A 72,089-nucleotide genomic window follows, 5' to 3' on the forward strand; every position below is an offset into this window, starting at 1 on the left:
CCACAGGAAGATTTGTGACAATCAAAAGACACAGTTCATGTTTTTGTATCTCATCTTGCCAGCTCTTAACCAAGAAGCTACCTCTTGTCTTGTCTTTGAAATGACAGGAGTTACTTGCCCTGCCTCAGGCTCTGCGAGGGGGTGTGCATGAGCCCTGCCGCTAGCACAGGCTTCTCTCCATGGAAGAAACCAGTTTTCATGGAGAACATGCAATACAGTCATTTTATGAATGATTCTGGGGAAGAGACACATATTTTCTTCCCTTAAATTCAAACATTGGAAGGAATATAATCACTTTTTTCTCTGGGTAAAGATCCTTCCCAGCACACTAGTTCAGCATTAGCAACCTCCCAACACACAGTTTACACTTTATTAGTATCCTCTAGAGCCACTGTGAATATCTTCATATTCCACCAAATTGTGCACCTGTCCCTGCACAGAGCAAATTTTACTGTATGTCATGCAAATTTGCCACTACTCTCTTGGTCAGGGAGAGATTGGGCAACATCCATCATTTTACCTTTTATATATGGACACAACTTAGTAACTCAAAAAATAAACAATTAATTGCTTAAGGTGGCATTTCAACTTTACCTTACCTCGGGGAAGCATTTCTTCTCCATTGCTCAAAGCTAGAGAAACTGGAAGGCAGTATCAAGTGCCCAACTAGAAAAACCTGACCTCTCCCCACATGTGTGGGTGATGACTCATGGAAAGGTCAGGAAATTAACCCAATGACTGATGACTCAGCTTTTCAGGCACGATTTTGTGTGAAATTGGAGAGAGAAGAGCAGCTTGCCTGAACAATCGAGACTATTACTATGTAAAAGAATTTTATAGGGGCACCTGGGTGGCTCAGTCGTTAAGCGTCTGCCTTCGGCTCAGGGCGTGATCCCAGCGTTCTGGGATCAAGCCCCACATCAGGCTCCTCTGCTGGGAGCCTGCTTCTTCCTCTCCCACTCCCCCTGCTTGTCTGTCTCTCACTGGATGTCTCTGTGTCAAATAAATAAATAAATCTTTAAAAAAAAAAGAATTTTTCAACTTATGTGTTTGGGAGTGTGTGTTCTGATGATGTATGAAAAGGTATAATATATTTCTTCCTGTAGGTGCGGGTCAAAGACTGGGAATACCATTACATCTAAATGCACCATTCTACTGCAGAAGTACCCTTACTTAAACTACAAGTCAAAGAAATGTGCTGTTTCTGGGGGTATGATCAAAGATTTTAGTTTATTTTCCAAGTATTTTTAATCTTAAAGAGTTTAAAATTCACAAGAAGTGTGGTCACAATGGCCAATGATAGAGAATGCAATTGATGTTTTGAGGAGGTGTTGGGGCAAGCCTAGATCTCCAGGCAAGGGCTGACATTGCCCCATCTCCCACCAGGAAGCTGAGAACACCTTTTTCAATTTTTTTCCCCCAAAATGAAACCCACGCCTCAGATCTCATTTTCTCATGTCTGCCTGACAAATCTGTCTTCCTTATTAACACCAATTCCAACATTTAAAAAAAGGAACTCACATTTTGCGTTTCTTCACATTTTGTCTCATTAGCACTTTTACTTGTTATCCTTTAAAAGGATTTTGCATTGGTAGGTTTATTGCTCTATTACGATTAAATAGCATGAGTTGTGATGTCTGTGTTTGTGTGCAGCTTTTGTCTTGGTGTGTCGGTCATAATCCATAAACTTTCCAACTGCAAGGAGGATGCTCCTCGCTTCCTATTTTTCTGTTCCTTTGATTCACTTCATACAGCCTTTTCTTTTTAACAAAACAAAAGAGAAGTACAGATTTATGAGTTGAGCTCCTAAATCCAGAAATCTACTCACCATTTTTACTTGAATGCACCAGGTACCACTAAAAGTCAGAAGTCAGAAGGTGCAGATCTAGGTGGACAACCCCCATGGGATTGTGCAATGCCTTCTCCCTAACTATGGGTTCACATGTGTGCTCTAGCCAGGTGCAATTCCAGATATGGGAGGAAATGTAGACACCTCTCCTGGGCTTGGCCCATACCTCTATAAATGCAAAGGACCACAATATTTGTGCATAGGGCAATGCCAGTATGATGCAGCTCTCCTGAAGAGAGACAGGAAGGGTTGTAATGGTGGTCTAGATTCATCAACAGCCCCAAGCTCTGGGGAAGCTCTAAGCCCACAGGGGTCATTAGTACACACACTGAGGTGTGCTGTACGCATGTATCACATCAAACTGTTCAATCCCCCATAGGGTCTAGACAAAAAATGAGGACCAGGAGAATTTGTCCCTTGATATAAAAAGTATTTATTCCTTCATATAAGTAAAACTGGAAACTCAATCCATTGTTGTTCTATAAACATAAATAGTGATGGGCCATTTGCTCCCCTGTTACCAAGGATTTTTATGTGTCTAAAAAACAAATTATGCATAATCAGTCCCATACAACCTGGAATAGGATCATGCATTACCTTTTCTTTCTTTTTTTCTTTCCTTAGATCTATGGAAAATAGGGCAAAAGTATTTTGACTTTTTTTTACTAAAAATTTAATGTATGCTAAGAAAGAACCCATTGTCTCAGATAGTGAAAACAATGACTTAAGTGCATTGATTAATAGATATTTTATTATTAATTTAAGGAGCTAATTGGTTGAACTATTTTGTTTCATTTATTTACTGATTTTTGGATCTGAAAGGAAGATGTCAGCATATATTGATTTATACTTCATAGTTTTAAAACTAGAGGAAAGTTGAACAGGTATCATGAACCCCTAATTTTATTAGATTGTGTGCATATGACCATGTTTATAAAGCTCTTGTAGATGCAAATATGACATCATGAGGCTGGATTTTTTTTTAATGATAAAATAAATAAATACATTGAAGTTGAGTTCCTGCAATCAGCCAAGCAATATCAGAGAATAATCAGACTAGTTTGAGTCAATTAGCAAGATAATTTATCAAAAGGATGATTTGAGTACTTTTGCATACATACAGTTACAGAATCAGGGAATAAAGAGAATATTCCATATAAACCAATACATATAACTTGTAGGTTTGTAGAAGGTGTATTCTATACATATTCAGACCACATCCATCGTTCCCTCTTCCCAATATGGCAGGAGAGCAAATAGGCAGAGGGCCCCAGTAGCACCCAATAAACCTGCATGGTGAAGTCCATACTTGAAGACCAGATAGGTTTAATAAATCCCAGTGTTCCCAATTTCTCTGCCCTTGGGGACACTAAGAATCGAAATCACCGGTCTAAATTTGCTAAGTTCTTTCCCCCTGCTAACACAGCTATTTTACTCCCTGCTCCCAACCAGCCCCACATATCACTCTCCTCCCAGTTTCCAGCATTCAGGACCTTCTTAACATGTTACAATCACTAGCTTATTAATTCACTTGACAAACCAGTTACCTGGTTGGTTAGGAAAATGCCCAACTTTGTTATTTGACTTATCCAGTCTTCTGTTAATATGTAAACATAGCTCTGAAGAGTTATAGCTTCAGAAAAACTAGAATCTAAAGTTGGTGGTTACTTTTTAATCATTCTTTGTGATTACAGTAATTCTTTATAATGCTTTGAGCTAGGAAAAAAAGTCCAATTTATAATAACAGAGATATGCACAGTAGTAGGGCAGTGATGGGGAGGAGAGAAGATCCAAGACATTCTACACGTGTAGGAGGTGGCTCTCCTCTACAGCTCAGATGAAGAGGGGCTCAAAAAGCATGAAAAACTCAATTAAAAAAAAGGTTTTCATCCATATAATTTTATAGAATGATCCCCACATTCTTAGCGGTACAAGATGTGGCATATAGAGTGCATATGAGGTACAATATGATACAGAAGTACTGTTGTGTTGTCATCAATGGGACCATTACCTGGACATGGTAAGTCATCATGTTCCTAGAATCCATTATATCTACAAACTGATCTTTCTTTATTTTTATTTTTTAACTTATTTTATTTAAATTCAATTAGTTAACATAACAGTGTATTATAAGTTTCAGATGTAAAGAAATTCATCAGTTGCATATAAAACCCAGAGCTCATCACATCACTTGCCCTCTTTAATACCCATAACCCAGTTACCCAAAACCCCCACCTTCCCTCCAGCAACCCTCAGTTTGATTCCTACAGTTAAAAGTCTCTTATGGTTTGTGTCCCTCTCTGATTTTGTCTTATTTTATTTTTCCCTCCCTTCCCCTATGATCCTCTGTTGTTTCGTAAATTCCACATATGAGTGGAACCAAATGAGAATTATCTGTCTTTGCTTGATATATTTCCCTCAGCATAATACCCTCCAGTTCCATCCATGTCAATGTAAATGGTAAGAATTCATCCTTTTTGATGGCTGAGTAATATTCCCATATATATATGAATTGATAAATAAAAAATGGTATAAATATTTATCAATTCATCTGTATATAGACACCTGGGCTCTTTTATAGTTTGGCTATTGAAGACATTGCTGGTATAAACATTGGCTTGCAGGTGCCCCTTTGGGTCACAATGTTTGTATCCTAGTAAAGTAATTGCTGGGTCTTGGGTAGCTCTATTTTTAACTTCTTGAGGAACCTCCATACTATTTTCCAGAGTGGCTGGACCAGCTTGCATTCCCACCAGTGGTGTAAGAGGGTTCCCCTTTCTCCATATCCTCACCAACATTTGCTGTTTCATGACTTGTAATTTTAGCTATTTAGACTGGTGTGAGGTAGTATCTCATGGAGGTTTTGATTTGTATTTCCCTGTCACCGAGTGACATTGAGCATTTTTTCATGTCTGTTGGCCATTTGTATGTCTTTGGAGAAATGTCTGTTCATGTCTTCAGTCCATTTTTTGACTGGATTCTTTGGTTTCTTGGTGTTGGGTTTGATAAGTTCTTCATAGATTTTGGATATTATCCATTTATCAGATAAGACATTTGCAAATATCTTTCTCCCATTCTGTACATTGTCTTTTGGTTTTGTCAACTCTTTCCCTTGCTGTGCAAAAGCTTTTATCTTGATGAAGTCCCAAAAGTTTATTTTTACTTTTGTTTCCCTTGCCTTTGGAGACATGTCTAGCAAGAAGTTGCTGCCAAGGAGGTCACAGAGATTGCTGCCTGTGTTCTCCTCTAGGATTTTGATGGATTCCTGTCTCACATTTAGGTCTTTCTTCCATTTTAACTTTATCGTTGTGTGTAGTGTAAGAAAATGGTCCAGTTTCATTCTTCTAAATGTGGCTGTCCAATCTTCTCAACACCATTTGTTGAAGAGACTGTCATTTTTACAGTGGGTATTCTTTCCTGCTTTGTTGAAGATTAGTTGACCATAGAGTTGAGAGTCCATTTCTGGGTTCTCTATTCTTTCCATTGATCCATGTGTCTGTTTTTGTGACAGTACCATACTGTCTTGATGATCACAGCTTTGTAGTATAGCTTGAGGTTAGGCATTGTGATGCCCTCAGCTTTGGTTTTCTTTTCCAACATGCCTTTCACTATTCAGGATCTTTTCTGGTTCCATACAAATTTTAGGATTATTAATGCCAGCTCTGTGAAAAAAGTTGGATGGTATTTTGATAGGGATTACATTAAATGTGTAGATTGCTCTGGGTAGCATAGACATCTTAACAGTATTTGTTATTCCAATCAATGAGCATGAAATGTTTTTCCATCTCTTTGTGTCTTCCTCCATTTCTTTCATAAGTGTTCTGTAGTTTCCAGAGTCCAGATCCTTTACTTCTTTGGTTGGGGTTATTCCTAGGTATCTTATGACTTTTAGTGCACTTGTAAATGGGATTGACTCCTTAATTTCTTTTTCTTCTGTTTCATTGTTAGTGTATAGAAATGCAACTGATTTCTGTGCATTGATTTTATAACCTGCCATGCTGCTAAATTCCTGTATGAGATCTAACAATTTTAGGGTGGAGTGTTTTGGGTTTTCCATATAAAAAGTAACTTGTCATCTAGGAAGAGTGGGAATTTGATTTCTTCTTTGTCAATTTGGTTTCATTTATTTTTGTTGTCTGATTGCTGAGGTGAGGACTTCTAGTCCTATGTTGAACAGCAGTGTTGAGAGTGGACATCTCTGTCATATTCCTGACTTTAGGGAGAAAGCTTTCATATTTTCCCCCATTGAGAATGATATTCACTGTGGGCTTTTCATAGATGGCTTTATGATATTGAGGTATATTCCCTTTATTCCTGTATTGTGGAGAGTTTCTGTATCAGATGAGGGCATCGTATGTTTCATGTTCTTTCTTTTATTAATGTGATGTATCATGTTGATTGATTTGCCATTGTTGAACCACCGTTGCAGTCCGGGAATAAATCCCACTTGGTCATGGTGAATAATCATTTTAATGTACTGTTGGATCCTATTAGCTAGTATGTTGATGAGAATTTTGGCATCCATGTTCATCAGGTATTTGGCCTCATAGGATGAGTTCAAAAGTTTTCCTTCTGGGTTGGAGGGCATGTATTTCATGGAGCACTGGGTGTTTTTTTTTTTTCTCCATAATAATATTTTTATTATATTATGTTATTCACCATACAATACATCCCTGGTTTTTTATGTAAAGTTCGATGATTCATTAGTTGTGTATAACACCCAGTGCACCATGCAATACGTGCCCTCCTTACTACCCATCACCAGCCTATCCCATTCCCCCATCCCCCTCCCCTCTGAAGCTCTCAGTTTGTTTCTCAGAGTCCATAGCCTTTCATGTTTTATCCCCCCTTCTGATTACCCCCCTTTCTTTATCCCTTTCTTCTCCTACCGATCTTCCTAGTTCTTATGTTCCATAGATGAGAGAAACCATATAATAATCGTCTTTCTCTGCTTAACTTATTTCACTTAGCATTATCACCTCCAGTCCTGTCCATGTTGTAGCAAATGTTGAGAACTCGTTCTTTCTGATAGCTGAGTAATATTCCATTGTATATATGGACCACATCTTCTTAATCCAGTCATCTGTTGAAGGGCATCTCGGCTCATTCCACGATTTAGCACTGGGTGTTATACGCAAGTAATGAATCGTGGAACTTTACAACAAAAACTAGGGATGTAGTATGGTGACTAACATAATTTAATAAAAAAATAATTATAAAAAAGTTTTCCTTTTATTTCTCTTCTTTTCTTTTTTTTAACAGCTTCAGAAGAATAGGCATTATTTCTTCTTTAAATGTTTGGTAGATTTCCACTGGGAAGCAGTCTGGCCCTGGACTCTTGTTTGTTGGGAGGTTTTGTTTGATTACTGCTTCAATTTCCTTGCTGGTTATAGGTGTGTTCAAGTTTTCTATTTCTTCCTGCTTCAGTTTGGGTAGTTTATTCTCTCTTTCTTTTTCTTTCTTTCTTTCTTTCTTCTTTCTTTCTTTCTTTCTTTCTTTCTTTTTCTTTCTTTCTTCTTAAATATTTTATTTATTTATTTGACAGAGAGAGCAAGAGAGCACATACAGAGGGATTAGTAGAAGGAGAGGGAGAAGCAGGCTCCCCGTTGAGCAGGGAGCCCAATGTGGGGTTGATACCAGGACCATGGGATCATGACCTGAGCTGAAGGCAGATGCTTAACCATCTGAGCCACCCAGGTGCCCCTAGTTTTTACATTTCTAAGAAGCATCCATTGCTTGCAGTTTGCCAAATTTGTTGTATATTTGCTCATAATTTGTTCTTGTATTTGTTTGCATTTCTTTGGTGTTGGTTATGATCTCTCCTCTTCATTCATGATTTTATTTGTGTCCTTTCCCTTTTCTTTTTGAAAAGTTTGGCTAGTTGTTTATTGATTTTATTAATTATTTCAAAGAATAAGCTTCTAGTTTCTTTCATCTGTTCTACTGATCTTTTGGTTTTTATTTCACTGATTTCTGCTATAATCTTTATTATTTATGTTCTCCTGCTGGGATTAGGCTTTATGTGTTATTCTTCTTCCAGCTCCTTTAGGTGTAAGGTTAGCTTGTGTATTTGTGTCTTTTCTTGTTTCTTGAGAAAGATCTGTATTGCTTTTGCTGCATCTCAAAGGTTCTGAACTGTTACATTTTCATTCTCTGTGGCTTCCATGAATTTTTTAAATTACTCTTATATTACTCTTTTATTACTGATCCATTCATTCTTTTTTTAAGATTTTATTTATTTATTTGAGAGAGAGAGAGTGTGTGTGAGTGAGTGACAGAGAGCACGAGCAGGACGAGGGGCCAGGGAGATGCAGACTCCCCACTGAGCAGGGAGCCCAATGCCAGGCTCAATCCCAGGACTCTGGGGTCATGATCTGAGCCACCCAGGTACCCCACTACCCATACATTCTTAATAGGATGTTCTTTATCCTCCAAGTATTAGAACTCGTGAGTTCAAATTTCAGAGCACTGTGGTTTGAAAATATGCAGGTAACAATCCCAGTCTTTTGGTACCAGTTGAGACCTGATTTATGACCCAGTATGTGATCTATTCTGGAGAATGTTCCATGTATCTTTGAGAAGAATGTATATTCTTTTGCTTTAGGACGAAATGCTCTGAATATATCTGTGAAGTCCATCTGGCCCAGTGTGTCATTCAAAGCCCTTGTTTTCTTGTTGATCTTCTGCTTAGATGATCTGTTCATTGCTGTGATATGGGGTGTTAAATTCCCCTACTATTATTGTATTATTATCAATGTGTTTCTTTAATTTTTTTAAAAAAATAATGTACCTAATTGGCTGCTCCCAAGTTAGGGGCATACATATTTACAATTGTTAGATCTTGTTTTATAGACCCTCTAAATATGATACAGTGTCCCTCTTCATCTCTTATTGTAGTCTTTGGTTTAAAATCTTATTTGTCTTATATGAGGATTGCTACCCCAGCTTTCTTTTGAGGTCCATTAGCATGAAAAATGGTTTTCCACTCCCTAACTGAATCTGAAGGTGTCTTAGGTTGTAAAATGAATCTCTTGAGACAACATATTTATGGGTCTTTTTTTTTTCATTTTTTTCTTTTTTCAATCTGACACCTTGTTTCTTTTGATTGGAACATTTTGCCCATTTACAGTCAGAGTAACTATTGAAATATATGAATTTATTGCCATTGTATTACCTGTAAAGTCACTCTTTCTGTATATTGTCTGTTTCTTTCTGGTCTATGTTACTTTTGGGCTCTCTCTTTGCTTAAAGTATCCCCTTTAATATTTCTTGCAGAGCTTTTTTTTTTTATCACAGTAACAGAACTAAAATCTAATCAGGCTGAAATTAAAAATTCTATTACTGAGATGTAGTAAAAAATGGAGGCTCTAACCACTGGGTTAAACAAGATAGAAGAGAGAGTCAGTCGTATAGAAGACTAAATAATGAGCCTTGTTTCTGACAAATTCATTCATTCCAAATGTGGAATGTGGAGATTGTTTATGTACTCCTCTAATACTTTTCCTAGTTGTTCAAAAGAGTTGAAGGTTGTATTCAAAGGATAAGGCAAGCTCAAGGTACCCCTACTACTATGCCATCTTGGAAACTACAAGCTCAAATTGATACTTCTATTCAAATTTTCTCTATACCTAAAAATTGATTCTACTCATTTCACATTTGACATTAAACTTTATTGGTCAGTGGTTGTATAGTTATAAATTAATAATAATAATAATAATAATAATAATAAATTACATTTTGCAAAACACTTTTAGATCCACCATTGAATTCTGTCCCCTGAAAGTCAATCATTTATTTATTGAGCAAATATGTATTGAGTCATAACCATGTACAAACCAGTATTTGAGGTGCTTACGATATGCAGAAAATATCAATAGACAAAGACCCCTTCCTTCAGAGTGCTTGCATTCTACCAAGAAAAAGCTAAACAAACAAACAAAAATGAACACAATAAATAAGATGACAATATAATAGAATACATTTAGAAATTGTTAAGCATACTATTGGGGGGGAAGCCTCCATTAGGTCTGGTAAAAAACCTGGGAGAGTGGGCTCTGGGTGGACTCTGAGGTGGTTCAGTCTGTATAGTTCTGACTGAGAAGCTGCGTTTTAGGAGGCTTAATGGGGAAAAAAAAGAGGGGGGAGGAAGTTGAGTAAGGGAGACATGTAGGAAAAAGGAATTTCAGGTAGAAGTCACAGATGGGAGAAAGGTCCCATGGTGGGAAGTGCTTGGTCTAGTGTAAACCCAACTTAGATGCAATGATAGAGGGAGGAGGATAAAACCAGCAGTATGTGGACAGAGACAAAATCAGAATCAGTTAAGGAACTGGTGTTCAGATACTTCAGTGTTTGAAGCCTCACTGTAAAGATTATGGGTTTAATTCTAAGTTGAATGGAAAGTCATTGCACTGGCACTACTGTCTTGGGAACTGAAGGATCAGCCCAGCTGCTGCATTGATAATGGACATGGGAGGGGCTGGAGTACAGCCAAGATTACTGTTAAGAAAATAATATAGTAACCCAGTGGAAAAAGATGGAAGTTCAGACCACAGTTATAGCAGCAGAGTGGTTAGGACTGGTTGAACTTTGTATGTATTCTGATGTTAAAGCCAAGGGTTTACTGATGGACTGGATGAGGGCTAACGAAATAAAGAGAGGAGTCAACCAGATTCTTGGCCTGAGCAATTGAAAGGATGGAATTCCCTTCCACTGAGATGGAGAAGCCTGTGTGTGTGTGTGTAGATGTCAGGAGAAAGAACAGAGAAGAGAGTAAGGGAGAGTTCAGGGAATAGGAAAGATCTTTAAAGATGATTTAAAGAAGTTAGCCATTGATGAATCAGAATTCTAGAGAGAACAGAAGAGACATTTTAGGAACTGGGAGGGAAAGGAGAAAGAATTATAACAGCGGATGCACACAACTTAGCGAAGTTTGGGAAGCAAGGGATGAAGGAAGACTTCAGTTGCTTGAATGATTGATATAAATCATGATAAGATGCAAAGTGAGGTAACAGGATTGGAGGGAGACAGTGGAAACCAGGATGTTAACTTTGTCTAGGGGACTAATCATTCTCTGTTCATGCTTTGAAGAGGGTAGACAGACTGAAACTGTGCTGTGGTGTCCTTCTGCCTGTTAAGCTTAAGAGAATGGGTAGAACCCCCTGGGGAGGTGTGTTCTCAGTATGGCCTCCTGTCATGGATCCCTGGCCTTGCAGTGACATGAATAGGTGTTACACTAAACTGCTGGCTCCTCTTTAATCCCTGATGATGGGAAAGCATGGAAATCCAGGGCATGAGCCTCTTCTCTATTCAGACCATGCATGGAAGAGGCCTCGGGTATGCGTGGTCTATAAAACTATCAACAAGAGGCATATAAGACTACATTATTATTACCTACATTTGGAAAGGAGAAATGGAGAGAGGGCTTGTTTGCTTATGATCAAACAAAAATGTATCACACATGAATGTACAGAAATCTTAGTTCAATGCAAGGACTCATCAATAAAGTATGTAGAGCCATCTGGAAATACAGTTTATGAGATTGTTCCATTTCTAAAATTATTATACTTCATGATAGTCCTCTAAATGTAAAAAGCCTGGAAAGAAAAATGTTTAAAAACTCTAGAAAGAAAACTATGTTAATGATGTTATTGGAAAGTAAGTGAGAGATTTTAGTCAAGGAGATCTTTCAGAAAGAGAAAAATACGTAAGGTTCAGGTTAGAGTTAAAGTGGAGGATTAAAGTGTTGGCAGATTATTATTAAAGTAATGTTAACTAAATTTCTCATTAATTAATAATTTTATGATACCTGAACATTTGGCATTTAAGCATTTTGGCACTTGTCTGGCAATTATTTATTAGACACAGATATAGAGTAATGTAGCAGCAAAGTTAACCTTCAATGACAAGAATTTTTTTAGGAAGGTACAGAGTACTCTTTAAAAATAAGTCAGATATCATTATCAGTTCATTATCATCGTCATCATCATCATCATCTTTATATCATATTTAAGTAGAAAAGTTTAATTAAAACCAATCTTATCAATCATGATCTTAAATATTTGCCATAGCATTGTAAGGTCAATATCATTATTATATTAAGTTGCTGAGATCTAAAGACAAAGGGTTTATTTGAGGTCTTGCCACTAGTAAATGGCTAAGTCAAAGAACTAGTTGAATCAGAATTCTGAGAAATCTCTACTCTAAAAAATATCTCTAAAGATAAAGGAAAATTTGCAGTCCCAGATGGGTCTTGGATCATAATCAATTATAGTAGAATCTGAGGAATGGATTTCATAATCCTTAGAAATTAGTCCAGTATAAAGAGGATTTAGAAAGTAAATGAATATAGTCATAGGAAAATTGAATGTAAAAAGAAATCGTTCTGGATTTGTTAATCAAGAAGGAAATGGAATGTTATCAATAATAGGTATAAAGAAAAAATAAAAAGTCAGGAGTAAGAAAGAGAGAAAGAGACAGAGGCAGACAGAGACAGAATGAGAAAGGAAGAGAAATAGAATTACAGATCTGAAGCTGGAGGGATATTGGACTGTTCTCCACCAATTTAAGAACTGCCATTTCTTTAAAAAAATAATTTCTTATTCTTAGTAAGAGTTGGAATGAAAGGAGACTAAAAGGAATGAGAAATTATAATGAATGTATAGAAATCCTTAACACAAGTTAAGGATTGGACAAAGCCTCATCAAGAAAATGTGTAGCATCATTTGGAAGACATGAGGAGCCTGCTCCATTTCTAAAATTGTGATCTATAGGGGTTTCTGGCCAGCTCAGTCAGAAGAGCTTGTGACTCTTGATCTCAGGTCGTGAGTTCAAGCCCCACATGGGCTGTAGAGATCATCACTTACAAAATTAAATATATATATATATATTCTATAATTCTCCCCCAAATGTAAATATGTAATATTTTCTGTTTTGTCCTGATGGAAAAATGTCCATAGCAAGAAGGATTAAAGTGCTGATCTGAATGGGGGCATTTGTTGGGGCTTAGCATGTTTGCATCCTCATTCCACCCCAGGAACTTTTGCTAGGTGTAAAATTCTCAGGAACAGAATGTTAGGAATGATCGTGTCTCACATTAGAAGCAGAGTCAAGATGACCTCTGGATGCCCAGTTTTCTGACTCTGCATCTGTCATAGATGGCAAGATAAGAGGAATCGTGTCACAGATAAAAAAATAAGGTCGGAGAATACCAGAGAACAGTTGATTGAACGTGTAGATGTAAGACCCATTTGTTACATTGTAAAATGAGATTTCACCTGCTTCATAGTCCAAAAAAATCCCAATGCAATGAGGCCGTTCCAGGTGGAGGAGAGGCACCGATGGGGAGGCAAGGACCATGTACTCATTCCCTTTCAGCAGCCACATGGCCCAGACTCCGTTCTCAGGAGAGGGTGTGGTCTCCCCTTTCCTTGGCACTGTCTCCTGACAGACACCTAAACCCCACTCTGCTCTTTCTCCCACCATGACCTCCCAATAATGCCTCCCTGAGGAGAAGTTCTGCAAACCCAGGATACAGGGCCATGTGTCAAATCGCTCAGGGTTGTTGGGGAGATCCCTCCACAGCTCTCCATCCTGCACACTGCGCAGATCAGCCGTCAAGAGGAGGCTAGGATGCGCTGTGACAGGGTCCAGCTTTACATCAACTGTGGGAAGAATTTTGTGAGACATGTGAAAGGTCAGAGAAGACTGGTAAAAATATAGGAAGCACAATAATATGTATAATAGTCACACCATTCCTCATTCTTCTCTCTCAAATAACTCCTAGAGAAAGCAAAATAATATTTTATCTTTCAGGTCACTCGTATATTCCTCATTACTTCCTTGTGTATCCCACTGCTACCTCTGCATAATTCAGGACTCATTCTTACCCCAATAAAAGCATAACAATTGATGATGTGATGAACCATAAGCATACCTATTTAAGATTCCTTTTGCCTATATTCAGAGCACTTGGGAGCTCTTAGGAAAATCCTCTGTATTTATTTTTTTCTCAAAATCCATAGAACAAATTTGTTAATTTGAAATCTACCACTTTCAATGTTACTTTGCTCTGGTAGGAAGAATTCTAAGATGAGCCCCACGACCTACAGACCTTGGTGGTACTCTCATGATTTTATTTTATGACAAGAGGAACATGATCTGGGAGGATCTCATCTAATCACATGAACCCTTAAAACCGGAAAGGTTTCTATGGCTATTGGGCTGATGGCAGAACAAGAAGTCAGAGAGATTTGAATTTAATGTGTCATTGCTGGCTTTGAAGACAGAATGAGCCACATGAGGAGAAAGGCCAGTGACCTCCAACTGACAGCCAGCCATGAAACGAGGATCTCATTCCCACAACTGCCAGAACAACATTATGCCAATAAACTGAATAAGCTTGGGAGTGGATTCTTCCCTAGACTCTTCAGAGGAGCCCAACCTGGCCAACACGTTAATATTGATCTTGTGAAAACTAAGCAAAGAAATGAGCTGATCCCACATGAATGTCTGGTCTGTATAATTATGAACTAATAAATGCATGTGGATTTAAGCAGTGAAGTCCGTGGTAATTTGTTCCACAACAACAGAAAACCAATACTGATACTGTGAAGTCCCAGGGAGATTGATGTGAAATTTTACTTATACACGTAATTAATAAATACATTTACATGTAAAATATTCTCAGTGAAGAAGGCAGGATGTAAAATATTCAGCGTCTTTTCTTTATAAACATTCAAAAATAATAAATTTTATTCATACAGTTTCATTTTTAATATCATAATAATAACAAATACTATTACAATGACCCTTACTACTATTTGTCTCTAAATCCACTTCTGGTGATCTTGTGTTGATACCCTAACCTGAGTGGGTCACGTACATGATATATCATTGCCGCTAACCCATTTAGGTGCCTGCTATCATCCCCACATTACAGACGAGGAGACTCAGAGTCATAGTTTATGCGATTTCCCCAAACTTTAGAGGTCATAAATAACAGACTGGAATGTTGGTTTCCATGGAACTCTGTTAGGCCTACTTAATGCACGTTGTCTTTACACATTATTTCCACTCCAGCACACTTCCCTGCTCCATTTATAAGAATATAAATCTGTGAAAGGGAGTTAATATGGTCTATCTCCAATTGCTCCCCCACCCCTCTCTCTTATACTCAATTGCTCATCATGATATAACAATACTCTAATGAAACTTCCCAGTGACCTCCACACTGGTGAGTAGTCATTCGAGGTCACCTTAAATCACTTTCTTGTAGCAGTCAATGCTTCGCCCCCCCACCTTTGTCCTGGAAAACCTCCTTTCTCTTTCCCAGAGACGCTGATCCTCACCCTTTCCTCCCCTCTCCACTCATCACTCATTTGGTCTCCTTTACTGTTTTCCCCACTTCTCCATCCAGTGGTTTCAGGACTGGGACCTCTTCTTTCCTTCTCAGCTCACTCTCAATGTGTTATTGGGCTGGCTGGATCATTGCTTTAATTAAATTCCACTCATATGCTTACTGATTCCAAATGCAAATCTCTACCTTAAACCTTTCTTCTGAAACTGTATTTGCAGAATCATCTGCTTACCTGACATCAAACTTTGGATATATAACATTCATCACACCATTGGTATGTTCAAAATCCAACTCCCTCCTTCTGCCACACCTGCAGCCTTAACCACCAATGTAAACAACAACTTCATTATGAAAATTCTGGAGATTCAAACTCTGGAATCATTTCTGACTTTTCTCTTTCTCTGACAACTCATATCTAATCCAACAGCAGATTTTACCAGCTTTACCTTTGAAATATACCAAGATTCTGTGCACATTCCACATCTCAGCACCTCTGATAATACTACCATGTTAATCCAATCCATAATCATCTCTGATTGAATTATTGCAAAGGCTCCTAATTGCTTTTCCCACTTAAAGCCTTACCCCTTTGAATTTATTCTCAATAAAACATACAGAGTAAGACTCTTAAAACATTAATCTAATCATGTTATTCCTCCATTTACAACTTTCCATTGATTTCCTGTTTTACTCAAAGATAAAGCATCCTGGTCACAGTGACCTGCCCAGAGCACCCTGTGCAAGTTGGTCCTTTCTTGACCTCTCTGACTTTGCCCTTGCTTATTCTTCCCCAGCCGCACAGACCTCCTCATAGTTTCTGGAACACATCTTCTATATTTCTATTTCAGGCCTGGGCACTCATTGTTTCTGCTGCCTGGAATGTTTTATTCCATGTTAGATATTTGATGTGTTAACCTCAAGGGGACTTCCTGGATTGTCAAATTTAAAATTAGATGCCCTAACCTGAAAACTTCTGGCCACACTTACCTTATTTTTTCCCCAATATTCTGTATCATCTTCTAACATTCTGTGCATTTTGCATAATTTAGGTAAATATGTACACTGTATGTATATGAAGCTATGGATTTGTAGGATTTTTTGTTATTGTTCAATAATATATTTCAATACTTAGAAAAGTGCCTGGCACAAAATATGGAATATTTATTGAATTGATTCATTATTTATTCAGTAAAAAATGGGAATATGAGGACTTTGATTATGGGAGTGTAACAAATTGCAAGAAGTCATACAGTTAGTATGCTAATCTGCCCATCATTGAACAGGGCTGCATAGGGTTTTCTCATTATGGGCTGAAACTTCCTTCGAAGTAATGAAAGCAGTGTTTAGCCACAGTTTGCATACATTGCTAGGTATAACTTGGGTTAAAAACAGAAATACAAATGTTGAATCTATACTCTTTGAAAAACAGCATTATCAGATCTAACAAACTCATTTATGTCACCACACTTACTCCTACATAAAAATAATTGACTGAATATTTTTGGCTTTATTGAATAGCTGATTTAAGCAACTCATCAAGTTACAGATAATAAAATAAATTTGATGTATGCTTTTATATTGATGATTTTTCTGTTTTCAAATACGTTTCATTTAGTCCTCCAAACAATACATTTTTTCAGCATTTTATAAACAGGGAAATGAATATTCATTGCAACTAATGTTACTCATATCACAGCTAATAAGCTGTGAACCACACTTTCAAGCCTGTTGTTCTAACTAAAGGTAGCTTAAATGGGTGTTAGTGACTCTTTATGACTCTACACAAATATCCCAGTTCTTTCTTCTGAATACAGCACTGTCTCCCATCCACCCTTATAACTTGGCATGAGCATGTGACTCACTATAGTTAAAAAATCTTCAGGGAAGCCAGGGTGCCACTTAAGTGTGGATGCCTTTAGGACCAGTGCCCAAACCACCATAACCTAGCCCTTTCCCAGAGCAACCAGCAACCGAATCGAGGTGGGGCTCTATCTGCACTACTCCCAGAGGAAGATGAGGTGAAACAAAAGTCTCCACAACCCACTAGTAAATCAGTGATATGATCTAAAAATAGACCTTTGCTGGGGTGCCTGGTGGCTCACTCTTGGTTTTGGATCAGCTCTGATCTTGGGGTCATAAGATCGAGGCCCGCATCAGGCTCCACTCCCAGTGAACATCCTGCTTGGGTTACTCTCTCCCACTCTCTGTCTTTCTCAAATAAATAAATACATCTTTAAAAGTGAACGATAAACTGGGTTCTGTTACTGCAACCTGATTTGTACGGTAACAAACTGTAATAACAACCAAACTATAGACATTGTAGTTCTCCCGGCTCAAAGAAGCAGCCTACCTTGGAACTTTCTCAACATTTCCCTCATCCCAGGGATGCGACACATTGTCCTCAGCTCCATGGGGATGGTCTCCGGTTCCAGCTGTGTGACATCCTTACTTCTGAGAAGGGCACAGAACCGACAATTCTTAGTAGGATTTATCCACCAACTCCCTTGTCCTCCCACAACCCGTCCCTGATTCAGACAGTAAACATACCGGCTCAAGGCTCCTCTCACACCCTGAAAGTAAAAGAGAAATATAAGCAGGTATGAGTTACACTCTAAAATTCTTTTTACAGATTGGAAACAAACCATGAACATCTCTTTAGGGATGATTGGAAATAATTAATTATGATGATAAAATGATAGAAGACATCAATCTCTCTTAACAAAATCAAAAAATTGGCTGTTGAATTTTCTCATGAATTTTAAAATCAGTTTGCCTGTACTACAATGGAATCAGACTACACAAAGTTTAGGTTAATTCCAATGATATCAACCAATTTAACTATTTTCTGAATTGATAATTCTGACATTTGGATATATTAATAAAGAGTTACATTCTGTAACAAATGTAGATGGAATTAAGGTAAAAATACACTTTAAAAATCTCCAGAATTTATTTGAGGAACAGAGAAAGGTATTGACAAAAATATATTACTCCCCATGTCTCTGTAAGAAAACCCCAAATTCCTCATTACTTGAACCACGACACCATAGCTATGGACTCATGTGTCAGTAGGTTACCTAACTGGATAAAAAAGGAAGTCATTAATTAATAGCAACATTTTATCTCAAAGGAGATTATTTAAATAAATCCCCTGTTTTACATTTTCTTTTTTCCATCTAAAAATAACCACGTGTCAGATAAATTTTGAGAAGGCATAAAAGAAGGAAAATAATTGACTTTACTTTTTATGAGACTGGCAGGCCGTGTTTTTGGCCTTTGGCAGTAAAATGCTGCTTACTGGTACTGAGGAAGAAAGGGAAAGGTGGATATAAAAATGAAAATAAATAATTTTAGAATATATTCTCCCTAAGATTTGTAGCGGAAATAATTTTAACATTTATCTGGTGCTAATAACTGCTTATTTTCAATGTTTTGTTTTGAAATATGGTAAAATAAGATGATGGATGTCATTATTGAAAATGCTAAAGTTCTATGTATATTTGCTGTCTGAAATTCAGAAAATGAATTCCTTTTTGATGCTTAGTTTGCTCACATGGAAACGAGCCTAGTAATAATAATAATGATAATAAACATATGTGTTGCTTACACATAGATGATAGATAAATGATAGATAGATAGATGATAGATAGATATAGATATAGATAATTGAAGACAAAATGAATTAAATAAGACAAATAAAAATGCTTTGAAAGTTCATTCATTTAATGAACCCCTAACTATGTCACCAGTGCTGCTTACTCCTGTCCTTGTAAACATTACGTAGATAGTTAATATGAAGATTTCACTGCACTTTCAGCGTCTGGGGCTGACTCACGATGGAATCTGCGGGTCAGCTGCTAAATGAGGACATGGATTCCTTAGCTGAGAAGCTCCTGAATGAGTCATTGGGGATGAGACAGAATGAAGTGTGCCCAGAATTTTTCTACTGCAATGCGTTCTGTCATGATAATACACATGCATTATCAACAATGGTTTTCTCAGTTCACTTGGGATTTTGATGACCTCATGAAGGATTAAAAACAAATAAAAATTTCCCTTTTTCCTATTTTGTCTCTCTGCTGTCCAAACCCTAACAGACTGTGAGCAAATGGCAAGGAACCCATTTAATCCCTCCCCACCATGCTTGGAATGGGCATGCAATATGGACAACGAAATTTGTGTTTGCCACAAAATTTAACAGGAAAGCTTCAAGCTGGACAATTTAAGACATTATTCATACATTTAGCTACTGACACAGAAATGGGTTACCAAAGACTTCTGGAATCGGCTATCATCATTGACAGATTAGCTGTGCGGTTTTAAGAAGTGGTTTTCACCCAACATAACATCAATTGTCCATTTTTTTGTTTAACCTCATAGGTAAGATATCAAATTAATTTTTGGTCTCTAAGATGAACTATTTTATACAATTGTTGAGAGTCCCTCCTCATTCTGATGCTAAGACTTAGAATTAAGGTGCTTTCCAAACAGATGCCAGGGTGCCCTTTTCCTAAAAATCATGATGGCACAAGTGGTTTGTGACTGAAAGTGGCTGTGTGTCTCTGTGGGCTCCCCCGTACCCTTTGTTCTGCTGAGGGGCCCAGGCTCACCTCCAGCAGGCCCAGCGCTGGGCGCTGGCACCTCTCCTCCAGCTCCTCGGCCAGCTCCCTCAGAGCCCTGCTCTGCTGCACCAGCCGGTTCTTGCTCTCCCGGAGTCTCTGCAGGGTGGCTCGCTCCTCCTCCTCCAGACGCCTCAGCTGCAGTTGCTCCTCTAGGGCCAGGAACCCACGATACTTCTCAAACTCCAACCGGAAACGCTGCCTCTGCATTTCCACTTTCTCCTGGAGTGACACAGGGGATCCAATCATCAACCAGGGAGAGCTTCAGGTATGGGGTAGGGAAGCTGACTGCAACGTCCAGAAAGACCCCAGCACCAAAACTCTGTCCACAGTTCAGCTGCGTTTTAACAACATGCAGAAACCAGAGGCCACTCTATGGGACCAGTGGTCTTCAGACTTAGAGTTTGAGAAAGGCAGCTGGATTTGAGTTCTCATTTGGCCATGGACTTGCAGGCAAGGCAGTTCTGCATGCAAGTTTTTGTACCATATTTAAATTATGGGAGGAGGAGTATGCGGATTAAGATTAAATATCTATTAAACTGCTGAGCAGGCTGACTAGCATAGAATAGTTGCACAATGAAGTTAAAATACATCATTAAAGTACTGACTAGAATGAGAACTGGGTGGAAACAACTGAATCATTATGAAGAGAGATTAGAGAGACCTGAATTGTAAATGTGAGAAAAAAAAAAGGCTTAGACATTAGAAACATGAACATTACTTCGTAACATGGTAATTGTGAAACCTTAAGGCTAATGTTCTCTGTTCAGCCAAAATAAAGCTAAATGATCCACAGGCCATTTATTACAGAGTTAACTTAAGGAAATTAATCCTGATTTCCACCCAAACCCACATGCACATGTTTTAAATAGACCTAAAGAATATACTCTGACACAGCATTATTATTCATACATTTTATTCTCTTGAGCCTGGGATGTGGAAAACTAGCTTTAAAATGAGTATAGGAAACACAATAATCTCCCATAGTGTCTCATTTTGGATTCCCTGGCCCATTGCAAAACATTATAAGGTCTTGGTTTGATTTAAGGGCATGAACTAACACCTTTTTTCTAAAAACAAATTAACAAATGAAGAACAAAATTAGTAATGATTCTCAAATCCCTTAAGGCTCAAAACCATCTGGCAATTTTCCATCCCTACCACTTTCTGCCACTTTCTAAATTACTGGATTCATGTAATCCTGACTTCTAAAAAAATAACCAACTCTAAATTCCATAGTTTGATCTGAAAGGTACAATTCATGTAATGTATCCCTGATGTTGGAGTCTGAGCTGTTGAGCAGTGGTGCTAATTCAGCCACGGAAAAAGAGTGGTGTTACACCCTGAGGGACGGCATGGTGAAAGAAGGGGTTTGGTTGCAATCCTTCTTTCTCTCACATCCTCCTTTTGAGTGTGACAATTATATCTACAGACATAGACAGAAGTGTCTTTGTAGAAGTTAGAGTTTGTTTTATTAAACTGATGTGTGTTGTATTTGGCCTATATGGCTCATGCAAGTTTACATTGCTTAGAACACGGATCATAAAGCAGAGAAAGACAATTATCATATGGTTTCACTCATTTATGGAACATAAGAAATAGGAAGATCAGTAAGAGAAGAAAGGGATAAAGAAAGGGGGGTAATCAGAAGGGGGAATGAAACATGAGAGACTATGGACTATGAGAAACAAACTGAGGACTTCAGAGGGGAGGGGGTGGGGGAATGGGATAGACTGGTGATGGGTAGTAAGGAGGGCATGTATTGCATACTGCACGGCGTGTTATATGCAACTAATGAGTCATCGAACTTTGCATCAGAAGCCAGGGATGTACTGTATGCTGACTAACATAATATAATAAAAAATATTATTATAAAAAAACAAAAAACAAAATAAAACCAAACAGAAGAACACGGATCATAGAATTATCTCTACTTAGAATAATTAGTGGAGGGTTTGCAAAATCTTGCATATGGAACTTCTGATGTGTAAATCTATAGTCAGGTCAGGATTGAAAACAATTGACTTGGATTATTAGCCTAAAAAGAACAAAAATTATGAATAAATGTTTAACTTTACATATGATATGCATAACTATAGAAAAGATAAGATGCAGCACAGAAGAAAAATGTAGCATAAATGGTCCTTACAGAAATATCAGTCTGAGGATAGAGTATAAGACAACATTTTCAAGAAAGAGAAAGGAAATAATTTAAAATATATTTTAAAATAAATAAATAAGTAAATATATAAATATACATATATATATATATATATATAAAGCAATCAGAGAAGAAGGGTTATTTGGAGAAGGCCAAATAATAGAAATACTCTATAAATCATATGTTACATAAATAGATATAAATATACATATACTTTCTATACATAGTTTCTCAATCTTGACCCTATTTATATTTGACCAGATGATTCTTTACTTTAAAGATTTTATTTATTTATTTGAGAGAGAGAGAGAGAGTATGAGCAGAGGGGAAGGTCAAAGGGAAAGCGAGAAGCAGACTCCCCACTGAGCATGGAGCCTGACCTGGGGCTCGATCCCAGGACCCCGGGATCATGACCTGAGTTGAAGGCAGACACTTAACCGACTGAGTCACCCAGGCATCCCTGACCAGATGAGTCTTCATTGCGAGCTTTTGTGGGCTGTCCTGTGCGTTGTAAGGTGTTTGGTAGCATGCCTGGCTTTCACCCTTGGAATTCCAGTAGAAAACTCCCCTCCCCCAACCCCCCATGAGAACCAAAAATGTCTACAGTTATTGCAAAATATCCCTTGGAGGACAAAATCACCACAGATTGAGAACCAGTGTGTGTGTGTGTGTGTGTGTAAATAGGTAAGTGAAAAGTTGAAGTGTAAAAAAAAAAGAAGATATGTATATGGATTACTGACAAGGGGCTGAATGTTCAGATTATCCTCCTATATTTAAAATGATTAATATTAGCTATATGCCATATATATCAATCTTGTGAAATATTTATTATGTCATTCATCCAATGAACACACACACACACACACACACACATTTTAAACTAGTAATGATAATATGAGACTTCTGTAGGTACTAGGAATGGAACAATGAGTTATAGTACAATCAAGGTCAGTAAAACTATTTATAATTTGGATTGGGGTAGTATTAATAGAGATAAAAAGAACACAGATACACAGTGTAATTTGAGGGGATGCGATGATCCAAGGTGATGCAGATGTTTCCCTAGAGCAACCATGTAAATGGAACAAAAGTGTGCAGCAGGGAAGATGCTTCCATAGTAATTTAATGACCCAAACTTGGTTCTGCCAGACAAGCAAGCCTCCAGAAGCCCCAAGATTCTCTTACCTTCCAAACGACAGTTTTCTTCCCCATGTTGGCCTCCTGAGTGAAGGTCTCCTCCATCTCCTTCCTTACAAGTTCCAGGGCCATCAGGAGCTTGGCCTGTTTGGAAACATGTGCTGAACCCATTATAGATGCCTGAATTCAGTACCTAATATCAACCAGGGATATCAAGAAATGCAAAGACCGACTAAACAGGCTAGTAAGCACAAAAAAATGTTCAACCTCACCAATGATTAAGTAAAATATAAATATATTTTAAATGTTAATGCCAGATATAATAAAAAATCTAAACATATGTTCATTACAGCATTATATTTTTTAATTTTTAATTTTTATAATAATTTTTTATTATGTTTTGTTAGCCACTATACAGCATATCCTTAGTTTTTGATGTAAAGTTCCATGATTCATTAGTTGCGTATAACATCCAGTGCACCATGCAATACATGCCCTTCTTAATACCCATCACCAGCCTATCCCAATCCCCCACACCTCCCCTCTGAAGCCCTCAGTTTGTTACCCAGAGTCCACAGTCTCTCATGGTTCATTCTTTAAAATAGAAGTAACTTACCAACTGTCAAAAGTGAGAGAGTGAGAAAAATGCATTTTATATTAACATGATGGAATTAAAACAAGATGCTGCAGAATATTGAATGATAAGAAACATTCACAATTATAAAGTCAATTAAGATAAGTATATTTTAGGGGCACCTGGGTGGCACAGCGGTTAAGCATCTGCCTTCGGCTCAGGGCGTGATCCTGGCGTTATGGGATCGAGCCCCACATCAGGCTCCTCCGCTATGAGCCTGCTTCTTCCTCTCCCACTCCCCCTGCTTGTGTTCCCTCTCTCGCTGGCTCTCTCTATCTCTGTCAAATAAATAAATAAATAAAATCTTTAAAAAAAAAAGATAAGTATATTTTATGTAATATAACACCAATTTTGAAAAAAGTGCTTGTAATGAATATATAAAAACTATGTAGCAATAAATGTTCAATAGATGAAATTGTATCTACAACTGCTTGGTTGTGAGGGATGTTATTCCTTATATCTATATATTTGAGGTTTTTAAAATTATTTATTGATTTATAATAAGAAAATTGTTTATTATTATTTGGTCAAATGAAACCTTGTAAATCACTAATTGTTAAGTGGAGAGGAGATATGCAATATCATAAACCTTACGAGGAATTTAAAAAATAATAAACTGAATCTCCTTTCCACCCTCAACCCCTGCTAGAGGTAAACACATATATTTTATCTAGAGAGAACAACCATAAAGATACACATATATATATATACTTTTATTTTCTTCCTTAAGTCATTCAATAAGTCTTAGGAAAAAAATAGGGGGTGGGGGCTCTTCCCCAAGTCATTTAATAAGTCTTACACAAGAACTGCCTTTAAAAGAGACTGCTATAAGCTTATCTATAATGTTGCACAGAAACTAACAGAATAATATATAGAAGTATTTGACAAGATGGGGGAAGCAGCATTTTTTTAAAGATTTTATTTATTTATTTGTCAGAGAAATAGTGAGAGAGAGGGCACAAGCAGGGGGAGCAGCAGGAAGAGGGAGAGGGAGAAGCAGGCTCCCCACTGAGCATCAGGGAGCCCAGTGACCCTGAGATCATGACCTGAGCTGAAGGCAGACGCTTAACCATCTGAGCCATCTAGGTGTTCTGGAAGTGGCATTTTTTAAATGTTTGTATGAAACAGAACTTCGACACCGATAGACAGAGAAACAGTTCGCTTAGGCAGAAGAAATTGTGATCAAAAGCAAGGAGGTGAACAAGATGTGTCATGTTTGGGGACAACAGTGATTAGGTTGGGTTTGCTGGATATCATGGTTGGCTGAGACAAGAAGTGTAGAAACAGCACTTAGGGTCCTATGAAGTCCTTGCTGACAGGCTAAGGAGTTAACAGATATTTATTTGGTAGTCAATTAAGATATATTACATACAGCCACGTTACATTTAGGTAACTTCTGGTAAAAAGAAAGCAGGAACAGCATACTTCAAAAGTGTAGCTAGGAAGGAGCTGGCACCTGAAATTTGTAGATGACAACCAAAATAAAAAAGAAAAAGTCAGAGATATTTCCAGGTATGTCAAGAGGGAAGTTGAGGTGGTAAATATCCCAAAACCTTGATTTAAAACAAAGTTAAAGTAATAATAATAATTAATAATAATAATTTTAGAAAGTCCAATGTTCACGATTTATTTCATTGCGACAGTACTTCAGTTAAACATGTCGGTAGATTTTAGACCACTCCCACCTCTTTTGCGGTGGAAGCTGCTCCCAATGTTGGGAATTTAAATGTGCTCAGAACAGATCAAAGACCTTTTGAAGAGCACCAGTAGGGAAAACTCTATTAGAGTTTCACAGACGCCACTTTTGGGGGCCAAATACTCCAATATGAGTCACCTCTTCACTGGGGATGCTGTCATCATCAGTCCCCCCGAATACGTGTGAACAAACTTAGCTACTGGGTTTTTACTTCAGGGCACACATGCATTTGTAGGATTGGAAGGCGATCAGAGCTGTGTGCTCCGCGGGCACTGGTGTCCAAAACCCAGGGGTTGTTTTGGTGACAGTATTAACTAACATAGAGATAAGTGCTATGGAAGATAAGGCATTAGACAGCTAATTAAGAAGCATTTACAATAAAGATGTACACCTGTAACCAAGAACCAACTGGATAACCCAGCCTCCACACCAGAGTCTTTGGAACCAGGACTGACCATCGGGAGAATAAAACCAGGATGAAAAAACTAGGCACTGGGGAAGGCTTCACAGAGGAGGGGACAATCTAAAATCATTTGGTCAAATGAATTGGGTGCATTTGAGCTCCTGAAGAGAGGTCCCAGAAGGGGGTTACCGTGGGGCAAGGCAAGGGGACCCAACCTGAACGGAGTCGTTCAGGTCAGGATGGAATCATCTGGGTTTGTCCCTAGCTAGACAAGTCACTAACACCGCTGCCTCTAGCCACTCATCTGTGTGGGCCGCATTTCCAGACTCCCAATCGGGCCTCTCCACCTGTGCCCGGCGGAGTGCACCAAGGGGCTCTCACCTGGTAACACCTTGCTGCCTCCTGGAGTGGCACCGTGTGGTGGCTCCTATGCTCCGGGGTGGTGTCACAGACCCAGCACAGCGTCTCCTGGTCCTCCTCGCAGAAGAGGTTCAGCTCCTCGCCGTGCCGCGCGCATTGGCGCACCCCAGTGGGCCCCGGGCCCAGTCCCAGCTGACGCACGCTGTCCACCAGGCTGGCCAGCTGCCGGTTGGGCCGAAAGCTCTCCAGCCCAAAGGGGCCCCGGCACTGCGGACAGGCATACAGGCCCCCCTGAGCGCTGTCGGACTTCTCGCAGAACTCGGAGATGCACCGGAGGCAGAAGCTGTGGCCGCAGGCCACGCTGACCGGGTCCTGCAGGAAATCCAGGCACACAGGGCACCTGGCTTCCTCGCGCAGTCGCTCCCCAGGTGCCCCTGAGGCCATGGCTGGCCGGGCCTCGCCTGGCCGGGCTGATAGAAGCGCTGCCTTCCCCAGTTGCCTGCACTATCTGCCCTCGTGGTCTGGCACAGAAGGGAGGGATCCTACAGCATCAGGAGAAGAGGCACAGGATGGGTGTTATCCGCTGGCTCTGGTTCAAGAGCCCAAATAAGCCACTCCCGGTGAAAAGTTACAACTCATACAACCCTCAGTTACAAGGATAAAATTAACATTTTAGTCACCCTGGCCTTCTAGGAAACTGAGCATTTGTAAAGGAATCCCTCACACTGTATCCTAATGTTTTCATGTGCATTTGGAAAATTGCTGAGCTCCTCCCTTTCATTATTTTTCTGAAATACCCCGTGGCCTTCTTCTCCTTATATCCTTATAATAATTTCTCTCTCTCTGTCTCTGTCTCTGTCTCTGTCTCTCTCTCTCTCTCTCTCTCTCTCTTAAGATTTTATTTATTTATTTGACAGAGACAGAGCACAAGTAGGGGGAGCTGGAGACGGTCCTGCTGAGCAGGGAGCCCCATATGAGGGTGGATCCTAGACCCTGGGATCATGACCTGAGCGAAAGGCAGAAGCTTAACAAACTGAGCCACGGAGGCACCCTTATACAGCAACATAATTTCTTAAAATCTTTTCCAAACTTTAATTTTCTGCCTGCCTTTATTTAACTCATGATAAAGAACTGAGTAGCTGAGCTGACGTGAAGATGCCTGGATAGATACGTGTAGAATAATGACAGGTACATAGCCCAGCAAATATTTGGAATATAAATTTCTATCATAGTTCAGTAAGGGTCCTGTAAGGACTGCATGCCTGTTATTACTGTTGCAAAGCACATTTTGGAGGTGACAAGGCTGTAAGTTACCGCTTTCCTCAGAAGAAGTAATTCAAGCAGAGCCCATCCACGCTGCTGCACTTCTGAGGTGAGGAGAACTGAGAAAGACACAGAAGGAGCAAGGTAATTTGAAGAGAGGATGTGATCCCTATTTGGGATAAGTATGGTGAGGTCATTAGGTCACCTGAAAGGTGGCAAATGCAGGGGGTGCCTGTCATTGAGCAAAATGTAATTACCATGTTGTTGAATTTGAAGTGATGGTGTGTATGCCTATAGCAAATCATCCAGTCTGTCCTCAGCACACGTTTGTTGGTACCCAGACACAAGGGTAAGCAAAAGACAGATTACGTCCCAGCTCTCAAGGAGCCTTAGGATACATCAGGAGAATGCAAGCAATTACAAAGTAATCGCTGGGAGAAAGGTTACTCAGCACTGCTACAAGAATATAATAGAGGACTCTGAGCTTGCCGGCAGGGTTAGGGTGAATCTCCCAGGGAGTCTCTGCGCTAACAACTGAAGGACCAGTGCAAGCAGTGAGCAGGAACGGAAGCCAGCAACAGAGCAGCCAGAGGCCCAGAGGCTGCAGGGTACACAAACATGAACTGTGGTGGGAGGGAGCAGGGCGAACCCCCGTGACCAGAGCCCCCCAGGCAGGCTGTGTGTGGGGACAGATGAGGATGAGGACCAGCAGATAAGGTCCCAGTCAGAGGCGGGGACCGATGACTCAGGTCTTTGGGGCTCCTGTGAGGTTTATGATCCTTATTCATTTTTTTAAAAAAGATTTATTTATGTTTTTGAGAGAGAGAGAGAGGGTGAGTGAGGGGAGGGGTAGAGGGAGAGGGAATCTCCAGCAGACTCCCTGCTGAGCAAGGAGCCCAAAAGGGAGGAGGGGGCTTCGATCTCATGACCATGAGATCATGACCTGAGTGGAAACTAAGAGTCCGATGCTTCACCTACTGAGCCACCCGGGTGCCCCTGTGGGTCCTTCTTCTAAGGATGATGGTTTGGCCTGAAGCTTTGGTGGTGGGCAGCGTCTGAAAGGCTTGAGGTCATCTGCCAAAGGCTAGGTGGTTAAATAAACAAGATTCTTTGAGAGCAAATAGATGCAGATATGAGCAAAGCAACACAGATGTGAAGTTAGAAAAGAAAGCAAAAGGGCACAGGGCTGCCCAGTAGAAAAGCAGATGGTGACCCAGGCTGAAGACTGTGCCACTTTCTCGCCAAGGCGATTTAGAGAAGGGCATGTCCACCTCTCTGTGCCAAACTTCCTCTAAAATAGCAGGACATTGTTAGTTCCGAGGATGAGATGGACTCACAGATACCACACATTTGATCCAGGCTCTTGCGAGACTGAGTATATTTGATTAAAGAAAAACAGCAAGATAGATGGGAGAAGAATGGTGAGACAGAGCTTAAGCGACATTAGGATGGGGAGTTGTTTTTTTTTTTTCCTGTTTTGTTCAATGCTATGTTCCCAGTACCTTCAAGAGTGACTGGCACATTTGGACACCCAGTAAATGCTAGTTGAATAAGTAATCAGTGAATGAACAGAATCAGTACAGTTTATCTTAGAACCTAATGGATGGAGGAATTTCAAAGATGACTATATTATGTCAAAGGTGAGATCCATATTTTTCTATAGGTTACATATATTAATTTCCTTCTTATTCATATCCCTGAGACTCTCAATGATGCAAGAAACATCTCTATTTTATTGGGAGACACAATAAAGCCATATATGTGCTCAAATGTATAGATGAATTGATAACACAGCTCACTCGAATGGAGATTTCCTAATTCCTAGAGGCTAAGAGGAGCTTGCTGGTTTCCCATTTGGGGGTTTGCGGATTGCAGTGGTCTTCAGTAGGATGAGGCTGAGTGACTGAGCTGACATCAGAGGGCACGTCCTCCCCAGCTGATTCTAGGGCAGCCGAGTTTAAGCTCTGTTTTGTCTCCAGACTTGTTAGCTGAGGAATGAGGCCTGTGACATCATTGTTATCATTGTTCTTAGAAAAACATGCTTCCCTTGCAGCGCATCTATCCAGGTAACTAGTGGAATGGATTATAATTTGATTTCATTGTATTTACAAATGCTCTGTGAAGTGACAGCCTGGGCCCTGTTTTGTTTAATAGGGTTGGTCTAACTGAAATGTGTATTTTCTCATGATCTTTCTTCTAAGGTGAATAGAATACCTCTTTGTGTCGTTACAACCCTATTTTGGTGCACTCCCTCCTACATTCTTACCTCTGAATCTTTTTCAGGTTGCATACGTCCAAATCCACCCTGACTCTCACTAATACTCTTTCTCTACTTCTTTTCTCCATTTGTGTCCTGTCTTCTCTGACAACATGGGAACATCCGTCCTTTGCAAATTCATTCCTGCTCACCTTCCCTAACTATCTCCAGGGTATCCTTATTTTCTTCCCTAGCCTGAGTCCCTTGTCCTTCTCACCAAGACTCTCACTTCTCCCTGGCCTCACCGTTTGCCTCAGCTCTGGGGATTCACAATCGCCTAGACCCACACTCCTTCTACTCCACAGGGGGAAAAAAAAAGTCAAAACCTCAAAAGCAACAGCCGCTGACACAGCACTTTCCTTCCTGCTTGTGGTTTTTAAAAGGATCTTGGTTGGTTTTCATTCAGCACTTACACCCTGCATTATACTTGTTCCTTTTCCCCCAGAGACTGCATTGGTGATTTATTGAGCTAGGGTTTTCAAACGTCCTCTGTGGACACAGCCTCAACTTTCCCTATTAGGTAAGGGGCAACTGCATCCAGGGAACCTCTGTGTTGCCACGGAGGGAATCCGGGATGAGGAGTTGAACCAGAGAAGTTTCTCATGATTCTAAGGGAGAGTGAAGGGTGTCTGAGACACAGGCTGTTGCAGTGGGAGAAATGTCACCCCTTGGCTGGTTTCCGGCACATGTGAGCTCCATTCCCCATATGGGCATGTTAGCAAAAGTAGATTTATGTAGTAATGCTATATTTAAAAAATGATTTACATTAGAATTTTCTTTTAAGTAATATGAGGGACTTAAGGACAAAAATGTATCCTGTTCATATTTTTTTAAGGATTTTATTTATTTGTTTGACAGAGAGAGACAGCCAGAGAGAGAGGGAACACAAGCAGGGGGAGTGGGAGAGGAAGAAGCAGGCTCCCAGCGGAGGAACCTGATGTGGGGCTCGATCCCATAACTCCAGGATTGCGCCCTGAGCAGAAGGCAGCCACTTAATGACTGAGCTACCCAGGTGCCCCCCTGTTTATATTTTTATTCCAAAGTCCTTCACTCAGACTGCGCAGAGTAAGGACCCAGTATAGCTTCTGGAATAAATTAATAAGTACAATGTCCCATGTGAGATTTGCAGTCATTCTCTGAAAAAAATAGTGTAAACCCCATGCATATATTAGATATGAGAAATCTGAGATGTAATAAATGCAAGGAATGGAAACAGTCCTGTCTTTACTTCTATGTCTAGTGTTTGGTGAGGATCCTAGTGTGCTCTGTGGACTGGTGCCGGTATGGCATTCTCCCTCAACAGACGATTCTAGGAGCTAGGCACCAGGTCTCGGGATCAAATGCAGAGCTTCTGTCCAGCTGAAGGAGAGAACTGGCACACGGACAAAATGACCAGGTAGTGGCAGAATTTCCCAGGTGCACCCACGAGGGTGGACAAATGGGCCAACCGGAATGAAGACACGATGTGTAAGCATGTGGAGAAAAGGTTCACAAAGGAACTGCTCTTGGAATATAGTTTCCAGGGAGACCTGGAACTGCCAGCCTGCCCCTGTCTTTCTAGTGGAATCTGGTCAGAATAAGCACAAGCACAAAACCCAGTGACGTATGAAGGGACATTGGGTGTCTCAGAACGTCCAGGAGTTTGATGTGGTTCCTGGTCCCGCTGCGGCCAGGGCAAGACCAGCTGATGACCAATTCTACATGTTCCACAAATATGTTTAGATTTTTTATTTGTGGGGAATGGGCACTGATGACAGATTTTCAGTGATGGTCGCTGAATTTATACCCAGTCCCTGTATTTGTCTTTCCCAGTGCTTTGGGATTTGAGGCCCTAAGGGTCACTGTGAATTAGGGGCTCTGCCTCTGCTCGAGGATGCTCTAGTGTGGCTGGGGGTATGGGGTAAAATGGGACATATGAATTTCTCCCAGCTTCTAGAGGCAGCCTGAACTCAACTGTACTTATATAGATCCCATTACTGCATATCCAATAAATGTAAAAACAGACCTTCTTTCTGGGCCTCTCTGTCCATACCTCCAAGCCAGGCCCATGAAAGACTCTTCAATGAGTGCAATATCTCCACTCCTTTTTCCATCGCCATTCTACATAAAATACGTAAGAAGAAGCAGAGGCATTTCCCCATATATATACAGACTTCCACACGTTGACACAATTAATGGCCTCATATGGAATCTAGTGTTTCATATAGTGCTATTGTTGTAAATTAGTTTGACACAAAAATAGGCTTTGGCGCTTAGTGCTTATATGATATGCCCCATGCTAAGAATGTCTATGAATTCAAGAGTCTTCTACAAACACACTATGGCATAAGAGAGAAAAGCATGAGTCATAGAGGGGGATTTTTCCTGTTTTCTATAAGACTTGAAGAAAGAGAAAAGGGCATATACGTTGTTTTAATTAGTGGCAGGGTGGGAGAGAAATCAGGAATAATTCACGGTGATATTTGAAAAGGGTTTCCCATGACTGGACACAAAGTACTTAATTAAAAAAAAAAGATAATATTACAAAGTTCAATCTTATTTTTTAAATAAATGAATACATCCTCAAGTATAAATAAAGAAGGTACATGTTCCTCCCCAAAGTGGAGCATTCCTATGAAAGTTCTTGTAAACCAAAATGCATACTAATGAATCATTAAACACTACAACAAAAACTTACTATTTACTAGATGCTGGTAACTAAACATAATTTAAAAAATTGTTAAGTGGATACATTTAAAAAAATTGCCATTATTAGAACATTTTTGAGCATTTCCAGACCCCAAAATAACCTCTCTTAGGCTTTTCTGATACCTAGGGATGAATCTTGCTGAAAAATGCACCAAACAAATCAAGATTAAGCACAGAGGCTCACAAAATGCAAAGCTATGGTGGCTTGATGCTGAGTGTAGCTCCTGGGGAGCTAGCTTGGGGGGGGGCACACTTACTGCTCAAGGTACATGCCAGGTCATTAACTGCTCCCTGCAAAAACAAACACTGAGCCCTCTTTGGTAAAAGCAAACATCCTCTTCAGATTTCTTTCCCTTTGCAAAAGCTGATGTTAATGTAAGTCTCTCACAAAAGTGAAATGGAGTAATGGGAACTTTCAAAAAGCAGGGAAATACCTGTAATAGCAGAGCTGGGCATTTTAAGAGTAAAGTTTAAAAGACTGAAAGCAATGGTAAAGTGAAATTTCTCTGGAAAGCAGATTTTGGTAGATGAATGTTGTGGTATCAGCCCCAGGGGCTATGTCTGAACACTCTTCCTAATCTCCTGAGGAGGGTTTTCCCAACTACCCATCCTGTTCGGACCCCACCCCACCACTTCCATGCTGGAAATTCTCTTTCATGCAGGTATAATAAGTCTCTTCCTCATTCGTCTCTCATGCTAGCTCCTGAATTCCCGAGCAGGATAACACACCTTCTATCATTAGTGTAACTAACATTTACTCATTTCCTTTGGTGTCCTTTGAGCTTGATTCCACTGATAGAGCATACCCAATTCCCGGAATTGCCCGAAAAGCAGAGCATGACAGTGAAAGACAGTGGATTTGAAGCTAAAATAGCCCTGTATTCAAACACTGGTGCTCTGGCCCTGGTGAGTGATATCATGTCATTCAAATACCCTGCAGGTGCCCCTGGTGAGTTATGTAAGCCTCTCTGTGTCTTTGTGGGTGAAATGGGTTCTTTTATAAGGCTTATATGGGTTTTTGTGTATAGAGGGCCTGACATCTAACACATGCTCAATAAATGCTTATCCTAACCCTTCACCATCCACTCCTATAATGCACCTGAGAGAAAGAAAGGAAACTGCAAATCTTTGGGGACATCATCTGTTCAATTGTGTGCAGAGGCTAATTGTTCTAAATTTCCGTATTTCCACTGTGTGGTCAACATGGAGAAGTTTAAAAGTGAAGGTTTTCTTCATAATTGTATGCCAGGAGGTTTATCAAGGTAATAGCAAATTAACTACTAATTTCAAAACATGGCTTTCTTGAAAAAAATAATTATTGATTTATACATTGTGTGTTATCTTCTGCTGGTTGTTTCAATGACTTCATCAGCTGTTTTTGGTTACTTGATTCTAGAGGGTAGTTTTAAGTTATTAAAAAAAAATAACGCATTGCCCAAGTTGTCCTTGAACATTAAGGATTTCTAAAAAATACAAATATCAATAACTGTTTCGCATGGGTAGCACAAAGCATTCCTTATAACTGCAATGGCCCCACCACATCATATAAATATGTAGAGAATGCAACAAGCATTATGAAAAACTTAAGTAGAATTCGAAAATAACTCTGCATATAATTTAAATTGATGGACTAAGAATTCTGTATCCACCCATCACACACATCAAGCCCCTAACAGAGGTAAGCAATGTTAAGGGGTTAGAATGGGATTTGAGGGCGGTGGTGACTTGACTTTGGAAATAAAGGTCTGTGATGAATGCATCCTGGAAAATCCCCCTCATTTCTACAGTTCTACAAAGGCAATATGATATTGACAAAGTTGAATTTAGATGTTGTCAGCAAAGTGTGCCTCTAACTTAATTTGAAATAACTTTTGTCTATGAGACAAAATAAGAATTACATTTCTCAAAATATTTGGATGTTATCCTATCTATTCAATAAATATTTGCTTGTATAATACCTAAGCGAGTGATGATATTCCCTGTGTTTAAACAATATCATATCTGAGTTATAGAATGCCCTTCTTTTTTTGAACCAAAATATATTTCTCTAAAGATGCCTCATCTGTTAATGTCATCTCTACTTTTAAGATGAAACAGAGCAATTTTAATTTCTCTTATAAAACTATTTAATCTATAAAAGCATCCATGTTTATCTTCTTCGAATCAGATGAGATACCTCCACTTCTTCTTCATTATTATTTTTTTCTTTCTTTACAGGATTTTATTTATTTATTTGAGAGAGAGAGGGGGAGGAGAGAAGCAGACTCCCTGCTGAGTAGCAAGTCCAGGGCGGGGCTCAATCCCAGGACCAGAGATCATGACCTGAGCCGAAGGCAGATGCTTAACCCCCAGGTGCCCCTCATTACTTTTCTCTTGGCATAATTCTAAAGCATCACAACATCCTCCACTGAGCACATACCACATTGGCTAGGAGCTTCCCAAGCACGGCCCTCAATAGTGAAGGCAGTGTGCTCCAGGAAGGCTGCAAATGAAGCTGTCTGTCCCCATGCTTACTGTGTGAGACTTCTATTGACTGACGTGCGCTTACTCCCCCACCCTACTATTTTGTGAACAAGTATATTTGGTAAGACAAGAATCCACCACTCTTACCTAGAGAAGCAGGAAAGAACTCTGTGCCAACATGGCCTCTATATCCAGATATTCTGGGGGGAGCTAATTGTTCCGTAGCGACCTTGATCTCAGTGACCTTAAATGAATCACTTACTTTCTAGGCCTTAGCTTTCTTACTTATACATTGATGTCCAACATGTAGAGCTATTGTAAATGTGGGATGAAGAACTACATGTATGGCACCATGACCCCAATTAAATAAATGCTCAAGAAATGTTGGCTATATTATTATAATAAGAGTATCATTATTTTGCATTTTACACTGAAATTAGATTGTTATTAAAATGAAATATTAATTATCTTAATTTGAAATGACTTTCAGCAACATTTGGTTAGGTTTAAGCTTACTATTAAATAATTATATTTTTTATATAATCCTTCATATCATAGTGATAACTAATTACCCAATTTCAAAATTCTCTGTGCACTGATAAATGAATTCATCATACAACAATGAAGAAAACTTTAAAATATCAACTTTACTGGGTCATATAAAAGAGGGATTTTAAAATACCATTCCTGAAATGAAAACTTGAATATTTAAAATTATCTGTAAATTTGTTTTGATGTGATACATCTAAAAGGATATTTATTTTTAATGCAATAACATAATTCTTAATTAATATGCAATAAACTTTAGTAAAAATAAGTTTATAATGTTTGAAGTAAGAAATCAATAACAGGATTCTTGCTGCACTGTGAAATAAAATACAGAGCAAATGACTGTTATGAACATTCCTTTGATTTCTTTGATTTCATATTGCACTATCAGAAGCTATGATACTGATGGGAAATAAAAGGCTAGTGAAAAGAATACCCAAGATAATTGATGGCCAGGAGTAGTGAGGAAAAGATGACCCAGTGAAGGAGAGGCACAAAAAGAGACCCTATGTATGTTCTATATAGTACACATTTGTAGGCTTCTAAGTGTTTCTGTCATTAAGACCCTTCAAAACCTACAAATGTGCACCATAGCTTGCAGTTTATATATTTCATGATATGCTTTTAATCCTCATTATCCAGTTTAGTCTTAGAGGTGATGTTTATCTACCCGTACTCTAATATCTTCTCTTTGCAGAGAAGAGACACCCACCCTCGTCACCACATGCTTGAATATTAGAAGGAAGCTTCATATCGCCCCCTACCTCCCATGGTCCATGATTTGCTCTCACCAGGAAGCCAGGTTGATTTGTGAAGCCTGACACTTTCTGGTTGTGGAGATTGTATATATATATTCCATTTGCCTTCCGGCTGTCTGTCCCTCATGTGTAGGCAGTGATGATCTTTGTAGGCATGGACACCCTCCCATCTCCGTAAATGGAGGTGTGGCTGATGTGTACAGATGAAAGTGCCAGAGAAAACTGTCTAAGTAAATAATCTGCCGTGAAGACCCTATCACAACTTTTTTTTTTTCCTGCAAACATGCAGGAATTACAAATTTAGGTTTGAATTAGATATGAAAAGTCCACCTCACACAAGATACACAGTCTATCTATGGTGTTTAATTTTGTCCCCCCAAATTTAATAGCATGAGCAAAGACCTATGATAGAAAGTTGTTATAAAAGTAGTAGCAAAAAAATGCCAAGATGATCCAGGCTATATAATTAGCTATAAAAATAGCCTGGATACAGGTTATACAGTATTAACCTAATTGCATCTCCCCATATGTAGAACTCACAAAAAAAAATTTGGAGGGTAAGACATCAAGTGCCTAACTGTGGGAGACAGTACTATGGATCCCTCCCCCAAATAACTTGGATATTCTTCCCAACAGCCTTTATTACCTATAAGCACAATGGTTTCTGATGCTGCAGTATACAACATATCCTAAGGAACATACAGTTGTGGTCATTTGCTGCATATTTTATTTCATCACAGTTTACTCAGAAATTGTTTTTTTACTAGAATTTATTTCATGTTATTTAAGAATTATGTTGTTGAGTTAAAATAAACACCAATTTATGTATATCACACCAAAATAAATGTACTGATATTTTTGTCTACTTCTTTCCATTTTCAAGTTTTCTGAAAAGTATAGGCATGAATAATATTATTTCTAAAAAATATTAGTTAATGCAAACATCAATGCATCAGATTATAATGACCTTTCATACGCTTGAATTTTTTGTTTATTTTTTTCTGTGTGTTTTTTGTTTTGCTTTGTTTTTAATACTGTTACATTATAGATGGTTTGAGAAACTTTTTCTTCTTCAACCTATCTTCCAAAACTCAAAATAAAACAGCCTTTCATATAAACTCAGATGTTGCATTTTTTTTTTTTTGATAAATTGACAGATTCACATTTAGAATGAGCTTGGGTACAGATTGCTCTCATTGCATAAATTAATTAATTTTTAGTCATGAATTGTTTTTGTTTTTTCATTTAGTTATATTTGCAATTAAAATATGATGGCAAAATGACATTCAACAAAAAGCAGCTGTCGTATATCCAGTTCTCAGGATAGGTGATTCACTAATGGTCTGCTTGCTATATTTTAGAAAACACTCTTTTGATTCAATTTTTATCTCAACATTTCTGAGACCAATCCTAATTAAAAAAAAAAAAAAAACTTCCAAAAGAATGTAAAAATTTATTTATCCCGAATGTGTTACAGACATCTAAGCCTCAGAAGGTAGAGCTGAATCTCAGAAGATTGGTTCCATTGTTTACTAACTCGATTGACAAATTACAGAAAAAATATCTGGGGACCAGGATTCTCAGAAGGGCCAGGTCCCCAAGAAACCCAGTTATTAAAAGGAGAAGCCTGCTTCATCCAAGGTCAAACCCCAGCAGAGGAGATGGCAAATTTCCACTTGTATGAGGAAAGCAAGGCCCACATTTGGGTTCAAGGAGGACAAGGCAGATCGTGGAGCAGGGACACTTTAGGGCTCTCCATGCTGGGAAGAAAGACAGGTAGGAGAGGCTCGTGTAGACAGACACAAAGGTTTTCAGAAGGAAATCAACATGGTGTGTGTTTTAGTGTCGAGTGACAAACTTTGTTGTGTTGTTTGCTTTGGTTGTTGAATTCGAATTCTAAAATTACACAGACTCCAATAAATTCTTCCTCATTATCAAGGCAATTTTAGCCTTTTCTGATGCTCTGTGTGAAAACTAAGTAAATGGTCGTGCCATTTGCACATGCCATTGCACGTTGTTTAGCATACAAATCTTCAGTAACTGGAAAGTAACCAAGAAAGAATTTTTAAGGAGTCAAAGGCCATTTAGTTGACTCTAGGCAAGATTGCAATAACATTTTTATGTTTATTTTCATATAATTTCAAGGAAAGCTACAAAAATTAGATCTGAAGTTATGCCGGTGGCTCTAAAGAGGCCTCTAAAGAGGACTCAGCATTTTGGGAGGCAGATGTTTTCATTCTGATTTGATTTGTTTTTTGTTTTATTTTTAGCTCAATATAATTAGTTCTAGCACTGAACATTGAAGTCCTAACCTCCCAGAATAGCCATAGAGTAGCCAGAGAAGATACCATGGAGAAGGTGATATCTGAGCAGAGTAGGGTATGAGCCACTTAGAAATAATGATAATATCCCAGGAAACTGAATGTGTTGAATAGAAATGGAGTCAAGGCTTACACTGTTTGAACAATACTAAGGGAGCTGGAGTGCTGGGATCAGAATGAGGTAGGAGAAAAGTGGACAAAGAGATTGCAGAGGAGATAGGAAGAGAAAAGTAGGGTCTGCTACACTGTGAAGGATTTGGCTTTTTTTTTCTTTCTTAAGCATTAAGAAATCATATACCACATAGTTCAATATGTATAAGAGACATCTAATATTGTATCCCTGATAACAAGTGCATTGATTTTATCAAGATATTATTTTCATTCCATATGAATTTTTCATAGTCAAATGAAGATAATATTCTCAATTATTTCACTCAAGTATGAGAGGAAGAAATAGAACACAGCAAAAATAGTGAACTAAAACAACAATGAATTAACAGTAGATTCCCGATGTGTGCATAAGTGGATTGGCCACACTGATTTATTCACTTATCAGGAATGATTCACAGTACCATGTGCTCCCAGCATACCCAGTAAGCTGGGTGCCACTGTGGGCTTTGAGAAGACGAATGACACACGTTGTCCTCTCTTTGCCTTTGTTTCTCTCTCTCTTTCTTTCTCCCTCCCTCCCTTCCTTCCTTCTTTTCTTTTTTCTTAATTTTCTTTCTTTTTTTTTCTTTTCCTTCCTTTCTTTCCTTCTTTTCCTTTCTTTCTTTCTTTCTTTCTTTCTTTCTTTCTTTCTTTCTTTCTTTCTTTTTTTCCTTCCTTCTTTCCTTCCTTCCTTCCTTCCTTCCTTCCTTCCTTCCTTCCTTCCCTGTTTTAAAAGTTTCATTCAGGCTGCTTTATTGAGTATTTACTGAACAAGGACAGATGGATGCAGATGGGCTACAAGGAGACTATTGAACAATCCAGGTGAGAGGAAGTGGCACTTCTGCATATATTTTCAGGTGGAGCCAGATGATTTGGGTGAGAAATCAGATACTAGGTGTGAGAAAAACAAAAGTCAAGTTTTCTGATCTGAACAAGTGGGAGGATGGAGTAACCACTGATGAGATGTGGGAGACAGACTAAGGGGAGACTCTTAGGTGAGAAAGAAATGCAGGTTAGTTAGTGTTAAGTTCCAGATGCTAATTAGACATGTCAGGGTTCTTTCAAATAGAGAAATTGTTTACATGAGACATATAGTGAAGCTTGATACACACATTTTGGTGCTGAGGGCCAGGTGATAGCATTTACAGTCAAGAGTCTGCATCAAGCCTCAAGGGAAATGAGGGTGTATTAAGAGGTATTCAACCCCGAGGGCCTACATTAAAAGGTTGGAGGATGTGGAGAGATGCTAATCAAATAAATGGATACAATGTGAAAGACATGTCTGTAATGGAATTCAGAGGGCACATAGCTGGGCATATTAACTGACAAGAATAGACCCAGAAGATGACAGAATAAACTCAGCCATGTGGACAACAGATTAAGACCATTAGGGATGTTTGAAGAGCCACTGAAACGTGGCATTACTATTTTGGTGGAGTGGTGAGGGAAAAACCCTGATTGCAGTGGATTCAAGGGGGGTGCAGGCAGTTGACAGAGACAACACCCTCAAGAAGGGAAGGAGTACAAGTGAGCAGACAGATGAAAGCAGTAGGTTTTGGAGAACAGAATAACATCAAGACCATATCTTCTTTGTTATTTTTAAAAAATATTTTATTTATTTGTTTGAGAGAGTGAGCAAGAGAGAGACACAAGCAGGGGGTAGGGAGGGAAGGAGCAAAGGGAGAAGGAGAGGCAGACTCCCTGTTGAGCAGGGAGCCTGACTTGGGGCTCAATCCTAGGACCCCAGGAGCATGACCAAAATGAAAGCAGATGCCCAATTGACTGAGGTACCCAGGCACCCCATCGGTTGTATATTTTTTTTACAGGGAGAGAAAACCACCTGTTTACATGCTGAGGAAATGATCTAGCAGAGAGGGACCATTGTTAATTCAGGGAAGTAAGAAAGTATAATACCTGCAAAAACTTCCACTATGTGGGAGGGTGTAGGAACTAAAGCATGTGTGGGGGGATTTACCTTAACCCATGAATAGACCTTTTATTTGGAGTGATATATAGAAAGCAGATGAAGAAGAACTGAAGGTGGGAGGTGGGGAATTTAGTAGCCTGAGTATCTGGATATTCCCATTGGAGAACTTCAGGTTTTCCTTCAGAACAATAGGATTTTGCTGAAGGCATAGATAGACATGGAAGTGTTGGAAGTTTGAAAAGAGAAAAAAAATATAATAACTAGTCACTCAGGAGAATGGAAGAGTAAATAGATGAAAGAAAGGTGGAGTCATTGTTCCACAGCGTTAAAGACACACTGAAGTTATTGGTTATGAATCTTAAAAGGACAACATTATGTGTTGTCTCTCATCTCCTTTATTGCATGGAAGCTCATATATGGCAGTGGATGTTGCCTTTACCCAGGATGAGCTTTGACAATGAACGAAATGGAAGCAAAGGAAAGGTGACGTGTTGAATGTATACAGGGTACATCCTCAGTGGCAGGACATGGTATCCAACTGGGCAAGAAAGGACTCCGGTACAGGTAAAGGTTAACTCGGCTCAAAGCTTCACACACACACACACACACACACACACACACACACACACACAGCAAGGTATCCATAAATATTGTTTGAAAGGAGAATGAATAAACTTCTCCAAGATGTCATAGGAGATATGCTCAACCTGACTTGTAAAAGGGAGAAAGGAAAGTCATTGTTTCCATATGTGCCTGCTTTAAAAAAAAAAAAATTGTTGTTGTTATGCTTAGTTTCCAAGTTTGCTTTCCATCAGAGATTTTTTTGTTTTGTTTTGTTTTGTTCTGTTGTTTCTGTTTTTATTTTTATCTTTGGATCTTAGACTTCTAAATTTCAGAGAACACAAGAAATGGAATTTGCTGAGGTTCTTTCCAAGAACTAACATCCACATTCAGCTTATAATATCAAAATATTTTCTTATAAAAACAAGATGAAAATGTTGCTATAAAAGTGCTTGTTCCTATAAAGGGTTGTACACAAAGATCTAAACTATTTAAAGAATTAGTCTCTGAGCTGCTAAACATCAATAACATCAATAGCTACAAATATTTGTATGGCTTCTATATAGTGCTTTTCCAAAATATTTTCTCTTCCACAGGCAATGAAGCCCCCAAATGTGTCCAGTGTCACTGAGTTTCAGCTGCTAGGATTCCAGAATCTTCTTGAATGGCAGACACTGCTCTTTGCCATCTTCCTGTTCATCTACTTTCTCACAGTCACAGGGAATGTTGTCATTATTGCAGTAGTGAGCCAAGACCAGCGACTGCACTCACCCATGTATGTATTTCTCAAACACCTCTCCTTTCTGGAAATCTGGTATACATCCACCATTGTGCCCCTTCTCCTAGCCAACCTGTTCTCCCACGGCCAAGCCATCTCCTTCCCTGCCTGTATGACACAGCTTTATTTCTTTGTGTTCTTTGGGGCTACTGAGTGCTTTCTTCTGGCCATGATGGCCTATGACCGTCATCTGGCCATCTGCAGCCCACTCCACTACTCTTCCCTGATGAGTCCTGAGATCTGCACCAAGTTGGTGGCAGTCTCCTGGTTGACAGGTGTTGGCACAGGATTTCTCCCCTCCCTAATGATTTCCAAGTTGGATTTCTGTGGTTCTAACCAGATCAATCATTTCTTCTGTGACCTCCCTCCCCTCATGCAGCTCTCATGTTCCAGTGTGTATATCACCAGGATGGTCATCTTTATCTTGTCAATTGCAGTGCTGTGCATTTGCTTTTTTCTTACACTTGTGTCCTATGTTTTCATTGTATCTACCATATTGAGAATTCCTTCAGCCTCTGGTCAGATGAAGACCTTTTCCACATGTGGTTCCCATTTGGCTGTTGTCACTATCTACTATGGGACCATGATCTCCATGTATGTTCGCCCCAGTGACCATCTGTCACCTGAAATCAACAAGATTATTTCTGTCTTCTACACTGTGGTCACTCCACTGCTGAACCCGATTATCTATAGCTTGAGGAACCAAGAATTCAAAGATGCTGTTAGAAAAGTCTTGAGAAAAAAGTGTGGTATCTATGGAGTAAGAGTGAAGGGGAGTTTCTTTGTTGGGTAAGAAAAATTAGCACAAGAATACACAGTGGATTAATTTGGGGAATATGTGAAGGGCAGGCTCGGAGCCTTCAAACCAGAATGTCATCATTGGCACTATGTTGAATTTCACAAGCCATAATAAAGAGTTTCATCATGGTCCCTTGCCAATAACTGTTCAGAAGGCAAATAGCCTCTATCAAATCATTTTAGGGGCAATTTTATCCCTTGACACTTTCTTTCATCTGATAATAGTCTAATTGTGTGATTTAAGGGCATGATGATATCACACATTACTTTCAGATTTCACAGTAGGACTGAGTTCATAAAGCATACATTTAGAAAATTATACATCTTTTAAGTACTGGTGGGAGACAGGCCTTATAGATTCAATTCCTGTTGCTATTGGTGTCTATTAAATGTCTGTGGAATGAATGAAGATGTATAAATGATTGTTGACCTAAATTATCTCCTAGTGACAAGAACAAAGAAGGGTTTTTGAAGTGCCAAGGATTTATCTACAGGAATTTAGACTTTTTAATGCTTTTTATTTAATACAATTCTATGAAAGAAGGAAGAAAAGGAGGAAGGTAGAGGGAGGGAGGCATAAGTGGAGGGAGAGGGACAGGTGGAGTGGGAAGACAGAGAAAGACTAAAGAAAGAGGAAGGAAGGAAGGAAGGAAAAGAAAGAAAGAAAGAAAGAAAGAAAAAGAAAGAAAGAAAGAAAAGAAAAAAGAAAAGAAAAAAAAAAGGAAAAGAAAAGAAAAGAAAAGAAGAAAGGGAAGGAAGGAAAAGAAGGGATGGAGGGAGGGAGGAAGGAAGGAAGAAGGGAAATAAAGAAAACAAGAAAGCAAGCAGGGAGAGAGAGGTAAAAAAGAAAGGAAAGGGAAGGGAAGGATAAAAGATGGGAGGGGAGGAAGGAAAGAAGAGAGGAGTCAATGTTTCTTTTATTCAGCCAATATTTAGAAGACCTCTAGTAATCTTACCTTCTATCTCATTCATTAATTCCACAATTATTCTCAAATCCTTTATATGTGCCAGTCCTCATGCTGCAGTCTGGATTGCCCAGGGACATGATGGTAAAGAAATGGACAAAGAAGATTTTCCCTGAGTGGAGCTTCTAGTTTGAAGGAGATATCTATCTATCTATCTATCTATCTATCTATCTATCTATCTATCTATCTATCATCTATCTATCTATCTATCTATCTATCTATCTATCTATCATCTATCTATCTATCTATCTATCTATCTATCTATCATCTATCTATCTATCTATCGATAGATATATAAATTTATGTCTATTTGTGATGTTTGCCGTGAAACAATAAAGTATAAGCTGGTGCATTTACATGGAACAATAAGGTCTGAATCAACATAGAGGATTAGGAAAGCTTTCTATGTTTATGTTGTACTTTAACCTATACTTTACAGTTGAGGAGAATAAGAATGGAAGTAGTATCCCAGGCAGAGGACATGGCATGAATGTCAGGAGAAGCAGCCTGGGGAACATGGGGATAGAGGAAGGAAATAAATTTGGAGAGAAATGCAAGAGTTAGTTCCTGCAGGTCATTAAAAATAAGGGTTTTTGGATTTTATACTAAGACAAATAATGGATTATCAAAGGGTATCAAATAGGAAATGACATGATATATTTTGCATTTGCAAATCTCACTGCTGTTTAGAGAAATGAATGAAAGAAAACAAGAGTTGCTGGAATTGTAGCAGTAACGCACATGGGAGAGGAGCTTGGCTTGATTTTAGGTTTTATGATACCTCACAGATGGTGAGGTTAGGAGTGAAAATTCTGGACTCATTCACTCATTACTATGCAGTGGGGCCAGTTTGTAATCTCTTCAGAGTCAGTATTCGATTTGTGATATGTTCCACCTCAATCCCTGAGCTTTAGGGGTAAGTGCACTTTGACCCTTTGGCACATGTTTTTAGTTCTTTTTACCCTCCTTCCAACCCTTGTTTCCTCTTCCTCCAGAATTTGACCTATGAGGACTGTTGTTAGTCCTTATCAGAGCCATCTGTTTCAACTATTGAATAAAAGTAAAATGATACATTGGAATCTGAGATAGGACAGGAACTGGATGATATAAGAGAGAAGTATCATTGCTCTGGGCTTTTGGATAGAAGATCAAGAAACAATCAATTATCCTATCTTTCATATGGCCATTGCTGATCAATATATTGAATAAGACTTACATTTAACCGGACTTAAGTTATCTTACCAATAGTTTCTTTCTAATTTTAAACTTGATAGGTAATTGGCTCTGCATAACGGGAGAAAGATTATTGACCACATATGAGAGATTAAAAAAATGATGTCAAATGGTCATTTGGATGCATAAATCTGGAGCTCAGAGTAGTAGCCTGGATGAAAGTCAATATTTGGAAGATTTTTTGGGTTTGTTTTGTTTTGTTTTGTTTTGTTTTACATATAGATCTTATTTGAAAACAACAGAGCATGGAGAAATTTCAAAACATAATTTTCAGTAGAGAAGAGGAAGCTGAAGGGGAACTAAGGAGGAACAACCACATAAATGGAAGGACATTTGTAAGGTGGTTGTACAGACTCTTCTAGGGGAAGAGAGTGTTTTGGAAGGAAGAGGTGATGAGCATGAAAGGTAAGGATTAACAGGCTTTCATCAATGTGCCCAATCTAGAAGTGACTGTTGTTCCTGGAAAGGGCAGCTTCTTTGGAATGGGAATGGCTTGCAAGGAAGCAATTGTGTGCATGCGATTGTGTGTATACCCTGAGAAATGCAACTATGAAAGAGTGAGATAAAAGTGCTTATATTGCATGGGTCATTGTGTTTTCAAAAGAGGTAAGATTTTAGCATCTGAGTAAGTTTGAACACTTCCAGTAAGAGTCCAGTAGTGAGCAAAAATTTGAGGAATGGACATGGAGGTGATAACTGACAGCCTAAAGTTGAAGAGGGAGGGATCTGAGGCAAATGTGACTCAAATCAGCATTCAACAGGAAAAGCACTTATTTACTGCTAAGAGACAGAAGGGAGAGGATATTGCAATATAATGGGTATTCAAATAAATAGTTAGGATTTCTAGACATCCTCACCTGTGGACTTATAGGGCTTATGTTTCTGAGATAAGGTAACAGCTCTTCTTTACCATATAAAATGCAGCTCTAGGTTTGAATGAAGTGGTAAATGCATTCCAAACTCATTTAGTAAAATGGGATTGATAGACATCTGAAGACAGGTGGATTTGACCACATCCAGAAGATGTGGTCCATATATACAAAGGAATATTACTCATCCATCAGAAAGAAGAATTACACAACATTTGCAGCAACATGGATGGGACTGGAGGAGATTATGCTAAGTGAAATAAGTCAAGCAGAGAAAGATCATTATCATATGGTTTCATTCATTTATGGAACATAAGAAATAGCAGGAAGATCAGTAGAAGAAGGAAGGGGAGAATGAAGGGGGGTAAACAGAAGGGGGAATGAACCATGAGAGACTATGGACTCTGGGAAACACACCGAAGCTTCAGAGAGGAGGGGGGTGGGGGACTGGGATAGGCCAGTGATGGGTATTAAGGAGGGCACGTATTGCATGGAGCACTGGGTGTTATACGCAAACATTGAAACATAGAACACTACATCAAAAAACTAAGGATGTACTGTATGGTGACTAACATAACATAATAAAAATTATTATAAAAATAAATAAATAAAAATGAAAACAGGTGGATTTGAGAGCAAAAATGAGTGCCTAGATGAAGTAGGGTATCACTGATTTATTGTGATGCTGAGCTTCCTGCTTGTACGCTCTGCTTTAAGACCACTCAGTTTTTGTGCGCAGGCACATACAATAAAATAGTTCATTCTGGGTTGAAACTTAGCTCTGTGAATAGAGTCAGAAATAAAGGCAAAGACACAATGGATTTAAGGGTCACAGCTTGTCAGGAAGAGAAATCAATATAGGAGGGAGGTGAAGCAAACAATGACCAGAAGTCCATAGTTAAAAAAATAAATAGGATTTTGTTATTTGTTATAGGACTATCTTTGCTACATGGATAGATAAGAAGTGACACATAGACATTTAGTGGCTTAAAATAGTAATTTAGGACAGGGTTTAGTTTTAGGAGATAACAAAGCCAAAAGTATGGCCATAAGAATAAGAAAGATAAATCAGGTCATGTAAAGAAAGATGGATTGGTCACATGGCATGGTCATAGGACAAACATTCCAGTAAAAAAAAAAAAAAAAAAAAAAAAAAAAAAAGAGTTATGGTCCTGGTGTCTTTTGTAAATGAGAGGAGGTGGTCAGTAGTTTAGTAAATCATCTCAATAAGGGAGAGTGGGTTCACTACCTCTTCAACAGAAGCCTTAAAAAATATATTTTTTGGGGCACCAGGGTAGCGCGGTCATTAAGCGTCTGCCTCCGGCTCAGGGCGTGATCCCGGCGTTCTGGGATCGAGCCCCACATCAGGCTCCTCCGCTGGGAGCCTGCTTCTTCCTCTCCCGCTCCCCCTGCTTGTGTTCCCTCTCTCGCTGGCTGTCTCTCTCTGTCAAATAAATAAAATAAAATATTATATATATATATATATATATATTTTTTTTTTTTTTAAGGAGTGGCATAGACTGACCCTGAGATACCAGGAAAGGGAATGCTAAGCAGTTCCACTTAGGACAATTAGTGCTCAGTTCCCACTCAGGCAAGAAGTTGGGATAAGATTCATGAAGTGGTTGAACAAGAGACATGAGTTCCAAAGGGAGGCTTAACTGTGATTGACCCAGGGCTGCCAGCTTTCCAAGACCTCTTGTAGTGTGCATTCTCTTTAGGTACCACTCCAGCCTTGTGTGGAATATGCCAGGTGGAATATTTCAGAGACCCCATCTTCAATGGAAGTGCATTTACCATGTTTTAAATTAAACACAATTTGATTCTCAGTTCCTTTTAAAGGGGTCTCTAGACCATTGTGTTGTGGAATTAAAAGGGCCAATGTTACATGTGTTGTTGATTATTTACTTCTATTCTTGCTTGTTCAATAACTATCATACACTCAAGGGTATTATATTTTTAAGGAATCATTTCAGTAATTTGTTATAGCATAGACTAGGAAAATTACATAAAACTTTGAATGAAATTCATCCCTACTACTGCAAATAAATTACTAAAAGTAGATATATTACCAATGGAAACAAACAATATATAATTTTCCTGGTTGTATAATCACTTGGTTGATCTATTTATTAACTGTACACAATAAAAATAACATTCTTTATGATGTACACATCATTTTTTAATATACCACTTTACCAATAATCATGACTGTGAAGAAAAGGGAAATTGACATTTGATCATTTCTATCTCTAACAAACACAGAACAAAAGTAACTTAAACCCCCAATGGTTGCAGCTAGATCCTGAACCATTTTTATGTGATCACATGACTTAATATGTTTTCTTGAAGATCAATTACCGCTAAATCGGTCATTTGAGAACAAGGACTATGACTTTATCCCCGGTTTTAACTTATGGTCATACTCTCAACAGGCAGCATGTAGAGACAGATGAAGGGCCAGAGAAGAGAGCCAGGAGAGACTAGCTACTGGTAACCCTATACCTGTCCACAGCGTCCTTCTGATTGACCTATTTTCCTATAACCTCTGTCATATCTGTCAAAGGAGCTGGGCTGATTAGATTGCCATTCATTTAGTGCACAGTGTTAAAAGTGAAGACATTACATAACATGGTGGTCAAAAAGACATGTTGTGAATTGGATAGTCATTTGGTCAAATTCTAGCTCTTTCACACACAGGGAGCATGGGATGCCATGCACCATTTAATCAAGGTCACCTTTAAGTAAGTCAAATTTTAAAAGAAGAAAAATAATATTCACCCCATAGTAGTTTCTATTTAAATTCCTTGAGGGATCTCTGCATATATTAGGTAATCTATAACTAGTGGACTATTCTATGGCATGGATATGTTGATGTTTTCTACAGGATCCCAATTCAGGCCACAACATCCATCACTGATGATGGCCCTCACCTGCATTCCTCCATGGGATGTGCACTGGGCTGCTGAATTTGAGTTTATGCCCCTCCCAGGTGCATTCTGTAACTACTAACTGGATAAAAAGACCTGTCCCTTTGCCCTAGTTTTCCATGGAATGCCCAAGGCCTCAGGTACGACTGCACTGTGGGGCAGCTTCACTATTGTCCTATGCCTGCTTTTTCACTTGCTACAGGTGCAGCTCCTAACAGGGATCCCAACAGTCCTTAAATCCTAAGTTCTTGGCTCAATATCTACCCTCCAGGGAGCCTCCTTTAAAGTAGAACACAGTGATGCACACATCAATTCCAGTTGGTATGAAACAAGGAGGGGATGGAAGACAGAGGTTAAAACACATAGGACTTCACACAATGTGGAAATACAGTTTTGCTATCATTATACAAAATGAATACAATCACATTTATATTGTAACCCCAAACTGGGTTTACCTCTTGGTGGCCCTCAAGCCAAAATACATAAACAAGCCAAATACTGGAAAAGGAAGTATTTTACTTTGAAAATATAAGGAAAGGGGCACCTGAGTGGCTCAGTTGCTTAAACACCTGACTCTTGGGGCGCCTGGGTGGCACAGCGGTTAAGCATCTGCCTTCGGCTCAGGGTGTGATCCCAGCGTTCTGGGATCGAGCCCCACATCAGGCTCTTCCACTACGAGCCTGCTTCTTCCTCTCCCACTCCCCCTGCTTGTGTTCCCTCTCTCACTGGCTGTCTCTATCTCTGTTGAATAAATAAATAAAATCTTTTTAAAAAAAAACAAAACACCTGACTCTTGATTTCAGCTCAGGTCATGATCTTGGGGTCCATGAAATCAAGCCCTGCATCAGGCCCTTGGTCAGCAGGAAGTCTGCTTGGAATTCTCTCTCTCTCTCCCTCCCCCTACCCCCCTTCCCCAGTCCCTTCTCTAAAACAAATAAATTAATATTTATTTTTTAATTTAAAAAATTATTTATTTGAGAGAGAGAAAGAGAGAGCATGAATAGGGAGGAGAGGGAGAAGCAGATAATGGCATAAAAACAGGCACATAGATGAGTAGAACAGAATAGAAAACCCAGAAATTGATCCACAACTATGTGGTCAAATAACTTTTAATTTCTTTTTTTAAGTTTTATTTAAATTCAAGTTAGTTAACATATATTGTACTGTTAGTTTCAGAGGTAGAATTTAGTGATTCGTCAGTTGCATACAACACCCAGTGCTCATTATATCATTATATATCATATATGACATTTATGTTATTGGTGTATGTTCTCTCTAGTCCTACTTTCTTGAGGGTTTTTATCAAGAATGGATGCCGTATTTGTCAAATTATTTTCCTTCATCTCCTGAGAGGATCATGTGGTTCTTATCCTTTTTTTAATTATTAATGTGGTGTATCATGTTGATTGATTTGTGAATGTTGAACCACCCCTGCATCCCAGGAATAAATCCAGCTTGGTCATGGTGAATAATCCTTTTAATGTACTGTTGGATCCAGTTAGCTAATATGTTGTTGAGAATTTTTGCCTCAATATTCATCAGGGATATTGGTGTGTAATTCTCCTTTTTGATGGGATCTTTGTCTGGTTTTGGGATTGGGGCAATGCTGGCCTCATAGAATGAGTTTGGAAGTTTTCCTTCCATTTCTGTTTTTTTTTAAAGAGCTTCCCTAGAATAGGTATTATTTCTTCTTGAAATACTTGGTAGAATTCCCTTGGGAAGCCATCTGGTCCCGGACTCTTGTTTTTTGGAAGATTTTTGATTACTGCTTCAATTTTTTTGCTGGTAATTGGTCTGTTCAAGTTGTATATTTCATCCTGTTTCAGTCATGGTAGTTTAAAAGAGTCCAAGAATGTGTCCATTTCTTCTAGATCACTTAATTTGTTGGCATATAGTTGCTGGTAATAATTGCTAATAATTGTTTTTATTTGTTTGGTGTTAGTCGTGATCACTCCCCTCTCATTCATGATTTTATTATTTTGGGTCCTTTTCCTTCTCTTTTGGGTAAGTCTGGCCATCGGTTTATCAATCTTATCAGATCAATGAACCTAGAGGCTTGGTCTTTCTAAGAAATAATAAGATCAATAAACCACTGGCCAGACTTATCCAAAAGAAAAAGGAATCAAATTAATAAAATCATGTGAGTATTTTTGTTTGTTTACTTTGTTATTGCAAAAGATGATTATGTTCATCTTTATCCCCTTTACTGTGTGTGGAAGAAGTCACTTCTTATAATTCTGATTTCTGTCAAAGTTACATCATCTCCCTCTAGGTATACTAGCCAAAATAGTTCACTTTCACTTAGCATTATCTCCTCCAGTGCCGTTCATGTTGCTGCAAATGTTCAGAACTTGTTCTTTCTGATAGCTGAGTAATACTCCATTGTATAGATGGACCACAACTTCTTAATCCAGTCATCTGTTGAAGGGCATCTCAGTTCCTTCCATGATTTAGCTATTGTGGACAATGCTGCTATGAATATTGGGGTGATTATGGCCCTTCTCTTCACTACATCTGTATCTTTGGGTAAAATACCTAGTAGTGCAATGGGTGGATCATAGGGTAGCTCAATTTTTAAATTTTCAAGGGACTTCCACACTGTTTTCCAGAGTGGCTGTACCAACTTGCATTCCCACCAACAATGTAAGAGGGATCCCCTTTCTCCACATCCTCTCCAACAATTGTTGTTTCTTGCCTTGTCTATTTTTGCCATTCTAACTGGCGTAAGGTGGTATCTCAGTGTGGTTTTGATTTGAATTTCCTTGATGGCTAATGATTTTGAACATTTTTTCATGTGTCTGTTAACCATTTGTATGTCATCATTGGAAAAGTGTCTGTTCATATCTTCTGCCTATTTTATGATTTGTTTATTTGTTTCTCATGTATTGAGTTTGAGAAGTTCTTTCTAGATCTTGGATACCAGTCTTTTATCTGTAGTATCATTTGCAAATATCCTCTCCCATTCCGTGAGCTGCCTCTTAGTTTTTTTGACTGTTTCCTTGGCTGTGCAGAAGCTTTTTATCTTGATGAAGTCCCACAAGTTCATTTTATCTTTTGTTTCTCTTGCCTTTGGAGATGTGTCATGAAAAAGGTTGCTGTGCCCGATGTTGTAGAGGTTGCTGCCTATGCTCTCCCCTAAGATTTTGATGGATTCCTGCCTCACATCGAGGTCTTTCATCCATTTGGAGTTTATCTTTGTGTATGGTGTGAGAGAGTGTCAAGTTTCATTCTTTTGCATGTAGCTGACCAATTTTCCCAGCACCATTTATTGAAGAGACTGTCTTTATTCCCCTGAATGTTTTTTCCTGCTTTATCACAGATTAGTTGCCCAAAGAGCCGAGGGTCCATTTGGGGTTCTCTATTCTGTTCCATTGGTCTATGTGTCTGTTTTTGTGCCAGTACCATGCTGTCTTTGTGATCACAGCTTTGTAGTACAGCTCGAAATCCAGCATCGTGATGCCCCCAGCTTTGTTTTTCCTTTTCAACACTTCCTTGGCGATTCGGGGCCTTTTCTGGTTCCATACAAATTTAAGGACTATTTGTTCCAGTTCTTTGAAAAATGTCATTGGTATTTTGATCGGGATAGCATTGAAAGTGTACATTGCTCTGGGTAGCATGGACATTTTAACTATGTTAATTCTTCCGATCCATCAGCATGGAATATTTTTCCATCTTTTAGTGTTGTCTTCAATGTCTTTCAAGTGTGATTTGTAGTTTCTGGAATATAGATCCTTTACATCTCTGGTTAAGTTAATTCCAAGATAATGTATGATTTTTGGTGCTATTGTAAATGGAATGGATTCCCTAATTTCTCTTTCTTCCGTCTCATTGTTCGTGTATAGAAATGCAACTGATTTCTGAGCATTGATTTTGTATTCTGCCACATTACTGAATTGCTCTATAACTTCTAGTAGTTTGGGTGTGGATTCTTTTGGGTTTTCCATATAGAGTATCATGTCATGTGCGAAGAGAGACAGTTTGACTTCTTTGCCGATTTGGATACTTTTTTATCCCTTTTTGTTGTCTGATTGCTATTGCAAGGACTTCTAGCACTATGTTGAATAATAATGGCGAGAGTGGGCATCCTTGTCATGTTCCTGATCTTAAGGGAAAGGCTTCATTTTCATTTGTTTCCCTGTTTTTTAAAATTTCTTCTTTGAATTCTTGCTTGGCCCACTAATTCCTTAGTAACATGTTGTTTAACCACCAGGTATTTGTGGTCTTTCCAAACTTTTTCTGGTGTTTAACTTCAAGTTTCATAGCATCGTGGTCAAAAATATGCATGGTATAATCTCAATCTTTTTGTACTTGTTGAAGCCTGGTTGATGACCTGATTGTGACGTATTCTGGAGAATATGAGAATGTCCCATGTTCATGCAAAAGGAATGAGTATTCTGATGCTTAGGATGACACATTCTGAATATATCTGTTAAGTTCTTCTGGTCCACTATCTCATTCAAAGCCATTGCATCCTTGTTGATTTTCTGCTTAGATGATGTGGCCATTGATGTAACTAGATGTTAAAGTTCCCTACTATTATTGTAGTATTATGAATTTATTTATGCTTGTTATTAATTATTTTATATATTTGGGTGCTCCCACATTGGGGGCATAAATATTTACAATTGTTAGATTTCCTTTTGGATGGTTCCCTTTTTTATGACATTGTGCCCTTCTTCATGTCTTGTTACAGTTTTTGGTTTAAAATCTAGTTTTTCTGATACAAATATTTCTACTCTGGCTTTCTTTTGAAGTCAGTTTGCATGATCAATGTTTCTCTATTCCTCTTACTTTCAATGTAGCAGTTGTCTTTAGGTCTAAAATGAGTCTCTTGTAGGCAGCACATAAATAGGTCTTATTTTTTTGTTTATTTGTTTTGCTTTGTTTTGTTTTTATCCATTCTGACATCTTATGTGTTTTTAAAATTAATGCAAAGAGAAATTTATTTGTTTTTAATAATAATATTTTTATTATATTATGTTAGTCACCATTCTGTACATCCCTGGTTTTTGATGTAAAGTTCCATGATTCATTAGTTGCGTATAACACCCAGTGCACCATGCAATCCGTGCCCTCCTTATGTCTTTTGAATGGATCATTTAGTCCATTTACATTCAGAGTAATTATTGATAGGTATAAATTTAGTGTCATTTTATTACTTGTTGTTATTTTTTTCATTGTTTCTGGAGATTTTCTCTCTTCCTTTCTAGTCTCTGTCACTTTTCATCTTTTCTTTCCACTCAGAGAGTCCCCTTTAACATTTCTTGCAGGGTTGGTTTAGTTGTCACAAACTCCTTTAGTTTTTGTTTTTCTTGGAAGCTCTTTATCTCTTCTATCTATTCTGAATGACAGCCTTGATGGATGGAGTAGTATTCTTGCTGCAGATTTTTCCCATTCAGCACATTGAATAGATCATGCCACTCCTGGCTTGTGAAATTTCCATAGAGAGGTCTACAGCTAGCCTTATAGGTATTCCTTTGTAAGTTAGGGACTTCTTTTGCCCTGCTGACTTTAGAATACTTCTTTGTCATCATATTTTTGAAATTTTACTATAATATGTCTTGGTGTTGGCTTGCTTTTGTTGAATTTGATGGGAGTTCTCTGTTCCCCCTGGATCTTTTTTTTTTTTTTTTAATCTTGATATCTGTTTCCTTCCCCCAGATACGTGAAGTTTTCAGGGTTTTTTTTCAATTATTTTATTAATGTTTTATTATTTTTTCAAGTAAATTCCCTGCCCCCTTTTCTCTCTTTTCTTCTGGGACTCTGATGATAGGAATGTTATTACATTTGATGTGCCACTTACTTCCCTAAGTCAATTCTCCTGTTCCATAACTCTTCTTTTTCTCTTTTGTTCAGCTTCATTGTTTTCCATTATTTTATCTTCTATATCACTTCTTTATCTATTCCTTCCTCTGTTTCTTCCATTCTTGTGCTTATTGCATCCAGTCTGTTTTGAATTTCAGTTATTGTATTTTTCATTTCGGACTTTTTTTTAAATTCTTTTATCTCTTCAGTAAGAGAGTCCCTGTAGTCTCCTGTTCTCGCCAACCCAGTGAGTATACCTATGATTGTTGCTTTAAATTCTCCATCATGAATATTACTTATAACTGTTACAACTCGATCTATGCCCATGACCTTATCTTGTTCTTTCATTTGGGATGTATTCCTCCATCTTGGCATTTGACTAACTCTCAGTCTTCTCTGTGTTAGAAAAGCCTGTTATGTTTCTTGCTTCTATGTGCAACGGCTTTATGAAGAAGTCATACAGTGTCCAGGGCCATGTGCGTCTCGGTGTGTCTCTGTTGTGTGCTGGTGCACTTTGCTATTATTTTGGCTGTTCTATTCTTCAGGCCCATCTTCTGCATAGGTTCTCCTTGCCTGAAGTAGGGAGTGTTTAGACCTTGGCTAGTGTGCTGAGTTTTAGCTAGGTGTGCACTAGTCTGCTTATTAAATGAGACCTGGTTTTACTTCCACTAGAACTGAAGTCTTGTAAAACTCTCTGGTTGGAAGACCTGGTGTGTGCAAGGGTTTCTGCTGGTCTTCTAGGGAAGGGACCCACTGGGCTGGGACTTATGCACACTTTCCCCAGAAAAGCAGTACCAGCAGAGCACAGGGGGGTGGGTCTTGGTGTAATCAGGTTAGCAATCCAGTGTTGGTGTGGTGTTGTTTACTGAAGCTGATTTAAGCTCCTTCATCCAGGAAGAGGGGCCTCTGTGCTTGCTGCTTTCAGGGACACACTTCCAGAAGAGCAAATCATCTCCCCTATGTGTCTCATGCACTTTTCAGATCTCCATTTTCACACTGTATGTCTCCAGGCTCTTTTTCTGCCAGAAGCAGCAGAGTGCACCTTGGACTCTATCCCAGTCAAGCCTGCTGATCCTTAAAACTCCAAACTTAGGGATGTTCTATGACAGGGGCCTGTGCTGATCTTCTGGTGGAGGGCCTTGACACACTGGGATTGATGCAGATTTAATTGAGAAGGGCAGTTGCATCAGAGTGAGTGGCCTGGGACCTGCGGCAAGCAAGTGAGGCAGCCATTGTCAGGGTTAGCTTCTCTCAGCAAGTGTTTCTGCATCTATGCTGAGGAGGAGGGAAGGGAAATGGTGCAGGTGGACTCCTTTGGCTCACTGAATGCCACCTCTCAAAGATGTGCTCCAGGAAGAGTGAGAAATGCCTCCCCTGGAAGTCTTAGGCACCTCTTAGGGCCATCCACCCCTAGGTTGTTTGCCTGCCTTCTCTCCATAAGCAGGGCAGCACCCTAAGGGCTCTATCCAAGCCAAGCCCATTGACCTTTAAAACTCCAGGCTTTAAGCCCATCTAGTTGCAAGAATTCACAAAAATCAGCCCTTCTCAATTTCCCAGCCAATGGCTTTGGGGAAATGTTCTCCTTGTGCAATCCCCTGTGGACTCTACACTCTCTTAACGGTCTCCACAAACATGGCTCCCTCCCTTTCACAGCACCTTCAATCCATTTTCCCCCAAAACACATCTCCACACTTCCTATGTTCTACAATGTGATATCTTCTCCCCTTTCAGTTGTTGAGTTTGTCCTATCAGTCCTGAGATTGATTTATGTAGTATTTGGAATGATTTGATATTTACCTAGTTGTGTTGGTGGGAGAAGGTGAGCCTAGTCCTCCTATTTCACTGCCATCTTGTCTTCCTAAAAAACACATTCTTAAAAATACAGAACAAACTGGTGGTTACAAGATGGGTGGGGAGATGATTGCAATAGATAAATGGGATTAAGAATACACTTACTTTGATAAACACTGAGAAATGTATAGAATTGTTGAATAATTATATTATGCAGCTGAAACTAATATAACACTGTATGTTAAGTATACCTGAATAAAAATCAATAGATTAATCAAGTACTCAATATTATTAATCATCCAGGAAATCATATTAAAATCACAGTGAGATATTATGTTACACCTGTTAGGATGACTAAAATAAAAGCCACAAGAAATAACTACTGGCAAGGATGAGGAGAAAAGGCAACCCTCATGCATTATTGGTGGGAAGTATTCAAAATAGAAATATCATATGTCCCATTAATCCCACTACTGGATATTTACCCAAAGAACATAAAAACACTATTTCACAAAGATATAGACACCTCTAAGTTTGTAGCAGCATTATTTACAATAGTCAAGATGCAGAGGCAACACAAGTGCCCATTGCTAGATAAATGATAAAGATGTGGTATACATACAATAGAATACTTTTAGGCATAAAAAAGAATGAGATCTTGCCATTTGGAAAACATGGATGGATCTAGTGGTTATCATACTAAGTGAAATATGTCAGAAGAGAGAGACAAATATCATATGATTTCATTTATATATGGAATCTAAAAACAAAACAAAACAAAACAAAATAAATGAACAAAGAAACAAACAAACAAAAACCAACCTGTTAAAAACAGAATGAAATGGTGGTTGCCAGGGGGAAGATGAGATAAATAAAAAGGATTCATATTTACAAACTTCTAGTACAAAAATACTGTATTTAAAATGAGTAACTCATGGGGATATAAAGTACAGCATAGGAAATGTAGTCAATGATACTGTAATAACATTGTTTGGTGACAGACTGTGAGTACACTTACTGTGGTGAGCACTGAGTGATGTGTGGAATTGCTGAATCACCATGTTGTACTCTTGAAATTTCTAAAGCATTGCATGTTAATTATACTTCAATTACAATTAATAATATAATCATAATAAAATGAAACACTAAACATTAAAAAGCAAATTGGGACTAACCCAAGTAGAACTGCTTAATCTCTCTCTCTCATTGTATTCCAGGGCCAGTGTGTGGACATGGTATACTCATCGTTTTTAAGGCTGCTGAGAATATTTTTCTCCTGTTCCATTTTGAAAACATCTTTGATCTTATTTATTCTTTCAAGGAACCAGCTTCTAGTTCTGTTGGTCTGCTCTACTGTGCTCCTGGTTTCTAATTCATTGATCTCTGCTCTAATCTTGATCAACTGCTTTCTCGTGTGTGGATTAGGCCTATTCTCTGTTCCAGCTCCAGCTTCTTAATGTGAGAATATGAAAACTGCATTTTAGATTTTTCAATTCTTTTGAGTGAGGCTTGGATGGCTATGTATTTTCCCCTTAGGACTGCCTATGCAGTGTCCCATAGATTTTGGATCAATGTGTTTTCATTCTCCTTAGTCTCCATAAATTGTTTAAATTGATTTTTAATTTCCTGGCTTACCTAATCATTCTTGAGCAGGATTGTTCTTAGTTTCCAAGTGTTTGAGTTTCATCCAAATTTTTCCTTTTGATTGAGCTCCAATTTTAAAGCATTGTGGTCTGAGAATATGCAGGGAATGATCTCAGTCTTTTTGTATTGGTTGAGACCTGTTTTCTGACCCAGTATATGGTCTATTCTGGAGAAAGTTCCATGTGCATTAGAAAAGAATGAGTGTTGTTATTCTGGGGTGTAGTGTTATGTATATATCTATGAGGTCCACCTGGTCCAGTATGTCATTCAAAGCTCTTGTTTCTTTGTTGATTTTCTGCTTAGGTGATCTGCCTAATGCTGAGAGTGGGGTGTTTGAGCTCCTCTACTGTTAACGTATTATTATATGTTTCTTTATTCTGGTTAAGAGTTGGCTTGTGTATCTAGCTGTTACCCTGTTGGGGGCATAGATATTTATAATTGTCATATCCACTTGTTAGATACATCCTTTAAGAAAAATATAGTGTCCTTCCATATCTCTCACTACACTCTTTAGTTTAAAATCTAATTTGTCTGATATGAGAATTGCTACCCCAGCTTTCTTTTGAGGTCCATTGGCAAGAAATATTGTTCTCCATACCTTCACTTTCAGTCTGGATGTATCTTTCAGTTCAAAATGAGTCTCTTGTAGACAGCAAATGGATGAGTCATGTCTTTTTATCCAATCTGCAACCCTGTATCATTTTATGAGACATTTAGGCCGTTCACATTGAGAGTAATTATTGAGAGATATGATTTTAATGATGTCATATTGCCTGTGGAGTATTTGGTTCTATAGATTTTAAATTTATGTATAATTCTTGGGGTCTTTTTACTTTTATAGAACCCCCCTTAATAGTTCTTGTAGGCCTGGCTTGATGGCCACATCTCTTGTCAGTCTTGGAAGGTCCTTGTCTCTCCATCCATTCTGAATGACAGCCTTGCTGGATAAAGGATCCTTGGCTGCATGTTCTTCTCACTTAGTGCTCTGAATATGTCTTGCCGACTTGTTCTGGCTTGCCAAGTCTCTGTAGACAGGTCTGATGTTATTCTGATGTTCCTCCCTCTGTACGTGAGGAATCTCTTCCCCCTGGCCACTTTCAAGATTTTGTACTTGGATCTAAGATTTGCGAACCCTACTGTTATGTGAAGTGGTGTTGGTCTGTTCTCATTAATCTTGGGAGGGGTCCTCTCTGCCTCTTGGACATGAATTCTTGTTTCCTTCATCAGTTTAGGGAAGTTCTCAGCAACAATGTGTTCAAATATCTCTTCTAGACCTCTCTTTTTCTCCACCCCCTTGGGGATGCCAATGATTCTGACATTGGAATGTTTCATTGAGTCAGTAATCTCCCGTATTCAACATTCTTGAAATTGGAGTTTAAGCCAAGTTCCCACTTTTCCCTTCCTTTGTATGATCCCATCTTCCAACTCACTAATTCTTCTTCTGCCTCATTTACCCTGGCCGTCAGAGCATCCAGTTTAGACTGCATTTGATTCATAGCATTTTTAATTTCTGCCAGATTTGCTCTCATTTCTGCCCTTAGAGATTCTATATTCTTCTTAATATTTTTGTTAATATTTTTTTCAAGCCTACACATCATCTTGACCATTGTTACTCTGAACTCCATATCTGACAAGTTGTTTATATCCACATCCATTAGTTCTGTGGCAGAGGCCACAGTCTCTGTTTCGTTCCTTTGTTGGGGGTTCCTCCTCCTTGTCACTGTGAAGAGGAGTGGTTGTGGGGATGTACAGAGCCTAAATTATTGACCAGGACCGAAGCAATGTGCACTTGTTTTATAGGGACCTTAGGCATGTGGGCCTCTTGTTTTTTCAGCCTGCCTTCTCGGGGAGGGGCCTGCCATGCTGATACTCAGACAACCCTGTTTGGGTAGAGTTTTCCTGTCCCCTGTGAGGGGGATTGTGGATGGGCACAATGTGAACTGGTATTTCCAGGCTTTTGTTCTCTGGTGGCTTTCTGTGGTGGTTTTCTGTGACTCTTCTGAGAATCAGAGCTGCATTGGCCATATTCAAGTCTCTGCCTCAGAACAGAGAGATCACAGTCAGCTCTCTACTGAGCTCTCCTGGCCACTTTAATTCTGTTTCTGTCCATACTGCTAAAAACCCACAGCATGTCGGGTTGTGTGCCCCACAGCCACTCTCCAGTCCTCACTCCCAGGGCTAGCATGTCTCTGGCCTTTGTGCTTCCAACACCACCAGCTGCCCTGGTTCCTGTGCATTTTACCGAGCTCCCTGTTTCAGTGTGGTTCATGTGCTCTGGAGCTCCGGTTTTCAGTCTGGTCCTTCATGCTCCCGAGTCCCAGTCTCAGTCTGCTTTCTGCAGATGCACAGCTCCCCGCTTCGTACCTCAATACCTAGTGCAGGAGATGTTTGTTTGTAGAGATCAAGATATATCTTCCTATGTCTCAGGCTGATTTCATGGGTGTTCAGGATGATCTGGTAGATATCCAGCTCGATTCAGGGGACCAGTTGTAAAAAAGGTCCCATAGTCCTCCATCATCTTTTTTCCTCCTCTATCAAGAAATTTCTTGATAAATGCAATGTCAAGAAATTTTTCCCCTGTTTTCTTCTGGTTTTATATTGATGGGTCTTAAATTTAGGTCTTTAGTGCATTTTGAATTAATTTTTTTGTATGTTGTAAGAAAAGTGTCCAACTACTTTCTTTTGCATTTTGCATTCTATCCAGTTTTAACATTGCTATTTATTGAAGAGACCATCATTTTCTCATTGGCATCTCTTGACATTGTTGAGGATCATGTGACCATATACACAGGGGTTTATTTCTGGGATCTTGTTTTCTATCCCATAGGTCTATGTGCCTTCCTTCATGCAACTGGCCACACTGTTTTGATTCTTTAGCTTTGTAATGTTTTAAAATCAGGAAATGTGGGTACTCCTGCTTCTTATTTGACTGCCTTTTTTCACTTGTCTGTCTCTCAATCTTAGGGATAGCAGTTTACTCTCTGTCCTTCCCTCACTTACAGATCCAAGAAGACATTTTTTTGTATTTGTTTGTTTTGGGGAGGTTGTTTGTTTTTCAGTTCCTTCAGGTATTTACTTGTTAAAATGCAGTGACAAGTTCTAAACTCCTTACATGCATAACCAGAAACAGAAATCCCTTGGCTATTTTAAAATTAGGATTAACCCAAGATAATTTCCCAAACTAACAGAACAAAGGAACGTAAATGTGAAAATATTCAAAGATGAAAATATTTCATAAAATTTTACATATTTCACAAATAAATTGATAGCAAACTATATATATATAGTTTTTTATAATATATAACATATATATTATAAAATATATATATATTTTTTAACCCCCCATAAAACCTTCAGAAAACTCCATACTTGACTGTAAATCTTTGAAAGCTTTTCTTTGATATTGGGATAAACACTAGCCATTATCTCTATTTCTCTTTACTATTGTATTTAGGCTTGCATTTAGTATTGCATTCCCTTTAGTATTTGTGATATTGTAGCTTATAGTAAGAAATGTATATTTTGCTTTATACTAGTTTCTGTAGCAGAACTTCTAAAATCCTTGAAATTTCCCAAGCAATAACAGTGCTAAAGATGCTAGAACACCTTTTGCTTTTCATAACCAGCCCCTTTGAAGCACAGTTGAATTTATGTCAATGAAGTGACTTTTAGAAAGCTCCTAGATACTAACAGGATAGGGGCTGGTTGCTAGGAGAACCAAAAATGTCAGGCTCTGCACTCAAGCAGACTGCTTGAGATTCTCTCTCTCCATCTCCCTCTGCCCCTTCCCCCCTCTCATGCCCACTAAATAAATAAATAAATAAATAAATAAATAAATATATATATATATATATATATTTAAAGAGAACATTCTAGGAAGTGAGAATATTAGTTGTGCTAACCATAATTTAAAAATAGTCTGGGCTATATGAAGACATTTTAAAAAGTTCAATATTGTTGTAATATGGACAGTAAGTAAAAGGAGGGGGAAACATGGCAGGAAATGGGGGAAAAGGTGGAGATCAGGAAAAAACATCATGAGGATTAAAGATTTGGTAGTTCATTCTAAAGGCAAAGAGGGAAAAAAAACAGGTTTTGTGAAAATATTAAGTTTCAAATGCCCAATATAAAGAAAAAGATGAATCCTGGGTTTTCATCTGAATATGAATATTCCTGCCTGAATGATGATATCTGCTGATTGGATTATTTGTATATAAAGTTTCTGTTTTAATAAGCAATTTGCTGCTGATTTGTAAGCCAGACATTTTGTTCACTGGAATTTTCTTTTGAAAGCACCATTCAATTGTTTTTGTTTCCTAATTATATTTTTATTTACTCTATAAAAGTATGCAACTTTATTTATTCTATCTTTTTCATTCTTGACTAGCTTATATGCCTCTGATGGCATGGATTAGATGTGTTTTCTCAGTGAATCAAGTACATTTCAGTCAAAAATCCTTTGGTAATATATTTTTTGAAAAAATAATGTATATTAGATAAATTCAACTTTTATAATTTTCTTACATTTTTATATTTTTGTTTATTAACTATGTGAAGTAATAACAATTCATTTTATAATGAATAATCAGCATGATATCAATAATAATCTATATCATATGGTTTTTGTACAGTTAAAAAAACTGCACTTTTTAGAAGAATACATAATACAAAGTATTAAATAAATGTAGATGGAGATGATGATGATGAAGATGAAAACACATGACATTATACTGCAATTAAAGGATTGATTCATGACAAAAGCATCTACAATGATTTTGCTGATTTGTTTTTGTTTTTCTTAGGCTCAATCTATTTCTTATAGAAGTTGTGTTTACATGTTCTTTTCTAATTTGGAGAACTTTTATTTTAATTAGAATTGTCATAAATTATTCTCTGGAGTGTTGTTTCAGTAGAAGCCCTGCCCCTAGAGAAGCAGCAATAATGAACCCAGGCTTCCCTCCTGTTTCTAAGTTCCAATAATCTGTACATGTGATCATTGACACTCCATAATTTTGAATCATTCATTCCTACAGAGTCCTTATAAGGTCTCCTATAGCCATGGTTGTATACTCCCTCTGCATTGTTTCTTAACATTCTGAGACGTTCAGGAGAACATATCCATAGAAATGATTTAAATCATGGGTGGCACCCAAATCATGCAGTTATAAAGGAGGAAAACTCTGACCATGCACTTGCACATTCATAAAAATTCTGAGGTATACTTCAGCAGGTAAGTAGAGAATTTACAACATTCTTCTCTTTCAATTGATGGTCTTTCCTTGCACATACACACACACACACACACACACCATTTATAGATATGCATTTATTTATTTATTTATTTATTTATTTATTTATTTATTTATTTATTTTCCCCATCACTGATTTTCTTCTTTCTCCTCCATTTTTCACTTACTGACAAACTTACGCAAAATTTTGGAATTGACTGAAAGGATTGTTATTGTCCCAACTTGGGAGTTTAGTGTTTGTCTTACATTGCTAGTGCCCTCAAGGCATCCACTAATTGTCAGTGGTCAAACCAAATATTTAGCAGATCCAGGGAAAGACTCTTTCAAATAACACACCTTACTCCACAATTACTTTTTTTTTTCTTTTCCACCAAATCCATCAGTATTTCCTTTTTCCATTCTGTGATTATAGGAAGGTAAACTGTAGCCCTTCATACCATGTCACCACATTAAGAAATTTAGTTTCTATTAACTAAAATGCTGAATTTGTGTTATTATATTAGGAATAGTCATTATAAAGTATCACAGTGCAAACTCCCAACTTTGTTCCAGTTTTTTTTCTCTTCTATCATAAAATGAATAATACACATAATTCAGAAATTTATCTGTGTTCTTACTTGCTGCCTCATTATGAAGTAAATATATGAGAATAAAAGTTAGTGAAAGAATAAATAAATACTTTGGGTCAGAATAAATGAGCAAAACATAAATTAAAAGACACAAGATCTTGTGTTATTTCCAACATTGACCCTTCCATAATATAAATTTCAGCTAATCTCCACCACATTCACCCATCACATCTATTGAAGAGTAGCAATAGAAATCCCCACTTAAATTAGCCTTTCCAACACCTATCAATAACAAATTTGTGTTTCTTATAATATGAAATTTGAAATCACTCCCTAATTCAAACTTTTATTTAACAGCAACAATGACAACAACAAAACTCCTCTCCAAGAACGGTCCTGTTTCTCTGTACTTTTCATTTTTGATTTGTAGTATGAAATGTACAAATTAGGCTTTGCTGCTTCTCTTAATCAAATTCAAAAATTCAGTTCTTCCTTCCTTTTTCCCTAATGTTTGCTATGTTTGAATTCAAGATAAATATAGTCAAAAGTGATCAAGTCATATGTTTGATCCTTTTTCTTACTCACAAAGACCTATGAACAACTTCTTCACCATGAAATGTGATCCTATATAGCGATTACATGAGACTGATTTTACTTTCTTTGGTGATCAGGTTAACTGTAACAGAGGTTGGAACCTGTAACTCAGGAGTCATGTACCTATTACTGATCATGTATAGTTTTGTTGTTGTTCTTGTTCTTGTTTTTAATACCTTTTCTTCTCAGTGATAATAAAACAGCTTTTAAAAGCTATTTTTGTACATATATATTAATAGATAATTAAACTTGATCGCAAATCTGCCATTATTCTGAATGAATGCCTTTACATAGGAATGAATTAAGGTCACTGTGGTGTGTCTATCCCAAAGGGCACTACTTATCTGATCACATGAGTGGTGAACAGCTAACTTCAGTCTTGGAGTCCCTACACAGAGGGGAGCCTCACTGGTCTTTCAAAATAACAGTTGTCCCAATCTTTCTGTAGAACTGTCTTCCACAGTTCATCTCAACATTTGTTTATACACTGGGAAAAAAAGGGGGGATTTGTTTATTTTTTTTCCCATTATCATCCCTCCACAAAGAGAAAGATGATTAATTGCTATAGGTAGGGTAGTTCCAAAGTTGAGATGCAACAACCGACCATGAACTTATCTTTTTTATTATGTCAGGTGGAAGTGGCAACATTATGGATCACAGAAACAAGACCAGAGTCATTGAGTTTATTCTTCTAGGGTTTCAGAATGAGAAAGAAGTAGAAATTCTTCTTTTTTCTGCATTCCTGCTCATGTACATGACATCTCTGATTGGCAACACCGTGATCATCCTTTTGGTGTGTGGTGACTACCGTCTGCATTCACCCATGTATTTCTTTGTAGCCAATCTTTCTTTCCTTGAAGTTGCCATCACCTCCACAGTGGTGCCTAAGATGTTAGCTAACACATTTTCCGTCACCAAAGCAATATCCTTTGTGGGATGTCTTACTCAGTCTTTCTTCTACTTCCTTCTGGGATCCACAGAATTCTTCATTCTGGCTGTCATGTCATTTGATCGATATATTGCCATCTGCAACCCACTGAGGTATGCCATCATCATGAATAAACAAACATGTGTATTGTTGCTTCTGGGATCTTATATGGGTGCATTTTTGTCCATTTTAGCACCATCAATCTTAACTGGGTCTCTGCCCTTTTGTGGGCCAAATATAATCAATCACTTTTTTTGTGACAGTGGCCCTGTGCTAAAGCTGGTCTGTGCAGACATCCCTCTGGCTGAACTGGCTGATTTTATCTCTTCTGCTGTGTTGCTCTTGGGCTCTTTGCTCCTGACAGGAGTGTCTTACATGTACATTATCATTACTATCCTTAAAATTCCCTCTGTCCAGGGACGACAGAAAGCTTTCTCCACCTGTGTTTCACACATTACTGTAGTGACACTTTATTATGGAAGCTCCATCTTTATCTATGTCCGCCCAAAAAAGGGCAATGTGCTGGATGTTAACAAATTTGCCACAGTGCTCAACACCATTGTAACACCAATGTTGAACCCTTTCATCTATAGTCTTCGAAATGAGAAAGTCAAAGAATCCCTGAGAGATGCCTTCAATGAATGTATAGGCATGGTAGCAAATTCAAGATCTTTAAGATCTGAAAAATAATATATTTACAACAAATAGATCATCATATCTGGTGGTAAAATGATTTTATCATGTAACTAAAAGTTAATATTCTGGCATAAGGAAGAAATTTAGGAGAACATGTATTACTTCCTAATCCTTATCCAGGTTCACTTAAGAGTAATGCACATAGATTTAAAAATATGTACATGCATTCCTAATACATACACACATACTGATAGGTAGACAGATACAAATGTGTAATTAATTATTATTGTTCCTCCCCCCTTTTTTTCTGTTCCTCCAGTGTTTTAAAAATAAAATTCTCAGGATGCCTGGGTGGTTCAGTCAGTTAAGCATCTGCCTTCAGCTCAAGTCATGATCCTGGAGGCGTGGGATCAAGTCCCACAATGTGCTCCCTGCTCAACAGGAAGCCTGCTTCTCCCTCTCCCTGTCACTCCTCCTGCTTGTGCTCTTTCTCACTTGTTGTCTCTCTCTCTGATAAATAAATAAATAAATAAATAAATAAATAAATAAATAAATCTTTAAAAAATAAATAAAATTCTTGTACAATCTAATGATTTGAATTCAAACAGAGCTAGTATTAAGTGTTTCTGCCTTTGGTATGTTCTTAGATTTATAATTTTCTCCATTTTTTAATGTTGATTTATATTTTGCATTTGATGTATATCGATTATCTTAGAAGAAAATAATTTTAAACATGATCTGACTTCCACTTTGAAATATTGCATGTAAATTATCTTTTTTTATTTAAATTTTGATTTTACTTGTAGACCGTTCTATTCATGGCTCCCTGTCTGTTACAGGCCTTAGCAGTTATGGTCCCACTTCTCTGCCATAGGGTATGAGGGTATACCTACCTGTGGCAAATAAATTTATCAGAACTTATAGGCCTCTGCTAATTATGCAGATAACTGATAGGTAAGTAGCAGAAATATATCATACGGGCCTAGTTACAATACATTTTTTCCAGAATAGTAGGAAATCACTTAAGCTACTAAACTTTGAACATAAAAAGAAATTATAGTAAGAGGGCATTTTTTTAGGCTAATACTAATAATGACCTTGGAATAACATAGGTTGCATTACTTTTTCACTATTTGAAAGGGCAGTCAAAATACCTTCATTAGATATAAGTGAAGAAATCACTCCAAATTAAGTATTTAGACTAACATAAACTATGATCCATCATTGTTACTATGAATTATATATTTCACAGAAACTAAATTCTTTCATAAGGAACAAGTAATTTCAACAATATTCTGTGTCATAAGAAGGTTTTTTAAATACACAAATCATAAAGATACTCTTCTCATGTACAATAGCATTTTCTAACCATTAAATACTCCATGAAAGTTCCAAGCATGGCTTTAGTTGGTGCTTAGTCACAGATATAAAAAGCTACAGTTTGATTTGTTAATTATTCCCAGCTTTTTACTGTCATTTCTGATTCCTTTAAAATTTTGACTTTTAGAAAAAACAACGACAATAACAACAACAACAAACAATACTTGTGCTCATCTATTTATTCTCAAATAGTACCCCCTCATGTCCTAACAAGTCTTCTAGGGCATGCATGGAGCCCATTCACAGTGTTGAAAACATTAGAGTCCAGCAGAAAGAAAGTTAGAATTTTCACCCATAGAATGCCAATGAAGTTATTATTATTTTACTTAATGTATTGTCGTCAGTAAAACCTGGAAATGTAATTAGTGATTGTATGAAAGGGAGCATAACATTTCTGAAGAAAAACTCTACAGTCAGCTTGATAATCAGAAGGGGTGACCAGTAAGACAGGTTCCTAGAATGATAAAAGGCAGAATGCTTCTTCATATCATCATATTAGGCTAATATACCCTTATAATAAAAACCAAATAAGGATAGTTCAGTAAGATAATATTACAGAATAATTGCACTCATCAACATGGGGGTAAACATTATAGGGGAATTCACAAAATTAAAAATTGAATCATGTAAAAAGACCATAAATGTAATGTAGATGTCTATATAGGATAAATATCATTTGGTTTAATGTTTAATTAATACAGGATGTAATTCATCACTTTAAAATGAAAGAAGAAAATAAAACCATTATCTCAAAAGAGGAAAAATCAATCAGTGTATTTCAATCACCATTTAAAATAATTTTTAAAAAGGACATTTACTAATTTGTACACTTGATAATTAAATGAGGAATACAAATATAAACCCACTATTGCCATTCATATCTCATTTTCTTCCTAATTTCCTGGCTTCTTTCTTCTGGCAGCTTGCTTGGGCTGCCTATGACAATGACAGAAATATAAAAGCAAGCAAACTCACTGGCACAAGTGCTTTTCAACACTGATTGTATCATGTTCACTGACTTCCAATTGGTCAAGTAAGCCTACCTGGCTTCCCGAAAAGGTGCTATTACAATACATGAAGAAAGGTAAGAGGATTAATAATTAATGCAATCTACCCCTGGTAAGTAAATCAATATTAGTCCCATCTGAATCGAAAGGAATCAACTTCCTGAGAATAGGAAAGATGACAAATAAAAAAGATAATTATGGTGACAGCACAACTGCAGGGAGACAAGATACAGAAAACTCAAAATTGCCTTTTGCAATTCTTATTTACATTTTTTTCATTCAGATACTCAATGATAATCTTTCTTCCAGAGCGACTCAAACCAATAATGGTAATTTATGGATTAAAATTATTCAGTACTCTTCAATTAGGTTGTTTTTAGCATAAATGATACATTCTAATCACAGTTAGGCCATTATGTTTTAGCTATTCAACAATCTGGAAATTGGTTAACACTCTCTTTATTCCAAATGCCATGTTCTTAATTATTCCAGTTATGACATATGGTGTATATTTCACTCTTTGAAAAGCATTAATGAAGCATTAAAAAATGTAAAACACAAATTACCAACACCAAACCTTTTTAAAAATGTGATATTACTAAAGATCCCACAGATATTAAAAAGATAATATGGACCATCATAAAGATATTTATGTCAATAAAACTATCAATTAAGATGAAATGGATAATTCCCTTGAAAAATATAATTCATTAACAACTTTTTCAATAAAAATACTTAATTTATTTTATATCTTTAAAAGATTTCCAAGAGAAAAAGTCACATCTTTATGACTTCCCACATAAACTCTTATGAATATTTAGGAGAAATAATATTAAAATTACACAAGCTAGTTTCATAAGATAGAAAAAAGAACCTCTTCCAATTCATTTTATTTTTCCCACAGTTCAAATAATAATAATAATAAAAAGGACATTACAGATAAAAATCAAAAGCAAATATTATTCATGAAGACTTCATAAAAACAAAGTTAAAATTTGTCTTTGTAAAGACAAAATGTTATTAAAATATTAGCAAATGTTATCAACCTCTTTATTAAAAAGTTGATATATTATCCATTACTGGGTTTTATTACAGGAATGCAAGGTTGTTTACATCTTCAAAAATCAACAAATTAATGATGCAGGCATTATGGAAAACAGTAGAGATTCCTTAGAAAGTTAAAAATAGGACTAGCATGATCCAGCAATTCCACTTCTGGGTATTTATTTGAAGAAAACAAATAGGCTAATTCAAAAACATATGTTCACTCTAATGTTCACTGCAACATTATTTACAATACCAAAGATATGGAAACAACTTAAGTATCTATTGATGGATCAATGCATAAAGAAGATGTAATGTATATATACACATATGTGGTATGTATACACAATGATACATGTGATGTATGATATTGGCAGTTGCCAGAGGGGAGGAGGGTTGGGGTGGGCAAAATGTGTAAAGAGAATCAAGAGGAACAAACTTATCATTATAAAATAAATAAGTCAAGGATATGTAATGTACAACGTGTTGACTATAATCAAAAATATTGTATTGTAAATTTGAAAGAAAATCTTAACTATTTCAATCACAAGTAAAAAAAAATGTAACTGTATGGTGATAGTGACTAGGCTTAAGTGTGGTTACCACTTCACAATGTAAATGAATGTTGAATTATCATGCTGTACATTGAAAACAATATAGTGTTGTATGCCAGTATTTTCGATAATGAAAAACAATATGCATTAATCAATTAAATAAGTGCAGAAAAATATGTGGAAAAAATACCTGTTCATAATAAAAACCATAATAAAGAAGGAATAGAAATAATTTCTCTCAAACTTGTGAAAATGTTAATGGCAAACTAAGCATTAACAGTATATAAAAGATTTCTGTTTCTGTTTTGATTGCACCTATTCATCAGATACTCATGTATCAAAATGAGCTGAAAACGGGCTGATGTGACAGGAAATGACCTCCAAAGCAGCACTGGAGAGCTCAGACATCTCCTTACCTCACTAGTTACTCTTAATTGGATTTATGCTTGAAATTATACAGAAACATGATACTTGAGATCCCTGCTTTTTGCAAGAACAAATTGATAATTTAATACAGTTTTATATCATATTAAAGGTAAAATACTACAATTGAAGTTAAGAAAGGAGTACATGTAGGACTAAGATAGGAAAATATTAAGCTAGCTCTATAACTTATATATTAAATAATGGCAAATTTTGGGGCATCTGGGTAGCTCAGTTGGTTAAGCGTCCAACTCATGGTTTCAGCTCAGGTCCTGATCTCAGGGTCCTGAGATTGAGCCTTGTGTTGGGCTCCCTGCTCAGTAGGGAGTCTTCTTGCCCTCTCTCTCTCTCTCTCTGGCCCTCCTCCCACTCATGCATACTCTCTCTCTAAAATAAACCTTTAAAAAATGGCAAATTTGTATTTATGAAATGCTGCAGATATAATTCAACAACAGACCAAAACAATCCAATAAAATGTGATAAAAATAAGCAACACAAAAATTGAGGCAGGAAGTCTGAGGAAAGGTTAAATATGGATGATTATGAAAACAAAAATGATATGGATATATGAATATCATATAAGAAGAATAGAGTTTAGGAAAAACACATAAAATAGAGTTTAGGGAAAATTAATGAAAATAATGAAGAGTGTGTTTCTAAATATTTCAATTCAATTAAAATGTATCAGTTTCTGAAGTTTATGCAGCATGCAACAGGAGTATATAATACATGATAGTATAATCATGATTGTATTTTTAAGATTATTTATTTGAAAGAGAGAGAGTAAGAGAGAGAATGAGTGGGGGGAGGGGCAAAGGGAAAGGGAGAAGCAGACACCCTGCTGAACAGGGAGCTTGATGCAGGGCTGGATCCCAGGACCGCAAATCACGACCTGAGGCCAAGGCAGACACTTAACAGACTGAGTCACCCAGGCACCCTGGATTCCATTTTTAAAATAAAAAAAATTGGGCATAATCATAAATACAATACTAATAAATGTTTTTATGATGAAACTTGAACTAAGCAACTAATTTGGGAACTTACGGAGAAAACTTCAGGATAAATGATTTCAAAAAGAACTTTTATAAAAATAATAAATACTCAAACCTTCCATAATATTTATTTTCCTTTTTCTTCTCTAAATTGTTATTTAAATTCCAGTTAGTTTACATGTAGTGTAATGTTATTTTCAGGAGTAGAATTTAGTGGTTCATTACTTATGTACAACATTCATTGCTCATGACAAGTGCCGTCCTCAATACCCATCTACCTTTTAACCAATCCCCCTACCCACCTCCCCTCCAGTAACCCTCAATTTGTTCTCTACAGTTAAGAGCCTGTTTTCTGTTGCTTCTCTTTGTCTTTTCCCCCTATGTTCAACTGTTTTGCTTGTGAAATTCCACATATGAGTAAAACCATATGGCATTTGTCTTTCTCTGACTGACTTATTTCAGTTAGCGTAATACTCTCTAGCTCCATACACCTCATCGTAATTGGCAAGATTTCATTATTTTTTATGGCTGAGTAATATTCCACTGCATGTATACCACTTCTGTATCCAGTCATCAGTACATGGACAATTGGGTTCTTCCTGAAATTTGGCTGTTGTTGCTAATGCTGCTATAAACATCCAGGTGCATGTATCCCTTTGAATCAACATTTTTGGCACTCCTTTGATATATACTTATTAGTATAACTGCTAGATCATAGCATGGTTCTACTGTCAATTTTAAGGAAATTCC

At 37.9% G+C, this 72,089-nt stretch overlaps 3 protein-coding genes across 3 annotated transcripts; 2 read left to right on the forward strand and 1 right to left on the reverse strand.

Annotated features, from left to right (window-relative positions):
* Nucleotides 1–12,829: 12,829 nt before the first annotated feature.
* On the reverse strand, nt 12,830–26,657 carry TRIM58 (tripartite motif containing 58). The gene is made up of 6 exons (XM_044387252.3): nt 26,235–26,657; nt 23,169–23,264; nt 19,814–20,044; nt 17,751–17,773; nt 17,554–17,654; nt 12,830–13,509 (listed from the first exon to the last, which is right to left on the reverse strand). The coding sequence occupies exons 1-6, from the start codon at nt 26,655–26,657 to the stop codon at nt 12,920–12,922; spliced, it is 1,464 nt and encodes a 487-aa protein (XP_044243187.1). The 3' UTR covers nt 12,830–12,919.
* Nucleotides 26,658–41,749: 15,092 nt separating this feature from the next.
* On the forward strand, nt 41,750–42,721 carry LOC113261419 (olfactory receptor 11L1). The gene has a single exon (XM_026507542.4). It carries the CDS (start codon nt 41,750–41,752, stop codon nt 42,719–42,721), a length of 972 nt encoding a protein of 323 aa, XP_026363327.3.
* Nucleotides 42,722–65,024: 22,303 nt separating this feature from the next.
* On the forward strand, nt 65,025–65,993 carry LOC113261880 (olfactory receptor 6M1-like). The gene has a single exon (XM_026508196.3). The coding sequence runs from the start codon at nt 65,025–65,027 to the stop codon at nt 65,991–65,993; it is 969 nt and encodes a 322-aa protein (XP_026363981.3).
* The last annotated feature ends 6,096 nt before the right edge of the window (nt 65,994–72,089 follow it).

This window comes from Ursus arctos, unplaced genomic scaffold (assembly GCF_023065955.2).
Source record: "Ursus arctos isolate Adak ecotype North America unplaced genomic scaffold, UrsArc2.0 scaffold_5, whole genome shotgun sequence".
Taxonomy (NCBI): domain Eukaryota; kingdom Metazoa; phylum Chordata; class Mammalia; order Carnivora; family Ursidae; genus Ursus; species Ursus arctos.

Coding starts and splice junctions, on each gene's coding strand:
- TRIM58 (XM_044387252.3), bottom strand. CDS start 26,657: ATGGCCTCAGGGGCACCTGGGGAGCGACTGCGCGAGGAAGCCAGGTGC. Junction 23,265..26,234: donor AGGCAGCAAGGTGTTACCAG/GTGAGAGCCCCT, acceptor GTTTCCAAACAG/GCCAAGCTCCTGATGGCCCT. Junction 13,510..17,553: donor AATGTTGAGAAAGTTCCAAG/GTAGGCTGCTTC, acceptor TTCTTCCCACAG/TTGATGTAAAGCTGGACCCT.
- LOC113261880 (XM_026508196.3), top strand. CDS start 65,025: ATGGATCACAGAAACAAGACCAGAGTCATTGAGTTTATTCTTCTAGGG.
- LOC113261419 (XM_026507542.4), top strand. CDS start 41,750: ATGAAGCCCCCAAATGTGTCCAGTGTCACTGAGTTTCAGCTGCTAGGA.